Here is a 72,089-nt window from a genome sequence, read left to right as displayed (position 1 = left end):
TGCCTGCTTTTGTACTGAAGAGTTAATGCATGAGCTTAACTTGTCTGGCAGAAAGACAAAGATTTTGCTGAAAACAATGGGAGAGGAAAAGGTCGTCAGTAGCCACATTGTGTCTGGGTTGGAAATAAGCAGCTTAGACAGCAATGACTTCTTTGAGTTGCCAGAAATGTACAGTCACAGTGACATTCCTGCTTCTGCCGACAATGCTCCTTCTCAAGACTACGTGAACAGGTGGACCTACCTTCAGCAGGTGTCTATACCTAGGATTGAAGCAAAGATTGGACTGCTAATCGGGGCTAATGCACCTAAAGCTGTTGAACCTTGGCAAGTTATAGCCAGCGAGAATGGCGGTCCATATGCTGTGAAGACAAGGCTCGGTTGGACCATCAGCGAACCCCTCCAAGGAAGCAGTTCACAAAAGGCACCATGCGGACTGATTCAGGTTGCAGCAAACCGAATATCAGTTAGCAAACTGGATGAACTCTGGGACCAGCAGTTTAAAAGTGACTTCCCTGAGCGTGAAAGAAACGAGAAACAGGAAATGTCAAGAGAGGATTTGCAGTTTCTGGAGATAGCGACAGAGTCAGCTACTATTGTGGACGGACACTACAGCATCGCTCTGCCATTGCGGAACAAGCGCATTAAGATGCCCAACAACCGCAAAGTGGCTGAGCAACGTGCGTTACACCTAAAGCGGAAGTTGGAGAGGAATACTTCATTCCACGCAGAGTACTCGGCTTTCATGAGTAACGTCATAACCAACGGTTACGCAGTGAAAGTGCCAGAACAGGACCTTGATCGTGACGATGGAAAGGTTTGGTACCTACCGCACCACGGAGTTTACCATCCCAAGAAACACAAGCTTCGAGTGGTCTTTGACTGTGGAGCATCGTACAAAGGCACCACCTTAAATGATCAGCTGTTACAAGGACCAAATCTTACCAGTACCCTTCTTGGGGTAATTATCCGGTTCAGACAAGAGGAAGTGGTCATCATGGCAGATGTGGAAGCAATGTTCCACCAAGTAAAGGTGCCTGATGAGGATTCTGACCTTCTTCGGTTCCTGTGGTGGACATCTGGTGACATTACTCAGAATATGGTGGAGTACAAGATGGTGGTTCACATTTTTGGTGCAACTTCATCACCAAGCTGCGCCAGCTTTGCTCTGCGCAAATGTGCTGAAGACAACCGAGATCTAGCCAACAGCCAAGCGGTTGACACAGTCCTGCACAACTTCTATGTGGACGACTGTTTGAAGGCTGTGAGCTCAGAAGAGGAAGCCATACAGTTATACCACACTCTTAGAGCTGTATGTCAGAGGGGTGGATTCAGGCTCACAAAATGGATAAGCAATAGCAGAGCAGTTCTGTCTGCTATTCCAGAAGAAGAAAGGGCATCGGAGGTTAAAGATCTCGATCTGGATCAGGACACACTCCCCATTGAGAGAGCGCTGGGAGTCCAATGGTGTATTCAATCTGACAGCTTCAGGTTCAAGATTGTAATGCCAGACAAGGCACCCACTCGGAGGAACCTTCTGTCCACTGTGAGTTCTGTCTACGACCCACTGGGTATCTTGTCACCAGTCACGCTTCAAGCAAAGAAGATTCTGCAAGAGCTTTGCAGGAGAAAGATTGGCTGGGATGTCATCATACCTGCAGACCTAGCTCACAAGTGGCACAAGTGGAAGACCCAGCTCCGCCAGCTAGGGAACATAAGCGTTCCAAGATGTTTTAAACCTGTGGGCTTTGGAGAGTCAGTATACAATCAGCTGCAACACTTTGCTGATGCCAGTGAAGAGGGCTACGGTACAGTAAGCTACTTGCTACAGAGGAACAGCCGTAACGAAGTCCACTGCGCATTCATGTTGGGAAAGGCAAGAGTGGCCCCACTTAAGCCCATTACAGTTCCCCGCATGGAACTTACCGCAGCAACCATGGCAGCACGCATAGACAGGGTTCTGACATCTGAATTGCAGCTTCCGCTCCAACCATCTGTATTTTGGTCAGATAGTACCACGGTACTCAAGTATATCAGCAATCAAACAAGTAGATTCCGTACCTTTGTTGCTAACCGTGTGGATGCCATCTTGAAATGCTCCAGTCCAGAGCAATGGAGGTATATCAACACCTCACTGAATCCTGCCGACTTTGCATCAAGGGGGCTCCAAGCAGAGAGATTCATGCAATCCCACACATGGTTACAGGGGCCGGATTTTCTCACCAAACCCATGGAAGAGTGGCCAGAAGAGGTGCACCCAGTTGAAGGCCTGACTACAGATGACCCAGAGGTAAAGGGTAACCTGGTGTGTGCTAGTACAATCAAGGAATGTGAAGATGTAGTGCTGGAGTTCCTGCACTACTTCTCATCCTGGTTTAAACTTAAAAGGGCAGTGGCATGGATGCTTAAAGTCAAGAGCATTCTGCTGCAATTGTGTCGCAAAAGGAAGGAGTTGTGTGCTGTTAAAACACAACCTGAAGTCGAGAGGGATATGGAAGGTTTCAAGGACAGCCTGTTTCAAGGGGACACCAACAAGCTAACGGTAGAGAACCTTGCGAAGGCTGAAGAAGCAATCATTCGCTACTGTCAGAGAAAGACATTTCCTAAGGAGATCAGCGCACTTTCTAAAGGTCAGGGGGTGAAGAGGACTAGTAGTCTTTTCAAACTGAGTCCAGTACTTGAACAAGGCATCCTTAGGGTCGGAGGGCGACTCAGCAGAGCAGCACTACCCGAGGAGGCTAAGCGGCCAGCAATCCTGAGCAAGGATCTTCACGTCACGAAGCTTATCCTCAGAGAAATACATGAGAACTTGGCTCATAGTGGTCGCAATCATGTTATCTCCAAGTTGAGAACAAAGTTTTGGGTACCCGGTGCCAACTCTGCAGTACGAAAAATACTCGCTAGGTGTATTGCCTGTCGGCGTGAGCATGGAGTTGCAGGACAGCAGCAAATGGCCGACCTACCCCGAGACAGAGTTCTGCCAGATGACCCTCCATTTACTAACTGCGGAGTGGACTACTTTGGTCCGTTCGAGATCAAACGTGGTCGAAGTACGGTGAAGAGGTATGGAGTCATTTTCACCTGCCTAACCACTCGTGCAATACACTTGGAGATGGCAGCCTCGCTGGACACAGATTCCTTCATCCATGCTCTCCGTCGATTCATAGCCAGACGAGGCCAGATAAAGACCCTTCGTTCTGACAATGGAACTAACTTCATTGGTGCAGAGCGTGAACTTAAAAGAGCCATTGCTGAATGGAATGTGTCCAAAATTGAAGACCACCTAAAACAACAAGGCATTCAGTGGATGTTCAACCCTCCCTCAGGACCCCATCATGGAGGGGTCTGGGAGAGATTGATCAAGTCAGTGAAGAAAATCCTAAATGTTACCTTGAGGCTGCAGACACTGGATGAAGAGAGCCTGCATACACTTCTGTGTGAGGCGGAGGCCATTATTAACAGTCGGCCAATAACCAAAGCGTCCAGTGATCCAAATGATCTGGAAGTACTCACTCCCAATCACCTGTTGCTGCTCAGGAACAAACCATCTCTTCCTCCCGGACTGTTCGACAGGCAAGATCTCTACGCAAGAAGAAGATGGAGGCAAGTGCAATACATGTCGGAAATATTCTGGAAACGATGGGCAAGGGAATATTTACCACAACTTCAAGAGAGGCAAAGGTGGACCCGTCCATCTCGCAACTTTTTGGTTGGAGACATTGTGCTTATTGTTGACGATACAGCCCCACGCAACTCTTGGATTACAGGGAAAGTAATCCATGCTATCTCAGACAAGGCAGGAATGGTGCGGCAGGTTAGGATCAAAACCAAGACGAGTGTACTGGACAGGCCCATTACGAAGATTTGCCTTCTGCAGGAATCGGACTGAAGTAATCAACTGCAGAGACTGAAGTTTGTGTACCTTGGCTCCACAAGTGTAATTTGGTAATTGTGTAATAGGGTCACAATTAGGGGCCGGTATGTGGGAGCCAAGTTAAGATAGTTCATATGTTTTAGTATTTATATTTCGCTGTTGTTAAGCTTGTTTGTGTAATTAATAATTTTAGGAAATAGATGCATGTTTATGGTGGAACTAGGTTACGTAGTACCATGAATACATGTGCCTTAAAGACTCGTGTTTATAGTAAAATCCGGGCATCACGGATGTATGCAAATTAGTGCATGCGGTGCGGGAGGGGGGAGAGAGAGAGAAAAGGAGTTAACACGGCATAAGCTATACGGGGCAGCAGGGTAGAACAGAGCCACATGGTTTTCCTACCGTAGTAGGTTATTTTGTTGAGGACAAGTTAAACCTGACCACTCCTGTAAGATGCAAAAACTGTGGAATAAATTTTTTGTTACATCTTTTCACATCGGAGTCCCGTGGAGTTCTTTTTCCTCTTCAAACTGACGTACGCGAGTGAATCACGGGAAAACTGGTCTCACGGCTTAAACATTCACCTTGATTTCTCTCAAAAGAAAGTGAAAAAAGCTAAGCTAAGTTTACAAACTCATCAACTGATTCGGACCAAAGTAAATGATCTACAGATCTAAAAACACCCTAAGGTTAAACCTAACTCATCTTTCACTGTTCCACAAGAGTCAAATGTGTAGTTGGTTGGAATGGAGGCGGAGTCAACTCCATTTGCTCTCCCAGCCCAGTGCGCGCTCCCGACGTAGAGGGTTAACTACATTGGCACCATTATCATCAATGGAGCTCCAGTGGAGAGGGTGCAGTCCTTCAAGTATCTTGGTGTCCACATCTCCTCAGACCTGACATGGGCTGCCCACATTCAGGTCCAGACCAAAAAGGCTAGGCAGCGCCTGTATCACCTACGACAACTGAGGAAGTTCAGGGTCTCTCCAAAGATCCTCAGGATTTTCTATACAGGCGCTGTGGAGAGCATCCTCACACAGAACATGACATCGTGGTTTGGGAACAGCTGTGTGAAGGACCAAAAAGCTCTCCAGAGAGTGATCCGTACAGCAGAACGCTGCTGCAGGATTGCTCTCCCCCCGCTTCAGGACACCTACACCAGGAGATGCCGGACTAGAGCAGCGCAGATACTGAAGGACCCGTCCCATCCTGGCAACAAACTGTTCCAACTTCTGCAATCTGGTAGAAGGGCAAGGACAGAGAGACTCAAGAGGAACTTCTATCCCCAAGCCATCCGTGCCCTAAACACACACACCCGCCCTCTCACATCATCTATAATTGACTGAGACAGGACTCTTCCAGACACTAAACCAAGGCACAATGTACATTTCAATTCCTTTAATTTTAAATATGTTTATATTGTCTATCCTGTAAAATAGTCAGATGTCTATTCATATTAATGTACAGAATTCACCTGCTTGCTGCTACTACTGCACATTCACCCAGTGTATATACTATATGTGTATATATATATAATGTTCTTCCTCTACACCCCCCCCAAATTTTTGCACATGTCGAGGAGCGTGTCAGGCTACATTTCACTGTGTGTTATACTTCTATAACTATGCATGTGACAAATAAAGAACCTTGAACCTTGAACCTTGAACAAAACCTCAATTGTAGACCCATTTAACAGCTCATTTGGAAGTACTGACATCTGCTGGTCATTCGATGTGCAGCAGCCATGCTGCGATTATACTTGTGGGTTACATACGAGTGGATATGTAAACACAGTAGCGGTTTTTGATATGAGCGACATGGGCGGTTACCCAGCGCGGCATCGTGATGAGATCGGCATCATGGGATCGGCAAAAAAAAAAACGTTGCTCGCTCCCATGTTGCTCTGACATCATGCCAGCGCATTTTGGGGATTGCATCGGGGACCGATCGGTTTTCTATTAGCTATTTGCGAGGAGTAAAGGCGCCCACCATATGCGAGGTGCACCTGCTGCTTGCCAGACAGAAAGGTGGGAGCGGGACGGCAGGAGATTCTCTGGCTGGCTGAAGCAGCATCTAATAAACAACTTCCAAAATAAAACAAAAGGAAAAATAAACAACAAACTAGGGCTGTGAACGTAAACGCCCTCATCATGATTAACGCGATTAAAAATTTTAACACAATTTGGAGCGCAGGATGACTCAAAAATCCTGAAATGTCTCTGTCAGCGCATTTCGGGCAGTTTGTCCAAAGTTTATCGACTCTGTGCTCCAGATGAAGATGAATGCATTAAAAATGTAAATTGCGTTAATTGTGATAATGGCGTCAACCCATTAACGTTGACAGCCCTACAACAAACACAAAAACTGAAGACATTATGATATAGACTTATAATTTGCACCGATGTGTTTTCTAAATTCATTCACACATATACACGAAAAGTGAGCACGAGGGCCCTCGGTGTGCCTGCTTGCTGCTGCTGCTGTGCTGAAGTCTCACACATAACCTGTCAAAAGGGGAGGGGGCGGGCTGCTTCCAAATAGTGCACTAATTTTTCCTGGGTTGTGTAAAAATCCTAGAAAAAAACCTATACAAGGTGTAGGTCTGTTAGTCTATTAGTTTATGTTGCAAGGTTGGGTGTTGATACTGGAGTGCAAAATTACTGATGGAAGATGACAGGAAAAGGTCAAAGCCATCAGGTCCTCAGTTTAGAAAAAGAAAGAGAAAAGAAGAGGAGAAACAAGCAAATGATACAGGTAAGCAGATGTGTCTTTGGATAATGGCGGGTATTATGTGTGCTGAAACAAGTTAACCTTCATTAGTAGGGATTGGAAAAACCTCTGTTTACATTTGTTAGCCACTTGGCTGCAATGGTAAACAGCAGACAGACAGTAGACACTGATGTGGCTTATTTAATCTTTTGGACTGTGTTCAGCACAATATTAATTGGAATTAATTGTATTGTTGATTTCTCTGCTATTCTCAATGTATGATGAATTATCATGGCTGTTTGTTAGCCATTTGCATATTTCTCTTTCTCTCTCACTATATAAAATTTGTCCCAATACGTGAGTGGGGCACAGAAAGGGATTGGCAAGAATACCAGAGGTGCAAAACACCGGCTACTGGTAGACCGAGCCGTTTCCCTAGACTGTAAGACCAGACTGACCAACCTGTGCACTGCCTGGATTGATTACAAGAAGACCTGTGACTCAATGCCCCACAGCTGGATCCTGGACTACCTAGACCTATACAAGATCAACAGGACCCTAAAAGCCATCAATTCAATTCAACTCAATTCGGATGTGGCGTACAACACTAGAGGCCAAACTCAAGCCCATAGCACAAGTCACCATCAAGTGATCTACCAAGGAGATGCACTGCTGTTCTGCATAGGCCTGAACCCCCTCACTGACAGCATTTACAAGACTGGCTACGGATACCAACTAGGGAACAGAGCAGTTGTCAGCCACCTCCTGTACATGGATGACATCAAGCTGTATGCCAAGAGAGAACGAGACATCAATTCACTGATATACACTGTGAGTGTTAATGACATCTGAAATAGAAGGAAGTTGCCCATGTTATACGGAAGCGAGTTTCATCTTCAGTGTGCTGTAAATGATGTGTTTATTTTTGCTCAATTTCAGTATACAGAACCGGTACAGTTGTCCACTTTAATTTCAACCAGACAAGAGTGTGGTTTGCTTTAAATACAGTTGAATATTGCTGTAAATTCACTGTAAATTACAGTGGCTTTTCAATTGCTTGAGCAAGAGCAAGTGTGTACTTTTGTTGTACTTTTATAGGAAATGAATCATGTGCAGAGCAGATTAAATATTTTGCGTACCTGGTAAAAATAAAGCCATATTTTATGGTCACCATTGTTACTGCAAAGGTTAAAACAAAGGCATGTTTTTTTTCTCTCTTACAGCTGACACAGCTGTAGGTTTTGCATAACATTTTCACACAGTCTGTGGTTTCTTGCCCTCAGTTTCATGACAGTAAAATATACTTCTAATTTTTCTTTTTATCAGTAAAATGTGTTATTTTTTTAAAACTTCTCATATTTAAAAGAAGCATATGTTCTCAGCTTCAGTGTGTTTGTTTTCATTATCAATAAAAAATTATCAAAATATTCTCCTGGGAGCTCCGTGACTGGAAAGAGTTCAGCTCAGGTCATACCAGGAGATGATCCACAGCATGCAGGAATGAAGTTGGACGACTGTTTAGCTACAGGTGTGCTGTTTCTGAGAAACAGTGATCAGGATGATCCAAGAACAGCATCAGTTATGTAATGAATGTTTCTCTGTGTAAAGATATAAATATATACGAACATGAACTAGAGTTATAAAGTACATGTTTGTTTTTCATTTTCATTTTCTTTTTTAAGTTGTTCTTTGGATTTTTGTTAAATAATTTAATTGCAGTTCTTAACATTCACATTTTAACAAACAGAATCAGCTTAATGCTGAAATCAATCAAAGTAAGCTCCTCAGGAAACTCCATCCACACAGATATTTTCATCCATTTTCTAATTGACAGAAAACGGTATTTTTGCACCAACAGAGTGATTTCCAAAGAGCTACTAACTGAAAGCATGGCATATATGTGCATGATCCAGGTGTCCTGAAAAAATGAGGAAAGTGGAAGGACAAAAGGAGAAATGTAGGTCTAAAATCTGCTTGCAGCAGACGAACATCTAAAATTTGTGTCCTTAAGAAATATTATTATTATTTTCATTTTAATAAGATCTCCTCTCTAACTTTTTCTTATGGCTGTTTATGTGTATATTTTGTGTCCTTGTTTTAATCAGTTCTACTTTTATTTTGAAACATCTGTTCTCATACAAATAAATAATGTGTTATTATTAAATATTAAACATATTTAGGTTTATGTTATTAAACATATTTAGGTTTATGTTAACCCCCTGCAATGGCACTGCGCCCCCCACTTTGGGAACCTCTGTGCTAACCAATAAATATCTATTTATAGGATTTTTATACACTCAGATTCTTTCACTAGCTGCTCACTAACACTATCAGTAGCAGCGCAATCAGTTTTCAGGACAAAAGACAAAAGTCTTTCTCCATTGATTGAAGAACAAAACAGAAAAATCTTTGGACCCTTGAGAATCTAGAGTCTTATTTTTATAGATAAGTTAACGGAATTTAAACAAAGGTCTGGCAGATGGATCTGCACCACCGTGACCACCAGAGGGAGCTGTTGTGAGATCCCACACAGATAAACATTACATCAAACTGTCCTGTCAGTAAAAACAACACTGGAACACCTTACCAGTTATAAAGCAGCATGCTCAATTTCCCACTTTTTAAGGATTTTCTTCCCAACTTTTTTTCAGAAACAGTGCAAAACAAATACCAATAGCTGATGCATTATTGTCCCTCTCACGGTCTTATTTCTAACCCTGTTCAGTCTAAATGAAATTAATAACATCTTCAGCTCGGCCTCCTTTCTTTTTGTCTTTCTCAGCTTTCTCACCCTGTTTCTTACTCTGTTTTCTGCATTATTCATTCGCTTATTACCCACCAGTCTACCGTTGTTTACAGTGCTGTCGACCGCTGTCTTTTTCTTCTTTTTTTTTCACTTAAATGAGCTCGGACAAGAAAGCCTAATTTCTGCTGTTCAATACTGAAGAAATGTAAACTTTTTAAAATTGTGCAAATTTACAGAATATTGCAGAATATTTTTAAGGTTATCTGCTATAAAAAGCCTATAGATAGACTTTAAAGTTCTGATGCTGGTCTATGAAGCTCTGAATGGTTTAAGACCAAAATACATCAGTGACCTCCTGACCCAGTATGAACCTTCCAGATCCCTCAGGTCATCTGGATCCGGTCTTTTATCAGTTCCCAGAGTCAGAACCAGACACAGAGAAGCTGCATTAAGCTTTTATGCTCCATATATCTGGAACAAACTCCCAGAAAGCCTCAGATCAGCTGAAACACTCAGTTTATTTAAATCCAGGTTGAAGACTCACCTGTTCTCAGCTGCATTTGAATAAAGCACCAAATCCACACTTTTAAGCTTAAATTTCAAAACTAACATTTTAACTACTGATTTTATCTACTGTTCTGATTTTATCTGTTTTGATTTTATATACTGTTTTGTTTGTTTGTTTGTTAATTAGTTAGTTCGTTTGTTTGCTTGTTTTAATCAATTTTAAATCATGCTTTTTATTTGTTTTTGTTTCTAATGTCTCTGTAAAGCACTTTGAATCACCTTGTTGTTGAATTGTGCTATACAAATAAACTTGCCTTGCCTTGCCTAGTAAAGGAGCAGTTATATTTTTTGGTACCTTAATTATGGATTCTTTAACAACAGGTTCTGACAGTGAAAACTGTGTTTAAACACATCTCAGCATTTAAGATTAGTTAGTATTAATCTCTTTTCCACAGTAAAGCACTATACAAATACAAGCCATTTACCATTTCAGTATCTCTTTTGTCTTGTCTCCCTTCCCTCACCCAGTCACAGCAGATGCCTGGTTCTGCCAGAGGTTCTTCCTGTACAGAAAAACTTTTTTTCCCCCACTATCCCCAAGAGCTTGCTCACAAGGGGTTGTCTGATTGTAGAGGTTTTCTCTGTATATTTGTATTACTGAATTGAATTGCACTGAATTGTACTAGATGGATTACAAAAAGCTCAAACATGACATGCTGACATTACATTTGAAAAATTCTTTAAGAAATTGGCCTCCAACCTATTAAATCTGTGCAAATATAGCATGAGTTGCTTTTAACTGTTAGATATTAGTCACTATTCATGGGAACTTTGCAATTAGGGTGTACACAAACGGATGTTGATAGAATACTTTAATTAGACTGGGTCAGTCAACTTCACAAGACAAAAAAATTAAATGTACATAATATATTTAAAGAATTCTTAAGTGAAAACACTAAGCTGTCTGAGGAGCAAAGAACAATTAAACAGCGAAAAACAAACAATGACAGCTTTGTTAACTAAAATGTTTCCACAGAACTAATTGCTTTGTCATTTGACAACATTTCTTTAAAAATGTTGTTTTCAAGAAATGTTTGGTTACAGCAGACCTTTATTGTTTGCGGTTTATTATAAACTGTTTGGTGCACGCATCAATGAAAGTCTTTTCAGTGTAAACCCACAGGTGTGGTTACACAACACCCTTTTTGCCTGTCATTGCATATTTTATTACTGAGCAACAGAAGGGTAGGGTTGGTTAAAATTTTCAGAGCAGCTCTGACTCAAAAGAAATGACTATTTAGATGCTAGGTTATTGTGTCCAACAAAAACATCCAGAATATGTCCCCATGTTCTTCCTTTTGATTCAAAGTGAAATTGCTATGTCACCTTCTGCATTTTTAAAAATACAAACTCCTCTTTTCTAAACATAGCTTTGATCATGATCATACCCCTCTTACCCTTATTTTTGTATATCATTTTGCAAATAGAAAGGAGACTGGAGTGGAGGTGGTTGTTGGGGAAACAAAATCAAACAATGAACTTTTCTTGACTCATACATTTCCATAGAACTTGCTTTCTCGTTAAGCAACATTGCATGAGAAAAGGAGTTAATCATAACAAACCATGTTTAATACTTGTGGTTATTCCAAGGTAATTACCACAAGTGTATTTGAAAGCATTTTAGTGGAAATGCAGAGGTGTTACAGGCATTTCTACAATGCAATCCAACTTTCTGTCATATCTTTCCAAAACTGATGACAACACCCTTGTTTCTCTCTGAGAAGTTGAACACGCTCATGACATTTAGAGTAGGGTTGGGTAACTTGTTAGGGGAGTTAGCTGTTTAGTCACAAGCTCATTGTGACTAACAAAGCATTCAGAACATCTCAGGTACAGTCTTCACTTTAACAAAGCAGTGACAGGTGTGGCAGCCACTTTTTTGATAACTTAAGCAGGGATGTAAAGAAGTTACACTTTTTGTTATTCAATTCAATTTTATTTATACACCCCTTAATACAGTTCTTTAAATTTGTAAAATATGAATTTCATTTTTTGAACCAAAGTAAGTTATACATTTATTTCTCATGAGATAGGCAGTATCTCATGAGAAATTTCAAATATAATCATGTTCTTTAGGTCCCTCCAAAGACTGAAATATTGGTGTGGGGTGTGCTTGTATAGGTTTGGGAGGAACTGACAATTGTTTTCTGGTGGAAGTGCTGCCTGAAGCCTTTGCTGCAGGAAAGAATGGTAGAGCCCAAGTGCGAGTTTATAAGATTACAACACTCTTATAACCTTTCTATAGGTTAATTCCAGAAGCTGGGTAAGCTGTACTGTATAGATAGGTCAGATGCGCATGGCCCTCGTGACCTGAGCCTGTCCCTCGAAGCAGAAGATGTGGTGGACCCTGGGGGACAATTCCTTACTCATAGAGTAAGGAATTGAAAGAGGAGGTGAGCAAATGGACAAAAAGAGCCAATCTGTCAGAATCACAGCAAGAGGATTTTGGGAGGACTGTCCTGGTTCAGCATTGTATTTATATTGGCAACGAAGCTCCAGTTAGGGAAAGGCATCTTTCCTTGCTGCCTTTAATCTAGAAAAGAAATGAAACTTTCTTTGTGGGTATGAGTGAAACGGAAGTCATCTGAGAAAGTTGTAGTCCATGGGCAACCATCATCTTGGTGAGGATGAAGGATGGCAGTTTGAGGTTTTGTAGTGTAGATTACAGGAAACTGAATAGTTTGATGCACAAGGATGTTTTTCCCTTACCCAAAATAGAAGAGACACTGATCAGCTTTACCCGAGCACAATGGTTTCATCTCTGGTCTGAGTCAGTTAAATGTGCTACAACCTTTGCCATTTTTACTGGGCTTTTTTCAAATTACAGCAGATTATTTTTAATTTTGTTATGTACGAAACCTTTTAAGATATTATCCTTAACATATTACACATGGTGTCACATAAAAGCTTATATGTTTGTTTCAGTCTTATTGGACTAAAAGAAAGAGTTGGATGAGGCTCTTGTTTATATGCTGGTGAATAACAAACCAGACTTTTTCCATTGTGGATGATCAGGGCTTCAAAGAGATTGCGGGAAAGTTAGACCCCCTCTGCCATTTAGACAGGTTTCTGAAGAACATGGTACAAGAAATGTATGAGGAGGAGAAGACCAAGACTCCACTGCAGAGTGTGTAAGGAGTGAGCTTGACTTGTGATATCTGGACCTCTATAAATATCATACATATGTTGCAGTTACTTGTCATTATATGCTTGACAATACAAAGCTGGCCTTGGTACTTTTAGGAATGATGCAAGTTACCTCAAGAACACACTGATGAAACCATCGCAGCTGCTAACAGGCGTCTGATAGTGGAGTGAGGCATCGAGGGAAAGATTATATGCCTTGTGACTGATGCTGGGGCAGTCAAGATTTAACACCACTGGTTTCTGCAGTCAAGACGGCAGATTATTAATATACAGGAGAAAATGAGTTAAGAAAAACGTATTCAAATTGAAACCTTTCCAAGCAGATTGTTGTTATGTTACTCAGTCCTTTACCTTTGGAAAAGTCTTGATGAGCAAGCTACAATGTATTGAACACACAGGAATTCCACAGCAGATGCCACTGTTGAGTACTAGTGATTGATGACAGATCCTCTAAGCACTCAAAGCACTTGCCTCAACAAGGCACTAACTTGCCTCGTTCACCCTTTCTGTCTAACATTTACACTCAGAGAATAACTCAGGGTGAGTATCTTGCCTAAGGATAGGCTATATGAGACTGGAGTAGCCAGGCCTTAAATTACCAACCTTTCAATTAGCAGATGATCTTCTTGACCACCTGAGCTACAGCCACCTCAGTGTAATGTGAAAAGAACAGAAGTAAAGTAAGTAAAGTAAAATTTTATTTCTATAGAACCTTTTAAGATAAAAATCACAAAGTACTTCACAAAAACTAAAACAGAAAAGCATAAACCAACCACAAGCTAGTTTAAAAAGATGAGTCTGGGGGCCATAGTTACAAACGCTCTATCGCCTTTCATTTTCAGCCTCGTATGTTGGGCGACCAGCAAGCCCTGATCACATGACCTCAGGGACCTGCTGGGGATGTACTGATGTAAAAGACCTCTGATATAGGTTGGTGCTTGTCCATGCAGAGCCCTGAATGTCAAAGTCAAAATCTGGAAGTGGATTCTGAATTTTATGGGGAGCCAGTGCAACTGGATAAGCAGGAGTGTAAGGTGGGAGTATTTAGAAGACTTGGTCAGAAGCTTTGCGGCAGCATTCTGAACAACTTGCAAATGATCCACAGAGGCTTTACTTAAACAAGTGACTAAAGAATTACAATAATCCAAACGAGATGAGACAAATGCATGGACGGCCATTTCTAAGTCTGAGCGTGAAACAATGGGATTCAGCTTAGCAATATTTTTATAGAAGCGCCAAACAGAAAGACTAAGAAGCAGGCAGACTTTTGCTAACTAAACTGTTTCCACAGCAACACGTTCTCACTCCCAAAACATAACATTTTACGCTGGGTGACAAATCGTCAACATATTACGTTTTCGGCTACCCACCACGTTCCTAAATGACGACCTCGGAAAAATGAGGAAATGAGGACTCAATCTACACATGTTCACTCTTTTTCTTCAAATCGCTTAGAAACACACTATTTAACATCATTACAGTCCTGGTTAAGGTCACGAAAAGGGTTAATATTAGGGCTAGGGATAAGGTTAGGTTTAGGGCTGGAATACAGGGCTGGAACGTCTATTACCACGAGACCGTCATTGCACTGGATTTCAGCCATAACCTGCTGCGTACCATAAGAATGCCGAAGGTCTCCTTTCGCGTTCCTCAGGGACGCCGCGGGACGTGACAAAACGTCGGCATGTTACGCCTCGGGAGTGAGAACGGGCTGTCCACAGAACTAATTGCTTTGTCATCTGACAACATTTCTTTAAAATAATATTTTGTTTTCAAGAAATTGAAAGTTACAGCAGACCTTTATTGTTTGCCGTTTATTATAAACTAATTGCATTAGTTCAATAACCCAGCAAAGACTGAAGACCAGCCATTGCCTTAAATAATGGTGGTAACAACTGAATCAGGATTAGGTGAGTTAATTACCTCCAGGTGTGTGGAGCCGAGAGCAGGAACCAGGGGAGAGTCCCACCCCTCATACAGGCAAAACCAAAACACAGAGAGTAGACAGGAGAGACAAAAAACTAAAGAGGAAAAAAAAGAGAAAAAAAAACAGAGGTAGCATACTGAGACTGAGAACTGAGGGACGATGACATATATAGATTAGATTAAAGGTGCTTCCCTGATTTAGTTGGAACCATGATTTGTCTTAAATGCCTTCACTTCACAACTGAGAAAGAGAGAAAAGCTTCTGTTTATCAGATTGTTTATTTATAGCTCTACAATTGACACACCTCCAGTTTTTGAATAACAGGTTCATATAACACAGGCAGAGAGCAGCACAGCCTGCAGACACCACACAGTTGTTTTGGATCTTGGATCTTTTGGACATACTTTTTACTTTTTGGTCAAAAAGTAAGTACTGCCAGTGTATTCTGTTCAATGCTGAGGTAGCTCTGTATTACTGAAAGATCAAGGAATTTAGGGATAGTCGTAAAATATTAGAAAACTTGTAATTGTGTGTAATCTGCAATTGAAAAATATTATCCTTTTTTTTTTAAACACAGACTACATTTTTCATCCTGGAAAATGAAAAAATATGAAGACATTCCTAACTTAAATCTTTGGGAAAGACTTTTCTGAATGAAATATTCAAGACAGCGAAAAAATTAAGAAGTGAATATTAATACATGATACAATGATACAAGTTGTATGTAGCAGAAATGTGATGAATTTGATATAAGCACACTTGACTATATGTGGGCAGTTAATTATAAGTGATTATCCAAGAATAACACATGACATGTATTTATTGGTAACAGAGCATAGATCGTCACCCAAACATTGAGAAGTCTTCAGACTAAGAGTTGACAGACTCTGAACAAAAAGAAAACCAGGTTGAGTCGTGCACCATGGATTCTAGAGTAAAGGCTAAAAAAGATTATTTTGAAAGCTTGGGAAAAAAGAACAACAGGTAAATGTGGAAATTGTTAAACTGCAATCAAATAACTGCTTAATCGCAATCAAGCATTAAATTGGTTTTATGATATTATTATTACATGATTACATAAAAGCAAACAGTTCTGGATCCATTAATGAGGTTCAACTCTTTTATTGTAGTTGTGCAAATCCTGAGTCCAAAGAGAAAAGGTAAGATAATCGTTTGTTTTCAAATTGTTTGATGCCAAGGCCAGAGATGGCCGATTACTTTTTTCAAGTAACGAGTAAAGTAAGCGATTACTATTGCAAAAACAGTAATTAGATTACCGTTACTTTCCCGTAGGAACGCTGCGTTACTGCGTTACTAAAACCGTGATTTTTTTGCCAGAATGTCTCATGACAGTGACGTAAGTAAGTGCGGCGTGACAACAGCTGTGTGCAGATCAACAATGGATAACATATCGATTGTGGGAGAGAGTATGAGCGTGCAGCGTTTAAAGCGTGGAAGTACTGACCTTACTTTGAGTTTGATTCCATAAAAAGTGAAAAAAACATTAGTGTCCGTTGTGCGTGGGAAGAAAACTTCTTTTTGCAGCGAAAAAAAAAACCCCTAAACAAGCACCGGGTGCGCAACGACGTAATTGGAAATTCACAGAGAAACTCGCGGATTCTTCCACCTGCACCAGGGTAAACCTCCGCCTACCCGACTCCTGTTTTACAGGTGAAAATAGAGCAACAGGACCGCTAGTCTTTGACTTTATTTATTTTCTGCTGTGTTTTACTTGCATCTATTTGAAAGAGTATATTTTATGTGCTGGAATGTGAAGAAAATAGGTTTAAATATTAAACAAATTTCTTCCAGTCAGAGAATGTTGCATATAATTAAATTTTTGCTTGATACATAAAGTTAAAAAATTAAAACTAATAAAACAAATTTTAAAAAGGGACTTTTCCATTTGATTACATTTTGTATGATGGATTATGTAGAAAAGTAGAATTGGGCTGAAAGATCTATCGCTTTATTACCGATTCAGGTTGTAAATCATGTTTTTAAAAAGTAACTAAATAACTAAGTAGTTAATTACTTTTGAAAATAAGTAATCAGTAAAGTAACAGGATTACTTTTGGGGGGAAGTAATCAGTAATTAGTTACTGATTACTTTTTTCAAGTAACTTGACCAACACTGGCCAAGGCACATCAAAGATATAACCTGGTATAGATATTGTCACTGTTGTGTTTTTGATGTTAATAAACATGAAATCATAAAGTGGATTAGGATAAACTGGGTGGTATAGTAATACATGAACATGTGTACACGGATATATTGGTGCAATGTCTGACAGTGTTTCATCAGAACTAGAAAAGGCTAATTAAACGTATCACGACTACCTAAGTGACTAGTTACACCTGTATGTCTTGTTTTTTTTTTCTTTTTAATTAAGACTCACTGTTACTGTGGTATTTTAAAACATTCTTTCATCTGCCTTCACACACTGACTTCCTCAAAAAAACTCCCACCTTGATGTTAATGTTGCTAAGCTTTAAGTTAAACTGTTGAAACATGGGATTGCTTGCAATAACTCAACTCAGTGTTACATGATTCATTTTCAAACTTTCTGTCATATTTGTTCCAGCCTCATGACACACATGGCAGATAGTGTAGCTTATACCTCATTTTCTATCAGAGGTGGGACCATGTCATTGGTGTAAAAGTCCAAGTCAAGTCACAAGTTTTTCAAGTCAAGACATAAAATTAATGATTCAAATTCCACACCTCTGGTACCGACTTTGCTCGTCATGTCATTTATATGTAATATGAATGCCAAACAACATTTGAATAACAGAAGGTTAGGCATACTAATGGGTGTGTCTATGTCCCATTAACAATGGCTGGAGCTTGTCAAGCTGAGAAACCAGTATCTTGTGGCTTGTTGTTTGAATATGCACATTGTGGATAAATTTCTAATTTTTGACAGGAGACCGATGGCAGATTAGCTGCCACTGGCTGTTTGTGAGTGTGTGTGTGTGTGTGTGTGTCTGCCTGTCTGTCAGTCTGTAAGTCGGGATAATTGATTACCTTATGGAGAATCAAGAGAGAGTAAAAAATTCTTTAACTACGGGTATTTGTGTGTGTGTGTGTGTGTGTGTGTGTGTGTGTGTGTGTGTGTGTGTGTGTGTGTGTGTGTGTGTGTGTGTGTGTGTGTGTGTGTGGACATAGAGAGGACGTCTTCACCTGAAGGTGGACAGGAGCAATCAAAATATCAGAGCGAGAAAACTGAGAAACCTTCAGAAGAAACGACAAACAACCAAAAACAAACAGAACAGCAGGTTGAGTCCTGCACCGAGGATCAAGACTCAAACACAGAGAACAAACTGCCAGAAGACAAACAACTAGAACAAAAGAACAAGAGGTAACAGTGAAAAAGGAGAATTGTGGATTCAGGAGTGAACTTTGTATCAAAGGAATATTAAAGACAAACTTTATTTAATGCTGTACATTCATACATGCACAATTCTTTGTCAGTTTAACCTTTCTGTTGCAGTTTTTCAGAGCAATTCAATGATTATTTTTATTTGATCACATCAATGATAACCTGAATACACACACGCAGGTTTTGCATCAGTTAATAAGGCTCAAATCTTACATTGTAGATCTGCTGAAAACCCTGAGTTACAAAATCAAACAGACACTAAAGGTAAGTTACAACCTTCTACAACAGTTTATAACTATATTATTAGATTATTAGCTAGGACTGTGTGTGTGTGTGTGTGTGTGTGTGCGTGCGTGTGTTTATGTCTGTGTTTGTGTGTGTCTTTCTGTATATGTGCATGCAGTTAAGGATAATGGTTTTATTCAAAGTGTCCTGCGGATGTAGAACCCACATGCAGGACTCTTTGGAAGAAGACGCTGGCCCGTGTCTCCATTTTCTCTGTTCCCAAAACCCGTGTGTCAGCTCGATCCCCCGGTTCCCAAGATCCTGCAGGAAACATCACAAAAGCTGTTGTTAGAAAACTCCACGTTAGCCGAGAATAACACACTTCCTGATAACTAAATCAACTGGGAAACTGACGTTTCTCTGACAACAATCCAGCGCCTACGGGTGCTCAGCCACTCTGCTAAGACTGCTCTGGAGATGAGGGTGATCAGCTACAGGTGTGTGATTGCATTCCGGTGCAGTGAGTCCCATAATGGGGAAACCACTCTCCTGGCCCGGATGTGCAGGGAGACCAGAACACACCACATACACACACACGAGGATCGGGGAACATGAGGACACAACAGGGCACCCAGTGAGGACAGCGGGCCATGGCACAAAGAGGAAGAAAGAGATGAAATGGAAAGTTAACAAAATCTGTGATTTGGATATTTTAAATTAGCAAGTTAACATTTGTTTTTATCAAAGGGTAAATAGATATATGAAAGGTTTCTTCCTGTTAAAAGGGAGTTTTTCATTCCCACTGTTGCCAAAGTGATTGTTAATAGGGAATCATATCCTTTGGGGGATTTTCTCTCTTTTTTTGTATTGTTGTTGGATTTTTACCTTACAAAATAAAACTTATTGAGGCAACATATGTGATTTGTTGCTATATAAATAAGATGGAACTGAGTTGAATGTATTTACATCAAAGGCTAAAAGAATTTAGACTATCACGTACGAATACTAAATGTATCCAAGGAAGACATTTTCATTGCTGTAACGGGAAATTGAGACTTTGAAGACAGAATTTGAAGAAAATATTCAACAGGTGGTAACGGTACAAATGACTTCACATGTGCAGCAGACTTGAAGACACATCGTGATGAAATTAAAGAGATTTAATCTAACAAGCACAGTCTGACATCTGGCGTGTGTGTGTGTGTGTGTGTGTGTGTGTGTGTGTGTGTGTGTGTGTGTGTGTGTGTGTGTGTGTGTGTGTGTGTGTGTGTGTGTGTGTGGACATAGAGGGCACGTCTTCACCTGAAGTTGGACAAGAGCAGTCAAAATATCAGAGCGAGACAACTGAGAAACCTTCAGAAGAAACGACAAACAACCCAAAACAAACAGAACAGCAGGTTGAGTCCTGCACCGACGTTCAAGACTCAAACACAGAGAACAAACTGCCAGAAGACAAACAACTAGAACAAAAGAACAAGAGGTAACAGTGAAAAAGGATAATTGTGGATTCAGGAGTGAACTTTGTATCAAAGGAATATTAAAGACAACATTTATTTAATGCTGTACATTCATACATGCACAATTCTTTGTCAGTTTAACCTTTCTGTTGCAATTTTTCAGAGCAATTCAATGATCATTTTTATTTTATCACATCAATGATAACCTGAATACACACACGCAGGTTTTGGATCAGTTAATAAGGCTCAAATCTTACATTGTAGATCTGCTGAAAACCCTGAGTTACAAAATCAAACAGACACTAAAGGTAAGCTACAACCTTCTACAACAGTTTATAACTATATTATTAGATTATTAGCTAGGACTGTGTGCGTGTGTGTGTGTGTGCGTGTGTGTGTGTGTGCGTGTGTGTGTGTGTGTGTGTGGAGTTAAGGATAATCATTTAATTCAAAGAGGAACAAAGAGATGAAATGGAAAGTTAACACAATCTGTGATTTGGATATTTTAAATTAGCAAGTTAACATTTCTTTTTATCAAAGGGTAAATAGATATATGAAAGGTTTCTTCCTGTTAAAAGGGAGTTTTTCATTCCCACTGTTGCCAAAGTGATTGTTAATAGGGAATCATATCCTTTGGGGGATTTTCGCTCTTTTTTTGTATTGTTGTTGGATTTTTACCTTACAAAATAAAACTTATTGAGGCAACATATGTGATTTGTTGCTATATAGATAAGATGGAACTGAGTTGAATGTATTTACATCAAAGGCTAAAAGAATTTAGACTATCACGTACGAATACTAAATGTATCCGAGGAAGACATTTTCATTGCTGTAACAGGAAATTGAGAATCTTTGAAGACAGAATTTGGAGAAAATATTCAACAGGTGGTAACGGTAAAAATGACTTCACATGTACAGCAGATTTGAAGACACATCGTGATGGAATTAAAGAGATTTAATCTAACAAGGACAGTTTGACATTTGGTGTGTGTGTGTGTGTGTGTGTGTGTGTGTGTGTGTGTGTGTGTGTGTGTGTGTGTGTGTGTGTGTGTGTGTGGTCATAGAGGGCACGTCTTCACCTGAAGTTGGACAAGAGCAGTCAAAATATCAGAGCGAGACAACTGAGAAACCTTCAGAAGAAACGACAAACAACCCAAAACAAACAGAACAGCAGGTTGAGTCCTGCACCCAGGATCAAGACTCAAACACAGAGAACAAACTGCCAGGAGACAAACAACTAGAACAAAAGAACAAGAGGTAACAGTGAAAAAGGATAATTGTGGATTCAGGAGTGAACTTTGTATCAAAGGAATATTAAAGACAACATTTATTTGATGCTGTACATTCATACATGCACAATTCTTTGTCAGTTTAACCTTTCTGTTGCAATTTTTCAGAGCAATTCAATGATCATTTTTATTTTATCACATCAATATTAACCTGAATACACACACGCAGGTTTTGCATCAGTTAATAAGGCTCAAATCTTACATTGTAGATCTGCTGAAAACCCTGAGTTACAAAATCAAACAGACACTAAAGGTAAGCTACAACCTTCTACAACAGTTTATAACTATATTATTAGATTATTAGCTAGGACTGTGTGTGTGTGTGTGTGTGTGTGTGTGTGTGTGCGTGCGTGTGTGTGTGTGTGTGTGTGTGTGTGTGTGTGTGTGTGTGTGTGTGTGTGTGTGTGTGGAGTTAAGGATAATCATTTAATTCAAAGAGGAACAAAGAGATGAAATGGAAAATTAACAAAATCCATTATTTAGATATTTTAAATTAGGAAGTTAACCTTTATTTATATCAAAGGGTAAATAGATATATGAAAGGTTTCTTCCTGTTAAAAGGGAGTTTTTCATTCCCACTGTTGCCAAAGTGATTGTTAATAGGGAATCATATCCTTTGGGGGATTTTCGCTCTTTTCTTTGTATTGTTGTTGGATTTTTACCTTACAAAATAAAACTTATTGAGGCAACATATGTGATTTGTTGCTATATAAATAAGATTGAACTGAGTTCAATGTATTTACATCAAAGACTATAAGAATTTAGACTATCACGTACGAATACTAAATGTATCCAAGGAAGACATTTTCATTGCTGTAACGGGAAATTGAGAATCTTTGAAGACAGAATTTGGAGAAAATATTCAACAGGTGGTAACGGTACAAATGACTTCACATGTACAGCAGATTTGAAGACACATCGTGATGGAATTAAAGAGATTTAATCTAACAAGGACAGTTTGACATCAGACGTGTGTGTGTGTGTGTGTGTGTGTGTGTGTGTGTGTGTGTGTGTGTGTGTGTGTGTGTGTGTGTGTGTGTGGTCATAGAGGGCACGTCTTCACCTGAAGGTGGACAGGAGCAGACAAAATATCAGAGCGAGAAAACTGAGAAACCTTCAGAAGAAACGACAAACAACCAAAAACAAACAGAACAGCAGGTTGAGTCCTGCACCCAGGATCAAGACTCAAACACAGAGAACAAACTGCCAGAAGACAAACAACTAGAACAAAAGAACAAGAGGTAACAGTGAAAAAGGATAATTGTGGATTCAGGAGTGAACTTTGTATCAAAGGAATATTAAAGACAAACTTTATTTAATGCTGTACATTCATACATGCACAATTCTTTGTCAGTTTAACCTTTCCGTTGCAGTTTTTCAGAGCAATTCAATGATTATTTTTTATTTGATCACATCAATGATAACCTGAATACACACACGCAGGTTTTGGATCAGTAAATAAGGCTCAAATCTTACATTGTAGATCTGCTGAAAACCCTGAGTCAAAAAATCAAACAGACACTAAAGGTAAGCTACAACCTTCTACAACAGTTTATAACTATATTATTAGATTATTAGCTAGGACTGTGTGCGTGTGTGTGTGTGTGTGTGTGCGTGTGTGTGTGTGTGTGTGTGTGTGTGTGTGTGTGTGTGTGTGTGTGTGTGTGTGTGTGTGTGTGTGTGTGTGTGTGTGTGTGTGTGGAGTTAAGGATAATCATTTAATTCAAAGAGGAAGAAAGAGATGAAATGGAAAGTTAACAAAATCCATTATTTAGATATCTTAAATTAGGAAGTTAACCTTTATTTATATCAAAGGGTAAGTACATATATGAGAGGTTTCTCCCTGTTAATAGAGAGTTTTTCCTTCCCACTGTTGCCAAAGTGACTTTTAATAGGGCATCATATCCTTTGGGGGATTTTCTCTCTTTTTTTGTATTGTTGTTGGATCTTTACCTTACAAAATAAAACTTATTGAGGCAACATATGTGATTTGTTGCTATATAAATAAGATGGAACGGAGTTGAATGTATTTACATCAAAGGCTAAAAGAATTTAGACTATCACGTACGAATACTAAATGTATCCGAGGAAGACATTTTCATTGCTGTAACGGGAAATTGAGAATCTTTGAAGACAGAATTTGGAGAAAATATTCAACAGGTGGTAACGGTACAAATGACTTCACATGTACAGCAGATTTGAAGACACATCGTGATGGAATTAAAGAGATTTAATCTAACAAGGACAGTTTGACATTTGGTGTGTGTGTGTGTGTGTGTGTGTGTGTGTGTGTGTGTGTGTGTGTGTGTGTGTGTGTGTGTGGTCATAGAGGGCACGTCTTCACCTGAAGTTGGACAGGAGCAGTCAAAATATCAGAGCGAGACAACTGAGAAACCTTCAGAAGAAACGACAAACAACCCAAAACAAACAGAACAGCAGGTTGAGTCCTGCACCGACGTTCAAGACTCAAACACAGAGAACAAACTGCCAGAAGACAAACAACTAGAACAAAAGAACAAGAGGTAACAGTGAAAAAGGAGAATTGTGGATTCAGGAGTGAACTTTGTATCAAAGGAATATTAAAGACAACATTTATTTAATGCTGTACATTCATACATGCACAATTCTTTGTCAGTTTAACCTTTCCGTTGCAGTTTTTCAGAGCAATTCAATGATTATTTTTATTTTATCACATCAATATTAACCTGAATACACACACGCAGGTTTTGCATCAGTTAATAAGGCTCAAATCTTACATTGTAGATCTGCTGAAAACCCTGAGTTACAAAATCAAACAGACACTAAAGGTAAGCTACAACCTTCTACAACAGTTTATAACTATATTATTAGATTATTAGCTAGGACTGTGTGCGTGTGTGTGTGTGTGTGTGTGTGTGTGTGTGTGTGTGTGTGTGTGTGTGTGTGTGTGTGTGTGTGTGTGTGTGTGTGTGTGGAGTTAAGGATAATCATTTAATTCATAGAGGATCAAAGAGATGAAATGGAAAATTAACAAAATCCATTATTTAGATATCTTAAATTAGGAAGTTAACCTTTATTTATATCAAAGGGTAAATAGATATATGAAAGGTTTCTCCCTGTTAAAAGATAGTTTTTCATTCCCACTGTTGCCAAATTGATTGTTAATAGGGGGTCATATGATTTGGGGGATTTTCGCTCTTTTCTTTGTATTGTTGTTGGATTTTTACCTTACAAAATAAAACTTATTGTGGCAACATATGTGATTTGTTGCTATATAAATAAGATGGAACTGAACTGAGTTGAATTGAATTGAAAGTGATTATATCAAAAGCTTTAAGAATTTAGACTATCACGTAGGAATACTAAATGTTTCCACTGGAGAAATTGGTGTAACGGGATATTGAGAGTCTTTGAAAATAGAATTTGAAGAAAATATTCAGCAGGTGGTAACGGTACAAATGACTTCACAAGGACAGTTTGAATTCTTACATGTGTGTGTATGCGTGCGTGTGGTCATAGAGAGCATGTCTTCACCTGATGTTGTGCAGGAGCAGACAAAATATCAGAGCGTTTCTCAGAAACTGAGAAACCTTCAGAAGAAATGAAAAACAACCAAAAACATTGGAAAAAATATGAATAAACATTTTATTTGTTGAAATTGTTAATTATTTGTATTGGTTTTTTTTATCTGTTTGTAAAGATAAGATTTCAGTCGTCATTTTAGGCAATGAAGAGTCTTTGAAGAAAGCTCTAATAACTGTCATTAAAGGCATAGATTGACAGGGACAGGGTTGCAATAGCAAGCTGCGAAGCAAATAAAAAAGCGATGCAGGTTCTCTGCCCTTCAGTTAACAATCCGGAGCATCTCATAGTAACGCAGAAGGTTACCTTTTGCGTTACTATGACACTCTTCGGGCTGTTACAAGTTGCTGGTATGTTATGCGTTTGGAATTAATAATATTGCAAGCATTGATGTCCATTTGATACTATTTCTTTTACAGAGAAAGAGTTCTTGAGGATATTCAACCAATACAGATACTATGTAGTGTAAACACACATGTACAGTGGCTTGCAAAAGTATTTGGCCCCCTTAAACCACCTTTTGTCACATTACAATCATGAATCAATTTTATTGGAATTCCACGTGAAAGACCAACACAAAGTGGTGTACACGTGAGAAGTGGAACGAAAATAATGCATGATTCCAAACATTTTTTACAAATAAATAACTGCAAAGTGGGGTGTGCGTAATTATTCAGCCCCCTTTGGTCTGAGTGCAGTCAGTTGCCCATAGACGTTGCCTGATGAGTGCTAATGACTAAGTAGAGTGCCACCTGTGTGTAATCTAATGTCAGTACAAATACAGCTGCCCTGTGACTACCTCAGAAGTTGTCTAAGAGAATATTGGGAGCAACAACACCATGAAGTCCAAAGAACACACCAGACAGGTCAGGGATAAGGTTATTGAGAAATTTAAAGCAGGCTTAGGCTACAAAAAGATTTCCCAAGCCTTGAACATCCCACGGAGCACTGTTCAAGCCATCATTCAGTTAGTATGGCAGAGTATGGCACAACTGTAAACCTACCTAGACAAGGCCGTCCACCTAAACTCACAGGCCGAACAAGGAGCATGCTGATCAGAAATGCAGCCAAGAGGCCCATGGTGACTCTGGACAAGCTGCAGAGATCTACAGCTCAAGTGGGGGAATCTGTCCATAGGACAACTATTAGTCGTGCACTGCACAAAGTTGGCCTTTATGGAAGTGTGGCAAGAAGAAAGCCATTGTTAACAAAAAACCATAAGAAGTCCAGTTTGCCACAAGCCATGTGGGGGACACAGCAAACATGTGGAAGAAGCTGCTCTGGTCAGATGAGACCAAAATGGAACCTTTTGGCCTAAATGCAAAACGCTATGTGTGGTGGAAAACTAACACTGCACATCACTCTGAACCATCCCCACTGTCAAATATGGTGGTGGCAGCATCATGCTCTGGGGGGGCTTCTCTTCAGCAGGGACAGGGAAGCTGGTCAGAGTTGATGGGAAGATGGATGGAGCCAAATACAGGGCAAACCTGGAAGAAAACCTCTTGGAGTCTGCAAAAGACTTGAGACTGGGGCAGAGGTTCACCTTCCAGCAGGACAACGACACTAAACATAAAGCCAGGGCAACAATGGAATGGTTTAAAACAAAACATATCCATGTGTTAGAATGGCCCAAAGTCCAGATCTAAATCCAATCAAGAGTCTGTGGCAAGATCTGAAAATTGCTGTTCACAAACACTGTCCATCTAATCTGACTGAGCTGGAGCTCTTTTGAAAAGAAGAATGGGCAAGGATTTCAGTCTCTAGATGTGCAAATTTGGTAGAGCCATACCCTAAAAGACTGGCAGCTGTAGCAGCAAAAAGAGGTTCTACAAAGTATTGACTCAGGGGACTGAATAATTACGTACACCGCACTTTTCAGTCATTAATTTGTAAAAAATGTTTGGAATCATGTATGATTTTCGTTCCAGTTCTCACTATACACCACTTTGTATTGGTCTTTCACGTGGAATTCCAATAAAATTGACTCATGTTTCTGGGTGTACTGTGGAAAATTTAAAGGGGGCCAAATACGTTTGCAAACCACTGTACAAGTACAGACAATGTCTGTAGTGGAAAGCTTAAAGGTAATTTGAAAGTGTGATTTTATTACCTAAAAGTTCTATCTTGTCTTATTACTTCTGTTGTCTCTGAATCAGAGCTGTAGGTCTAAAGAAGAAGAAAAAACAGCACAAACATAAACAAGAGTAGCATTACTTGTTTTTTCACATTCAGCTACAACATGTAGTAGTGAGTCTGAAAAACTCAACATACAGACAAAGAATGCACTAGCATACTGTATGGTTGAACCACAATTAACCTTTCCATGAACTACACATAAAGGGTTTGTGTAGTTGTGTGTTTTTCAGCTTGTGCTACAGCTATTGAGTTAACTATCATGTATCCTATTATTGTGTGCTGAACAGTTTTGGCAATAAAAGTGAAAAGATTTAAACTGGACTGAAGACCAAATATATGGTAACACTTTTTAGAACCCATTACAACCCAGAACAGCAGTTGTTTTGACTTAAAGAAATTAACTGTTTGAAATTTCGTTCAATTTGCGCTTGGTCTTCGTCATTTCAGGAAAGCATACTTACACCAAAGTGAACGTCGTTCTTCTGGGATTGGCCGGGACTGGAAAGAGTGCAAGTGGAAACACCATCCTTGGAGAGAAGCACTTTGTTTCTAAACCCAGTTCAAATTCAGTCACCACAGAGTGTCAGGTGGAAGAAACTAAGATAAATGACTTACATGTGCGTGTGATTGATACGCCAGACATGTTTGATGATGACACTGAACCATCAGTTCGGGACAAACATGTAAAAAGGTGCAAAGAGCTCTGTGAGTCAGAACTCTGTGTGTTTGTACTTGTGATGCATGTGAGCAGATTTACAGATGGTGAGAGAGACATACTGAAAAAGCTAGAAAACACTTTTGGGACCAAAGTGAAAGAACAAACTGTCATCCTGTTCACCCGAGGAGACGACCTGGAGGAGGCAGACATGACCCTGGAGGATTTTCTTCGTTCCTGTCAACCTGGTCTGAAGGAAATCATTGAAAAGTGCAACAACAGGTGTGTTGTTTTTGAGAACCGCAGCTCAAGTTCAGACCAGGTGGAAAAGCTAATGAACACAGTGAGCGTGGTGTTAAAGAAAACAGCAAAGATAGATTAAAAAAGGTCTTAGTTGCCACTTTTATGTGTATAAATATAAAAAGCAAAGCTTTGATAATTATAATGAAAGCATTCAAAATCATATACAAATTGCATTTTTGCCAAGATTTTTAATTTTTTGAAATTTTTGATAAAAAAAAGTGCTAGAAGTCTGTGAAGGTTCTCAGTCATCCAGGTCATCGTAGTCTAAGGAGCTTGGAAAGAAAAGCGTCTGGACTTCTTTAAGTCGCTTTGAAGATGTTTCACCTCTCATCCAAGAAGCTTCTTCAGTTCTAAGAGTCAAAGGGTGGAGAGTCCAAGATTTTAAACCCAGTGGGACCCCCCTGATGATCCTCTACCTAATCACATGAGCCAAGGTGTGAAAAAAGTGCTAGAATCTTTGTAAATTGTATCCACAAAACACATTTGTTATCTTTATCATGGAAGTTGTGTTTTTGGTATTGTTTGCCTGTGTCATTCAAACATTTTTTTAAGATATTCTGACAAACCTTTGTAAGGGTGTAGAGTGGTGTCATGTTATCAATCCATTAAAATTTTCTTTAAACCAACCATGGTCTTTAAAATTGACTCAATGATTTATTGGTGGAAAATGTAACAAAAGCCTTATAACTTAGAAAAAAAGATTCTTACATGTGTGGCACATATTGTGGTGTGTATATATATCAACATCAGGCACCCTGTTGAGAAGCGAACTACTGAAACAAGAAGGCATCAGTGGGCAAGAGAACCACAATGGGGTTGCAATGGTCAGTGGCGGTCCTAGCCTGTTTATCTGCTTAACTGTATCCTGTACCCCTAATCCTAAAGTGTATATTTATTGTCTTACTCTTCTTATATTTAATGTTTGTTTACTTGCACTGCTGTAACAGGAGCCTCGTCATCTCGTGTTTCTATATACTGTACCTATATAGCGGAGATGACAATAAAGTTTACTTTGACTTCAACAGCGAGCAGGCGTACCTAGGGCTCCCGCGCTCACTTTTCGCTTACAGAATGTCAAAAAAACATCGGTGCAAATTATAAGTCTGTATCATGATGTCTGGTGTTTTCGCCCTCCGCAAACGGAGGGCACCTTTACTCCCAGCAAATGGGCGATAGAAAACCGATCGGTGCCTACGACATTCCCGATAAGTGCAGGTATGATGTCGGGGCAGCATGAGTATGAGTAATTTATTTATTTTTTGCCGATGCCCGTGATGCCGCCCCCCACCATGATGCCGCCCCGGGCAACCGCCCGTATCAAAAATGGTAAATGGCCTGCATTTGTATAGCGCTTTACTCAGTCCCTAAGGACCCCAAAGCGCTTTACACTACATTCAGTCATTCACCCATTCACACACACATTCACACCTGACCTGCTCTGCCACCTGAGCTACAGCCACCCCGCTACTGGCAATGGTACTATGCAAGTAAACCCAGTGGAAGGGGTTACGCGAATAGGATGAGGGATCTATGGAATCTTCGATACCGAACATCTACATTGACGGTGAAACAACTACTGGCTTAGTGTTCCAAATTTTGGAAGAAGGGACTGCTCTCACAGCTAGACATTGTCAAGATAGAGTCATGGCAAAACTTGAAACCTGGATCATCTGTAGCTGATTACCAAGACTATGTGAAGTACCCTCAGAAGATCTGCTAGATCAGTGTTTCCCAACCACTCTGCCACAGCACATAGGTGTGCCATGAGAAAAGATAAGGTGTGCCGTGGAAGACTATCTAGTTACACCTAATTAGTACTCTTATCAACCGGCATGAGTAACAGGCAGAACAATTACATTCTCTTCCACTGTAAAAGAGAAGAAGATAAAGATGAAATTTAGTGGTCAGGGGAAAGCAAAAAAGGTATACTGAGGACAAACCGAGCCAATTGTGCTATGCCTGGTGCATGGAAAAATTATCAGTATACTTTTTTTTGACATCTTTGGTGGGGTGACGTGATTTTTGTGATGTGAAATATCTGCCAGGGCTCCAAAAGTTTAGGAAACACTGTGTTAGATGATGTGAATGCAGCACTAAGGATGATACCTACCACCACCAGTTCCAAGACTAACCAGCTTATCTACTATATGACAGCAGTGATCAATGAGATGCTTGGCTATAAGTTTGGGAAAGCAGAAAGATGCCTTCTCTATTAAACCACTTCTAGAATGTCCAGAAGACATTAAATCTTGGATTTCCCTAAACTTCTTAAGATGTTATTCAGGAAAAATTGAAGTTATTGTGTTTGATCAAACACAATCACTTTGACCACTGATCAAAGCCTTCTTAGACTGTGAGATTTCCATCAGTAATGGGCGACATCTAAAATCTGACGTGTACCGTAAACCTACACGTATGTATCAGTATTTAAGGTTTGACTCTCATAACCCACTGGAGCACAAACTGGGTGTCATCAGGACGCTACAACACAGAGCGAACACCATCCCCACAGACAGGTCAGGGAAGCAGAAGAACATCACATCAAGAAGGCCCTGAGTAAATGTAAATGTTGCTTTCCCAGCTGGAATTTTGTCAAAGCTGGGAAGGCGCCAAAAGAACGCTCCAGTCGATTCAAGAGAGAAGGGCAACCACTGCCTAAGCGAAAACCTGTAGTGATCCCATGCAGTGGGGCAAAAAAGTATTTAGTCAGCCACCGATTGTGCAAGTTCTCCCACTTAAAATGATGACAGAGGTCAGTAATTTGCACCAGAGGTACACTTCAACTGTGAGAGACAGAATGTGAAAAAAAATCCATGAATTCACATGGTAGGATTTGTAAAGAATTTATTCGTAAATTAGGGTGGAAAATAAGTATTTGGTCACCTCAAACATGGAAAATCTCTTACTCTCACAGACCTGTAACGTCTTCTGTAAGACGCTTTTCTGTCCCCCACTCGTTACCTGTATGAATGGCACCTGTTTGAACTCATCATCTGTATAAAAGACACCTGTCCACAGCCTCAAACAGTCAGACTCCAAACTCCGCCATGGCCAAGACCAAAGAATCAAAGCATATTTTGATGCTTGGCATTCATTGAGTTCAATAAAATCCATGTGGATTGTATGGAACGTATGAGGTGGTGTGGGGAAATGACCTCGCTTTGGTCTGAGGTTTCCCTGTGCATTATGTTTTTGGCAAATCATGCATGTCCTGATGAATTCATTTGCTGAGGATTCGAAATTGTGAGTGTAAAAATGTTTAGAGAGAACGTCTATCATTCCAGCCCTTGACAGATGCGTTAAGCCATGTGTCACTAATGCTGCTGTCTTGTGTTGAGATTTTGACAGTATTGGTTTGCCATTACAGGTCATTAAGTCATTGTGTAGTTCTGCTCCACACTTTAGCCATTTCTTTTGCTCTGCGATAGGTGCGGCCTTCTGTTCGTCTTTAAGTACATCAAGTGGTATTAGCTGTGAGGTTTCAGACATTAAAGTTTGTATTGGTTGCTGTGCGGCCTTCTTTGCGGCTTGGTCTGTGAAGTTATTGCCTTTAGTAATTTCTGAGTTATCTTTTTGGTGTGCAGCGCATTTGCATAGTGCTAGTTGTTTTGGCAAGGTAATGACTTCTAATAGTTCTTTTAGGAGGTGTCCATGTTGTACTGGATTACCCGTAGAGGTGATCATGCCCCTATTTTGCCATATTTTTGCGAAATGATGCACGGCTGCAAAGGCATATTGGCTGTCAGTGTGGATGTTTATATCTTGACCTTTGTGTAGCTGGCATGCACGTATGACAGCAATGAGCTCAGCACTCTGTGCTGAAAAAGAGGAAGTTAGGGCTTTTGCTTCTAAAACTGTGTCTACTGTGGTTACTGCATAACCTACACAGTTTCGCCCGAGACTATTTTTGAACGCTGAACCGTCTACAAAGATGTTAACGAAACCAGCTTGTGGTGTGCTGTAAATGTCAGCACGTGGTTTTGTTTCCTCATCTAGCTTCTTTATATAGCAGTGCGCGTCACCATCTGCTGATGTGGAGAGTGTGCTGGGGTTCAGCTGACCACATTTCTCGATTGTGATGTGTGACTGTGAAAGCAGGATGCCTACATATGATAGCTGTCTTGCATGTGTCAAATAAGACAAGTTTGCTTGCAGTAAGATGGAGGTTACAGCATGAGGAACTTTCGCCCATCAAAAAATCAGGGAAAAAACTAACATTAACATTTATCTCTGGTCCTAACCTAAACCAAACAACAAATTTACAATCAGAATATACCACTACACATAGTAACAAGGAGAAAAATAAAATTAAAATAAATAAAACAAAAAATTATAATGGATCCTTTTTCAATGAACTCCAATTTCATTCACATTCTTCATATTGAGATATCGTTTTAGGCATGTAACACTTTTTAAAACAATGTAAATTTATACAATTCTTTAAATTATAATGAAGTGAGTTCCACAGTCGTATACCCCTAACCGTTGGACTCATTAATCTTTGTGTAGTCCTAGCTAGCTGATGCTTAAAATAAAATTTCCTTCTGCTATCTTCTCCCCCTGAGCACAATAAAAATACTCTTTGTAACTTAAAGGGCAAAATATTCTTTTTAGCCTTAAACATAATTAATAGTGTCCGTAATTTCACAAAATCTCCTAATTTTAATAATTTCGATTTTATAAATAATTTATTTGTATGTTCTCTATAATTTAAAAAGACGTAATCACAGCGCGGACCGGACGCATCAGAACCGCTAAGCTCCGACGGGCCGTCGGGTGAGAAAGCCGAGAAAGACAAAGCTGATTCTGATGCGTCCGCTCTGTGTTCACGTCTTTGTGTGGAATCCATGTACCTGCTCTCATTTGCTGTTTGGTTGTTGTTGAAATGGTTTTGTGAGCTTTAATCTGAGAATCTGGCGTTTCTGGCAAAACACAGTTATATTTAAAAGTCGATTCAGGATTTAATGAATTGATATTACTTTATTCAAGCTACTCACCTCCCACTTCCACCTGCACTTTCAACCGGACCACGGCCAATCAGAGAGGGCCCGCCCCTGACTATCTCTGATTGGTTTAGTCCACGATAGGGGCAAAATGTGTGTCTGTTGTTGACCACAGGGAAGGTTGCAGATTTTTTTTTTTTTTTTGCTACCCGAACAGTTGGTCGCACAGGTGCAACCAAATATATTTTTTTAGTCGCACCACTGAAAAATTTGGTCGCATTTGCGACCAAATTGGTGGCACTCTAGAGCCCCGATAGGGTTCAGGAAAGGGGAGTAGGGTGGCAGACAAACGTTTAAAAAGTGGTCACTGTTGGTGGTGAACCACTCTCTGATTTGGTTTGTTCTGTGGAAGCGGACATTGTCCCAAATGATGACATAAATGTGATGTGTGGGCCCAGGATGGTGTTGTTGGCGGTCCAGGAGGATGTCTTTTAGCTCCTCTAGGAAGGTGAGGAGACGTTGGGTGCTGTAAGACCCAAGGACAGCATGCTGGTGGACAAGCCCCTCCGAAACCCATACAAAGGGTAATATTACCCCCCCGTTGGCCAGAGACCTCAGTGACGGCTCTTTGGCCAATGATGTTATGGCCTCTTTGCCTTCGTTTCTGCAGGTTGAAGCCAGCCTCATCCAGGAAGAGGTACTCATGAGGTTTGGCCATCGCGTCCAACTGTACTATCCTCTGTGAAAATGTGAAAGTGCACAGGTGTTCAGAACAACAGTCAATCAGGTAGCACAGTATTGTCCGAAAGTAATGTAGGCCACTGAGCAACAAAGTATGTCCACTAACTGTACTGTGAACATGGATGTATACTTACATGCACATACTCGTAACGTAGGTCTTTGTGTCGCGCAGAGTTGCGCTCAAAGGGAACCCTATAGACTAGTTTCATCCGCGTCTTTTGGCGCCGGAGAACTCAGTCTATTGTGGCCAAGCTGACATCGTCAGTGCTCTCAAAGTTGACATTATCGGCAATGACTTTGTCTCTGATCTCCCGGAGTCTGATGAGGTTGTTCCCATGAACCATATCCACAATGAGGGTTTCTTGTGCTGCTGTAAATATGGCAACCCTCCCACCTCTATGTGGCATTCTTTCAACTCTAAAGAAAGAAACATGTGTTGTCAATTGACATGTGTTTTAATACAGTCTCAATTGATTTGAAACCAATAGACTACTTTCACAGGTTTGTAAAACTGTATTGTGACAAAGAAAGCAATAGAGTACAATACCTGTTGTGTTGTCTGAATGCCCTGATAATGGCGGCCACGGTGAACCTACTCAGGTTTGGACGGACTCTTAGTCCTGCTTCAGCCATTGTCATGCCATGGACAATGACATGGTCAATGACTGTTACTCGCATCTCGTCCGTAATGATGGTGCAAGGTTGCCTTGCTCTCCCTCCTGGACCTTCTCCTCTCCCATGTTGGCCTCCTCCTCTTCCTCGTTGGCCTGCTACTCTTCCTCCTTTCATTTGAACTACTCTTCCTCGTTGGCCTGCTCCTCTTCTTCCAGGGCCAGCTCTTCGCCCTCCTCTGCATCGAATTCCTCTTCCCCTGACTCTGCCTTTATCCATTGTGTTTGTTTGGAATCTTCAGCATACTGTGCACTCTGAACTTGCTTTTATACATGTGGTCACAGCATTAGCAACATGTGTCTTCAATTTTGAGCCATTGTGTGTAATGAATGACGCCAGGTGTGTTTATTGTGTTCAAATACTGCTGACTGTGGCAAGCATGTTGCATCACATGAGCTTTCATTTGAGAATATGTGTTTTAGCAAGGAAAGATTTGTTTAGATTTATGACAACGGAGGATTGTGTTCTGTGAATTGTGTCTTCATGTGACATGTGTTTATGATATTGGTAAATGATGGCTAGATTTAGTAAATGTGTTTAGACAACTGGTCATCTGGTTTAGCGGATTGGCTTTTGTGTTTTAGCATTTGAGAAAAACTGTAATCAAGCTGTGATGTGCTACAAATACTATACTACAAAAAGTATAATAAAATCTATATGTAATCAGTGTAGTTGGATAGTTAAGGTTTTAACTTAATTTCATGTTGTTTAATGTAATTTATTGATAAATAGAAGCTTTAAACTAATGCTGATTTGTCAAAAAATAGGCTTAAAGAGTATTTTGTGTATTTGATTTTATGTGTGGCTTTTTATTAAAATCCAATTTTTTCTTTAAATCTTTAAACATATTCCTACCATTACATAATTTTTCAGTGTAGTTTATGAATAGCAAAATAATAATAATACATATCATCATAATCTTGTCTTTTGAGATTAAGACTTCTAGTATTACAGAAATAGCTTTTAGAAAAAAGATGGAGTAGATGTGAATAAACTTTTTAAATTTATGCTGTGCATGAGGGCCTTGGAGAGCCACCAGGTTGGGCCAAGATATGTGATGCAATACTGTTGATATATTGCCAGTAATCTTAACACTCCCACTGCCAGGCTTCTACCTTCTGCCCTTGTAGAAGGGCAGTGCACAGGACACTTTGGGACAGTTTTTCATAATTGCTAGGACAAATTTCCAAAGCTTTTGACTCTTGTCTCAGAACTAATCACAAACACAATTTTCAAGTTAAAAAAACAAACACACTAAACACGCTAGAATACACAGTCAACTCCCCTGTATAATATACACTGACCTTTGTCTTTTAACATTTCACAAATGCTACTTCTACCTTTAAATAGTATAATTGTAAAAGGACAGTTGCCTCTTTTACAATACACACTCAACAACGATTCATCGGTTTTCTCATGCTGTTCTTTCAGCTGCCGTCTCCCCCTCCGGCCTGCAAAATAGCAGGAAATACAAAATGGCAATAGCGTCAAGGATATAATTGGCCTCAGCTGTGTTTGCCAGCCTCCCCTGACACCATACCCTGGCTGTATGCCAATTCAGGGTCTGCAGCCTTAAAGTAGTACTCAGCTGCCTTAGCGGTCCTAAAGGGCCGCGTACTCAAAGACCACTAAGGCTGGAAGTGCAATGCTTGTAGGCTTGTGAAATGGGACGGTCTAACCTCTGTCGCGCTGCCCAGGTTGCCTAGCAACCATGATACTAACAGCTGGAAACGTGTCATACAGCTTTGTTTGACAGAAATGAAGGAGAACATATTTTGTACATTTGTTTCTACATGAGCTTTGTGTGATTTGATAAGTATCTGAGGCTGAGACCACGGGACTGTAAAACATGATTGTTGGGCTTCATTTTTGTACTGAACAGTCATTTTAAGATTAGCTAGTAAATAACAATTAGCTAACGTTGTTCATGAGTCTAAGGTCATCTCACTTTGGTAATGTAAATATAATATGGCCAATATTATAGTTATATTAATCATTACTAGTCATTACGGCAGTGTGCTTGAACTCTGTGTCATTCAATGAGCATCAATAAAGATTCAAGTTGCAGTTATTTATATTTCCTACCACTTTAAATATTCGCTCAAAGACAAGTATCTGTGAAAGTGTATATATAGATGTATTATATATAAGAGACAATTGTTTGTTTAATATGTTGGTACTAAATTTGGCTCAATGCTTACATATATGTGTAAAAAGCAAATGTAGGAGCTGTGATAACTGTGTCTGATAGAATGAAGAGTAGACGATATATAAAATATTCCTTTATTGGGTGAGAAAATCAGACCATGTCATAACTGCTTTAAGTCATACAGAATAGATATCAGAGCCTTAAACAGGCTGACTTCTGCTAAATGGGTCAAACTGGGCAGAAAGTCTACAAACACATAACATCCTTATAGAATATGATGTAACACTATAGATCAACTTAGCTCAGAATATATAAAGCATATAAACAATTACAGCAATATGATGCAACAAACACAGCAGTGCTACTAATCCAAAATACTCAAAGCTTCATAGAACTGAAACAAACATTTATTTTTAGGTCCATTCTGCCGCTGATACATACTTTAGGTTTCTGAACATTAAACTTGTTGCTGCCTTTCATAGTGTGTAACTTGAAGGCCCTGAGTACTTTCTCCCACACTGAAAACACTGGAATGATCACATTATTTGAACATTACCTAATAAGACTGATTCAGGACAGTTAGTTATGTTAAACTTTCCTAGCAGTCCTTCACAAACAGGGAACAGTCTGTCTATTCTCTCCATCTGTCAGCTGCTGCTGGCTCTTCCTCCTCCTCTTCCTCACACACTGCTGAGTTTGTCCTGGTGGATCATCAGGGCTGCAAAGCCTCACAGATGATGTGCAGCAGTGGGTCCCTCAGTCTGTCCTCACTCTGGACACTTGCAGTTGTCACACATGGAAATCAAATGTGTGATAAGCTGCAGGATTCAAACACAAGTGTAACTTATAAACACATGTTCATACTTTTATTCCACAATCAGAGAGAAAGAAACAGAGAGAGAGTGCAGGACAGACAGACAGGTGACAGTCTCAGGTGTACACACTGCTACACAACAGCACCAGAGAAGGAGGATTTAGTGTTTGTGTCATTACGAGTGCTAAACAAGAAGAGTTCCAGATGGTGCAGTGGACACATGTGTGACTGCTGTGATTAAAGCATCTTTCTTTCAGCTTAACGAGTGAACCGTCAGCTCGTTCAAACACACATTAAAGTCCGTTTGGCTCGACACCACCGAACAGAGGCAGCAATATAACATAGCTAACATTAACAGTGCAGTGAATCCTGCTTGTGCCGTAATATTCAGGACTGCAAACCGAGCAGCATCACTGACTTTCAGCCTGTTGTGTTTGTGGATTTATGACTGACTTTAATTATCCATAAAATCATCAGATTCTCTGTAAGATTAAGGTCGACTATTGAACGGCGTATATTTAAAAAAAAAAGGCTTTAAAACCAAGTTAGTACAAACATCGCTAATGTCACATAACTTTGCCGACATGTGGCCAACAGTAATGTTTTGTTCTTTATTTGTTCATTATTAAACACTTGCACATGAATAAGTGACATAATATCCAGTACTTACTTTTAAAAGTTTACTCTTCAGCCGCCCTGCTTCAGCCGTTTTTTTCAAAATTATCCACACCCACCGCCACACTATGAAGTCTGGGATATGTTGGGCCATGAAGTCTACACTGACCCATCCTTAAAATTCAGGGAAATGAAGGACGCATTTGAGGGCTGCATTTTGAGCAGCCTTTAAATTGGGACAGCCTTCGTTGCGTCACTGTAATCGGCCTTAAAATGCGGCCTTTAAGTCTGCAGACTCTGAATTGGGATACAGCCCCTGAATCCACAGAACCACCCTGCCCTTGCAGCTGCACCACAACAAGGTCATTAGAGGCCACAGGTTTTCAAAAAGAAAGAAGGGTGTTGCTCTTGGTTAACAAACATGACAGAAAGTTGGATAGTGGCATGGAAAAACCAGTAAGACGGCTCAGTTTCCACTGAAAATGTTTTCAATGATTCTTGTGTTGAAGCACAATAATGAAACACAAACATTAAATACATTCCTTAATGTTGTAGAACAAGAAAGGAAGAAGTTTAGTGAAAACAATTTAGTCATGTTCGTGTCAGATATGCTGTTTGCTGGAGAGTCAGGACCCAGTCGCAAGGCTTCCTTAATAGTGACAGTGAATTTATTTACAGTGAAAAACAGTTCCCACAAAACGTGATTTCCACATCGGTGAACATCGGTGATTGTTCCAGTTGAAGGTGCGGTGATCCTTCCCAAACACACTCTTCCCACTAAACATTACAATATAATACAGTACAATTTTTATTTATATAGCACATTTAAAAACACGAAAGAACACCAAAGTTCACAGTAATATGGAGAGTCAACATAAGTCAATAACAGGGTACAAATCGGGCAGTAGCACAGACAGGATAGAGACACTAACAAACCAGAAGAGTTAGATAAATAAAAAATTGGCTAAGAAGACAAAAACAGCAGTAAAATTAATAATAAAATAATACATTCAATAAAAGATTTAAAAGTTTAAAATTTAAAAAGTTTAAAAGGGTATTAACTGATCGGGAAAGCCAAGTCAAATAGATATGCTTTCAATCTTGATTTAAAGGATTGGATAGAGTCCAAGGCTCGAATAGAAGCAGGGAGGCTATTCCAAAGGTTGGGTGCAGCTGAAGCAAAGGCACGATCGCCTCTGGTCTTCAGTCTGAACTTAGGTTGGGCCAGGAGTAATTGACCTGATGATCTCAATGCACGACAAGGAGTGTACAGATTGAGGAGGTCAGTGAGCTAGCTGTTCGCAATGTTATTCAGTTTTCCAACTACAGGGGGATCACACTCCTCAGCCTCCCTGGGAAAGTCTATGCCAGGGTGCTGGAAAGGAGAGTTCGTCTGCTAGTCGAACCTCGGATACAGGAGGAACAATGCGGTTTTCGTCCTGGTCGCGGAACACTGGACCAGCTCTTTATCCTCTCGAGGATACTTGAGGGTGCATGGGAGTTTGCCCAACCAGTCTACATGTGTTTTGTGGACTTGGAGAAGGCATTCGACCGTGTCCCTCGGGGTGTCCTGTGGGAGGTGTTGCGGGAGTATGGGGTGTCTGGCCCATTGCTACGGGCCATTCGATCCCTATACAACCGTTGCAAGAGCTTGGTTCGCATTGCCGGCAATAAGTCGGACTCGTTCCCGGTGGGTGATGGGCTCCGCCAAGGCTGCCCTTTGTCTCCGGTTCTGTTCATAATTTTTATGGACAGGATTTCTAGGCGCAGCCAAGTGGCGGAGGGCTTTCGCTTTGGTGGCCTCAGAATCTCATCTCTGATTTTTGCGGATGATGTGGTTCTGTTGGCTTCATCGGGTGAGGGCCTCCAGCTCGCACTGGAACGGTTCGCAGCCGAGTGTGAAGCAGCGGGAATGAGGATCAGCACCTCCAAATCTGAGGCCATGGTTCTCAGCCGGAAAAGGGTGGCATGCCCACTCCGGGTCAGGGATGAGTTCCTCCTCCAAGTGGAAGAGTTTAAGTATCTCAGGGTCTTGTTCACGAGTGATGGGAGAAGGGAGCAGGAGATCGACAGACAGATTGGGGCTGCAGCTGCAGTAATGCGGACGCTGCACCGGTCCGTCGTGGTGAAGAGGGAGCTGAGTGTAAAAGCGAAGCTCTCAATTTACCGGTCGATCTACGTCCCTACCCTCACCTGTGGTCACGAGCTGTGGGTAGTGACCGAAAGAACAAGACTGCAGATACAAGTGGCAGAAATGAGCTTCCTCAGAAGCGTGGCTGGCCTCTCCCTTAGAGATAGGGTGAGAAGTTCGGCCATCCGGGAGGGGCTCAGAGTAGAGCAGCTGCTGCTCCACATCGAAAGGAGCCAGCTGAGGTGGTTCGGGCATCTGACAAGGATGCCCCCTGGGCGCCTCCTGGGTGAGGTGTTCCAGGCATGTCCCACCGGGAGGAGGCCCCGGGGCAGACCCAGGACACGCTGGAGAGATTATATCTCTCGGCTGGCCTGGGAACGCCTTGGTGTTCCCCCGGACAAGCTGGAGGAGGTGGCTGGGGAGGTGGAGGTCTGGGCCTCTTTGCTTAGGCTGCTGCCCCCGCGACCCGGCCTCGGATAAAGCGGATGAAGATTGATTGAAGAGATTGAAAGAGAAAGATTGAAGAGAATTATCTGACAGCCAATCCTTAACCTCTCTCAGGCAATAGTACAGGACGTTCAATAATGCTGACAAATCATCAGTCAGTTGACAATAGATTTGAATGGCATCAAAGTAAAAGTGATAAGGAATATTGTATTTTTCAAATATGGAGCCCAAGTGTAGCATATACAAAGAGAATAATAAAGGGCCCAATACAGACCCCTGGGGCACACCACAACAGAGAGGGGCAACAGAGGAAGAGTATCCTCCCATCACAACAGAGAAGGATCTATCTGTGAGGTAAGAATTAAACCAGTTAAGGGCAGAACCCTTGATGCCTACAACATGCTCTAGCCTCCTCAAGAGTATATTACAGTTTTTCTCAAATGTCAAAACACAAAAGCCAATCCTGTAACCCAAATGACCAGTAGTTTAAACACATTTACTAAATGTAGCCACCATATTCCAGTACCATAAACACATGTCACATGAAGACACAATTCACAAAACACAACCCTCTGTACTCACAAATCTAAACACATTTTTCCTTGCTAAAACACATGTTGCAAAACAACTCTGCTCATATTCTCAAATGAAAGCCCATGTGATGCAAAATGCTTGCCACAGTCACCAATCTTTGAACACAGGGAACACACCTGGCGTCATTCACTACACACAATGACTCAAAATTGAAGACACTTGTTGCTAATGCTGTACCCACATGTAAAAGCAAGTTCAGAGTGCACAGTATGCTGAAGGTTCCAAACAAACACAATGGATGAAGGCAGAGTCAGGGGAAGAGGAATTTGATGCAGAGGAGGGAGAAGAGCTGGCCCTGGAAGAAGAGGAGCAGGCCAATGAGGAAGAGGAGTTCAAATGAGAGGAGGAAGAGGAGCGACCAATGAGGAAGAGGAGGAGGCCAACATGGGAGAGGAGAAGGTCCAGGAGGGAGCGCAAGACAACCTCGCACCATCATTACGGGCGAGATGCGAGCAACAGCTCAGCGACATGATGCTGCACAGTGATTGTGGTGTGTGTGTGGTGTGAATAACGTAAATAAAAAAACTTCAAACCCTGTTCATGTTTTCAAGATTACTGTTGTGTGCAATAGATTCTGTTTTTGCATTGAGTTGTGTTACAGTAGTGTACGTACATGCAGGATTTTCTATAGATTTATACTCTTCATATGAAACTCACAAATCTAATCCTCTGCAGAGATCTACGACAATCCGTTACTGTATAGTTTCTAAAAATATGCATTGGCAGTTATGAAACAAAGAACCTTCTCACAAATTGAGCATTGTGTTTTCACTTGTTTTGCTGTAGTGTGTAATGATGTGTATAGTGTTTACATTTTTGAAAGCTTCGAGCTGCTCTTTTGGTGTGAAAGTTTGAGTTATCAAAGTGGGAAGGTGTGGTTGTGTTTATGTAGCTTTAGAAAAGGGTGTTGTGTTTAGACGTTGGGGAACATAGTGGAAACGTTTGTGAAATGTGTTTTAGCATTTGAGAAAAACTGTAATGATTACCGTTTTAAAACTCATTTTTAACTAATATTCATATAATTACTTTTTAAATTAACACCACGGATATTTGTCTACAGGTTTACATCATCTAATATGTTTTATTCTCTTTTAAGACGGGAATGAAAACGTAGAATCTGCGCTACCAGTTGACTCAGGAACTTGTATTCTTCACTCTCCCTGTCAGGTTGTTTCTGTTTCCTTTCTTCCACCTCTCTAAACATGGCATTTGTGTAGTATGTGCCGCCACGTCCTGCCACCAGGTCATCAATCTTCTTGATCAGCTCCTCCACCTGCTTTCTGTCTTTGCTTCTGTTGTTGAAGACGTGGAACCTGTTTCCACAGCCTTGGATGACTTCTCTGAGCTCTGGTTTGGCTTCACGTACATACTGCTGTATGGTGATTTCCTGGTCTTCAAGATCATCTCCATGGGTGAACAGCACAATCATGTAATGTTGAGCTTTTGGACCAAACAGCTCCAGCAGGGCTTCCACAGAGTTTTTCTCCTCTGTGGTGAATCGACCGACTTGGAGCACCAGTAGAAAAACATGAGGACCTGGACTGGAGACTTCAAAACATCTCACAATTTCCTTTTCGATCATTTCTGCAGGTTTCCCAGTGTCCAGGATCCCAGGTGTGTCTATGACATAAATTTTTCTCTCCTCCAACTGTGTTTCACCTGTTTCACAGGTTTCAGTCACTGACTCTGAACTGGGACGAGATTTGAAAAGTTTTTTTCCCAGGATGGTGTTTCCAACAGCACTCTTTCCCACACCAGTTTTTCCAATCATCACAATCCTCAAATCAGGATCTGAAATACAATTCATGACTTCAGTTTAACACATCTGAAAGGTTATGTCAATACGTTTCATGTATTTCAGTGCATATGAGCACATATTGGCATCTTGCTTACAAAAACATTTATCAACAGAGCAGATTAAATATATTTTACCTGATTCAGCCACTCCGCCCTTCTCCTCATGATTTTCATTAATCATTGCAGTCTTCACAATAGACTCTGAAACGCAATTCAAAGCTTCAGTTTAACTTGTCTGAAAGGTGTCATCAAAAAGCTTAATGTTTGTTTTTTTTATGAGCACATATTAACACATGTAAACTGTCATTGTCCTGCGTCTGGGGACCCAATGTTAAGTATTATTGAAGTTATGAGTACTAGTTGATTTAGCTTTTTTTTTTGTCATGTATTCATTTGTATTTCTAGCTCCCTTAATCAGGATTTTGTGATTTCTAGTCTTTGGGTTTTGTTACTGTGCCTACCCTGTGTCCCTTGTGTTATGTCTAGTAGTGCTTGATTTTTGTATTTTCTGTTTTACTTTGACAGTCCCGTGTCCTGTGTTAGAGTATTTTGTTTTGCGTTCTGCCTCTCTCTTGTGTGTGATTAGCCCCAGCTGTGTTTCCCTCCTGGCTCCCATACCCTCACTATCCTTTTTGTATTTGGTCCTTTGTCTTCCTTTACCTCTTGTCATTACGCCTTGAGGCAAATGTTGTTGTGATTTGGTGCTGTATAAATAAAATTTAATTGAACTAAATTGCATCTGCGTTTCCTCCAAGTCTCTTCCATGTTTCTCCTAGGTTTTTCCTGAGTTTCCAGGAATTTTCTAGTGTTAAAGTTTTGGTGAGTATTTGCTTAGTTTCCCCAGTTTAGTTTGAGATCTATGGCTTTTTCCCCCCTGTTTTGGGTCTTTGCCCTAATAAATGGCATGCCTTCAGTTTAAATTCAGATTTTATCTCCATTGTCTGCTTTTGGGTCCACATTCTCCTCACTCCCCACACAACACAACAGCCGTAATGGTCCCAGTTGATATGGATCTGTATGAGTGGCAGCAGGAAGCACTTTCATTACTGTAGGAAGAGCTGACTTAGAAGTCATGGCTCACACCTGACTGCGAGTGCATTTGTCGCAGGACTCGTCTAGCTCTGGGGGGTCCCCGAAGATGCCGTGCTCCTCCGCCCCACCAGCACCCAAGCTTCCACAACTTTGAGTGGTAATACTTTGCTTTTCTTCAAACACACACTCTCTAGCCTCAGCATTGTGGTCTGCGCACTAAAGGCTCAGCTGCCTAGCGTCACTCTATGCATGGTGAAAAACCACCAGTGGTGAGTGAATTAGACTCTTTTCCTCATGCTCCTCCCAAGCTTACAAAAGTCAAGACACGTCAAAAACTTTAAAGACTATTTGTCATGCTGGAAAATGGACAAAGACTGGTGTTTTCTTTTCTGAGCCTTCTCCTCTGCCTCTGTGTGTTCCTGTCCCCAGGCAGCTGCGGCCCAGCCTTCCCCTGCACCCGTACCAGTTCCCCAGGTGAGGGTAGCTCTGGCAGGGCTTTTCCTGCTTCCAGGGCAGCGGGGCTTTGGCCTTCCCCTGCACCTGTACCAGTGCCTCTGGTGAGGGTGGGTAGGGCTCAGCTAGCCCCTGCTCCAGTTCCCAGGCTGGCCGAGGCTCCGTTCGTCCCTGCAACTGTTGCTTGGGTGGGAAAAGCAGACACCCTGCTGCTTGGTGTCTGTCCTGGCACCAAAGGATGTCGGCGACTGTGGCCCAGCTTACTCCTGCACCTGTACCCATTCCTTGGATGGGAGTGGCTGGCATCCGATCTGCCCCAGCACTACTGCTGGTCCCCAGGGTGAGGCCAGCCAAGACATCACCCTGTACCTACTCATCGGGTGGGAGTGGCTAGTGTTTGACAGATGTCTGCACCCATTTCTACCTCTGTTGGAGGTCAGGTAACACCGTGCAGCCACCTCCTTCACCAGCTGAAGGTTCAAGAGTGTCAGTCCAGCTACCCGCAGCTTCCATGCAACCAACCTGTCAGCTGGGGACTCTGGAGGGCCACCTGCTTTGCCAGAGGACTTTGTGCTTGCTAGTTGGTCCTGCCAAACCACGCTGTTGCCTACACCTGTGCCTCATGGCCTTTCACAAGAAGATTCTGAGTTCACTTCCACCATCTGCGTGTAGTTTGCATGTTCTCCCCATACTTCAGGTACTCCAACTTCCTCCCACAGTCCAACGACATTCAGTTAGTGGGGTTAGGTTATTGGTCATTTTAAATTGCCCACAGGTTTGAATGTGAGTGGAATGGTTGTGTGTCTCTATATGTTGGCCCTGTCTACCCTGCCTCTGTCACTATGGCAGCTGGGACAGGCTCCAGTGACTCTAAAAAGGATAAGCAGCAAAGAATGGATGGATGGTGTTTTCCCTGTTCTGTCTCCATCGTCTGCTTTTTGGGTCCACATCCTCTTCATTCATAAGTCTTATTGCTATCACCATGCCGTCTCCAGTGGCAGACAGTGTGGAGTGAGGAGAAAGAAGTGAGAAGAACTGAGTGCTAAGTGTGGAGAACATAAACACAAAACATTAAATATATTTTACCTGATTTAGATGAAGCCTCAGCGCTCTTCACCTCAACAATTTCTTTAATTGTCACAGTCTTCACATCAGAATCTGAAATATAATTCACAGCGTCAGTTTAACTCGTCTGAAGGGTTTTAGAAATAAGGTTCATGTATTTCAGTGATTATGAGAATATATTCTGCATACAATAACAATTATGAACAGTGCAGATCAAATTTATTTTACGTGTTTTAAATGTAGCCCGAGCGCTATTCTTCTCATCAATGTCTTTATTCATCACAATCCTCAAAATAGACTCTGAAAAACAATTCACAGTTTCAGTTTAACATGACTAAAAGGTGTTATCAATTGAATTGAATGTGCTCATAGTCGTGTATTTCAATGAATATGAGCATATAGTAACATTTTTGATATGGTAACAATTATAAAGAGTGCGCATGAAATATATTTTACCGGTTTTAAAAGTAGCCTCATCACTCTTCTCCTCATCAGTTTCTTTAACCATCACAATCCTCACAACAGACTCTGAAACACAATTTCTTGCTTCAGTTTAGCATGTATGAAAAGTTTAAGCAATAAGTTTCATGTTTTTCATTGATTATGAACACATATTGACATTTTGCAAACAGTAACAATTATAAAGAGAGCAGATTAAATATATATTACCTGATTTAAATGTAGCCTCATCACTCTTCTTCTCATCACTTTCTTTAACCATCACAATCCTCACAATAGACTCTGAAACACAATTCCTAGCTTCAGTTTAACACGTATGAAGAGGTAAAGCAATAAGTTTCATTTATTACAGTGATGATGAACACATATTGACATTTTGCATACAAAAACAAATATAAACAGGAGTAGATTAAATATATATTACCTGATTTAAATGAAGCCTCAGCACTCTTCACCTCAACAATTTCTTTAATTATCACAGTCCTCACACCAGACTCTGAAACACAATTCCTACCTTCAGTTTAACATGTTTGAAGGTTTGAAGCAATAAGTTTCATTTATTTCAGTGATTATGAACACATATTGACATTTTGCATACAACAAAAAATATAAAGATTATATATATATATATATATATTACCTGATGTAGCCACAGCACATTTGACCTCAACAGTTACATTAACTGTCACTGTCCTCAAACCAGAATCTGAAACACAATTCACAGCTTCAGTTTAATGCATGTGAAAGGTTTTTTTTATTTATAAGCTTCATGTGAATGAATATGAGTACATTTTAACTGTCACGATCTGGGGGGGCAGACCGTGTGTGGAAGGGGAAGTGGAGACTCTTCCCCTGATCACAGCTGACTAGAATGAAACATAATGACACGGGGAGTGTAAAACTAACCACATGAACACAGAACTAAAGACCCGTTTCAAAATAAAACAAGACCTAAAACACATGACAGACTAGAGCAGGAACGAAACACAGAAACAAAGGAGACAGATGATAAAAATAAATAAATCACTAACTTAAACCTCCAATAAACCCTAAATAAGAATAACACACAAACTTATAATCACCACACCAAAATGATAACTTCAACTGTTTGCATACAGGGAGAACCGGTCAACCGAGGATGCGATCGCCATAGTGCTGCACACATTACTGGAGCACCTGGAACACAGGAACACCTATGCACGGCTCCTCTTTGTAGACTACAGCTCGGCTTTTAATACCATCCGGCCATATAAACTCCGTCCCAAACTCCACCAACTGGGACTTAACTCCTCTCTGTGCAACTGGATTGTGGACTTCCTCACTAATCGCAGACAGAGTGTCAGAGTGGGTAAGAACACCTCTTCCACCCTTGTGGTCAACACCGGTGCCCCTCAGGGGTGTGTCCTGAGCCCTCTGCTATACACTCTCTTCACCCATGACTGTATTTCCTCCTGCGCGTCCAATCTCATTGTTAAGTTTGCCGATGACACCACAGTGCTCGGACTTATATCCAACAACGATGAGACAAACTACAGGACAGAGGTGCAACAACTAGAGTCATGGTGCCACGACAATAACTTGGTCTAAAACACCAAAAAGACCAAGGAGATCATTGTAGATTTCCGGAGGAAGGGTCATAACAACCATCTGCCTCTCTTCATCGGCAGTGAGGCAGTGGAGAGGGTGAGCAGTTTTAAATTCTTGGGGGTAACTGTGACCGAGGACCTGTCCTGGGGCAACCATATCACCTCAGTTGCACGGAAAGCCCAACAGCGCCTCTACTACCTGAGGAGACTGCGGAGCGCACACATTCCCAGATCTCTGATGTTGAACTTCTACAACTGTGCCATCAGCAGCGTTCTGACGTATGGATTTCTAGTGTGGTTCCCCAGCTGCACCAAGGCCGATCAGCAAGCACTCCAGCGGGTGGTGAAAGAAGCTGGCAGAATTATTGGAACAAGTCTGCCAGAGATCAGTAATATCTTCCCCACTCGCTGTCTGAGACGGGTGCACAGTATTCTGCGGGACCAACATCACCCTGCGCGCCACCTTTTCCACCTGCTGCCCTCAGGGAGAAGGTACAGGTCTATACAGGCCAGAACATCCAGACTGGCCAACAGCCTGTATCCACAGGCTGTGAGGCTCCTGAACTCTCTGCCCCCCTCTCACGGACAATAACCATATCCAACTTCTTAATAGCACTGAACTTACTTGTCAGGTTCTCATGTTTACTTGTCATGTTCTCATGTTGTTGCTAAGGATTGTCTTATTGCACTGGAGTCACACTGGGTTAAATATTTACACTTGGGTTTTAAGGGGTATTTATTATTTTCTTCATTATTTTATTTACGGGTTGTACGGAAGCCCCAAATGCAATTTCATTGTTCTCTGACAATGACAATAAATAAATAAATACAAATACAAATACAAATACAAAATTACAAAAAAGGACTCAGAACGCCAGCCTGTGACAATTAACACATGTAAACAGAGCATAATAAACATAATTTACCTGATTTAGATGTAGCACCAGAAGTTTTCGCCTCATCAGTTTCTTTAACCATCGCAATCTTCACAATACTCCCTGAACCACAAATCGCAGCTTCAGTTTAACACGTATGAAAGGTTTTCTAAATAGGTTTCAGTGTTGGGGATTAACAGAATACATTTACCACAGTAACATATTTAAAAGACAAAATATAAGTAACTGTAAAAGGTGGTATTTAGAATACAGTAAATTTGTTGAAATAAAAGGATTACACGGCGGTCTTTTCCCATTTCATATGTTAGGCTATGCCCTCTCTATTGTTGGTAATTCCACGACATGTAAATATAATAATAACCACTGCAGCCAAAAAGAGTGCCTGACGAGCCCAGTTGTAAGCAGTGTAGGGACTAATGCGTTATTAAGTAACGCGTTACAGTAACTACGTTATTATTGTGGTAACGAGCACGGTAACTAGTTATTATGCAAAAATCAGGAATGCGTTAATCGCTACTGGGATTTAGATAGGGTCGTTATTCATTACTTCGTGTGGTGGCTATCACGGAGCTTCCACAGATTCAGTAACATTAGCAAATAGTGGAGGCCAGCAGGTGGATGAGGGTATGGGGACGCAGGAGGAGGAGAGACCCGAGGCGGCCGCTGGTTCAAGTGTCAGGTGAACTGAACTTCAGGTAAGAAGTTATGACCTGCAGTCTATCTGGGTCAGATACAGGGAGTGCAGAATTATTAGGCAAGTTGTATTTTTGAGGAATAATTTTATTATTGAACAACAACCATGTTCTCAATGAACCCAAAAAACTCATTAATATCAAAGCTGAATGTTTTTGGAAGTAGTTTTTAGTTTGTTTTTAGTTTTAGCTATTTTAGGGGGATATCTGTGTGTGCAGGTGACTATTACTGTGCAGAATTATTAGGCAACTTAACAAAAAACAAATATATACTGTGATATTATTCTGTTATCATATGTTACCTTATATATGTAATCAAAATAGTTGAATTATGATACTGCCGTAGATCATCTTATACCCTTTAACATAGAGTGTGTGATCAGTATGTAGTCTTAGTTTGCATTATACTTCTGACTTAAAAGAGTGTGAAAATCCTTAGATCTATTGGATTGACCTGTATTACTAGACACTGTTGAATGTGTTACACTGTGTCTTGACATTTCATACTGCTGAATCATGAAGAGAATGTTGTGTGCAGAGGACCTTGTGCCGATAATAAGAGAGACAGACCACATTCCATACCCCCACCTTTCAGAAGAGCAGAAAGACAGGGAGCCGAGGTCATAACTTAGGCGCCGTAAAAGAGAAAGAATGTGAATATTTAGGCTTTTACGACTAGGTGGGGGCCACTAGAGACTATAAAAAGCTGAGCAACCCGTCACCATTTTGAGACTTGCTGTGACCCTCTTCAGGCATGTCTCCCCATCATGATGGTTCTTATGCTCTTAAGTGTTGAATTGTATGGAAATAAATGATTGTTGATTGAGCATAAATACACCGAGTATTGTCCTTCCTTCAGCCCAAAGATTCAAAGAATTGGGAGATTTCAACAATACCCATTTCAATTATTTATTTTTACCAGTGAAACCAATATAACATCTCCACATTCACAAATATACATTTCTGACATTCAAAAACAAAACAAAAACAAATCAGCGACCAATATAGCCACTTTTCTTTGCAAGGACACTCAAAAGCCTGCCATCCATGGATTCTGTCAGTGCTTTGATCTGTTCACCATCAACATTGCGTGCAGCAGCAACCACAGCCTCCCAGACACTGTTCAGAGAGGTGTACTGTTTTCCCTCCTTGTAAATCTCACATTTGATGATGGACCACAGGTTCTCAATGGGGTTCAGATCAGGTGAACAAGGAGGCAATGTCATAAGTTTTTCTTCTTTTATACCCTTTCTTGCCAGCCACGCTGTGGAGTACTTGGACGCGTGTGATGGAGCATTGTCCTGCATGACAATCATGTTTTTCTTGAAGGATGCAGACTTCTTCCTGTACCACTGCTTGAAGAAGGTGTCTTCCAGAAACTGGCAGTAGGACTGGGAGTTGAGCTTGACTCCATCCTCAACCCGAAAAGGCCCCACAAGCTCATCTTTGATGATACCAGCCCAAACCAGTACTCCACCTCCACCTCGCTGGCGTCTGAGTCGGACTGGAGCTCTCTGCCCTTTACCAATCCAGCCACGGGCCCATCCATCTGGCCCATCAAGACTCACTCTCATTTCATCAGTCCATAAAACCTTAGAAAAACCAGTCTTGAGATATTTCTTGGCCCAGTCTTGACGTTTCAGCTTGTGTGTCTTGTTCAGTGGTGGTCGTCTTTCAGCCTTTCTTACCTTGGCCATGTCTCTGAGTATTGCACACCTTGTGCTTTTGGGCACTCCAGTGATGTTGCAGCTCTGAAATATGGCCAAACTGGTGGCAAGTGGCATCTTGGCAGCTGCACGCTTGACTTTTCCATGTTCATGGGCAGTTATTTGGTGCCTTGGTTTTTCCACACGCTTCTTGCGATGCTGTTGACTATTTTGAATGAAACGCTTGATTGTTCGATGATCACGCTTCAGAAGCTTTGCAATTTTGAGACTGCTGCATCCCTCTGCAAGATATCTCACTATTTTTGACTTTTCTGAGCCTGTCAAGACCTTCTTTTGACCCATTTTGCCAAAGGAAAGGACGTTGCCTAATAATTATGCACACCTGATATAGGGTGTTGATGTCATTAGACCACACCCCTTCTCATTACAGAGATGCACATCACCTAATATGCTTAATTGGTAGTTGGCTTTCGAGCCTATACAGCTTGGAGTAAGACAACATGCATGAAGAGGATGATGTGGACAAAATACTCATTTGCCTAATAATTCTGCACTCCATGTATAAACCAAGTTTTTGTTATGCTGACTTTTTCGTACTGGGTACTACCCAGCATGACGGAGTTTCTATACAGCTGGGTGGGTGCTATGATGTTATTGATGATGAACTTTATTTTGTTCATAAGGTTAGTTAGTAGAGTTGCCAACCATCCCCTGAAAAACGGAATTGTTTCGTATTCAGAGAAAATATTACGCGTTTCGTATTGAGGTGAAAAGGAACAGAGTTTGTCCCGTAATTCAGCTACAATGAAAAAGACACAAAGCTGGAGTTATTCTGTCTTTTCTGTCAGCTGCCTCTTCTTCTCCCATTCTCTCCACTTCCCTCTCCTGTTTCTACTTCAATCGTCAAACTGATCAATGATCAACTGATCGGCTTTCCTCTCTTGTTTGTTTATCGTCCACTTTGCGCCAGAAAGAGGAAACCAGCGGATGTCGCGTTAAACAACAGCAGCACGTTTAAGCTTGATCAGCTGATGTTTTCTGGAGTCACAGCTGTAAACCTGCTGGTCATGATATTGGTTTTGTTATCTGGTGAGAGGGAAACATGAAGATGAAACCAGGAGATGTCCTTACTGAATCATCAGAGCTGAACAGTGATGGAGAAACAGGTTTACCCTTTAGGTGACATGAATGAGTTGAAGGGAAGTTATGAACTGTTTCTGAGAGACAAATAACACCAGGATCCTTTTCTAAGTAGTTGACAGCTGGTAACTGTGCAGGGGCGGGTCTAGCAAAGTGTTGCCAGGGGGCCAATTAGGGCATTAACAGGGAAAAGGGGGGCACAAAGAAATACTTTTCTTTTTTTTCTTTTTTTTTTATTGTATTTTCTGTCCCGTTTGGCTCTTTTGCCATCAGAATTGTTGTCTAAAGGCAAAGAAAGATGCCCAACGGATTTACTTTACCAAATTGACCATCCCAGCCTTGCCATAATGGTCCATTTGATTCGCCTTTTATTGTTTGTTTTATTTTCACTTACTGAACATGGGACAGACTTGACTGGGGGAAAGAAGGGGAGAAAGAAAGAGGGAAAGAGAAACAGCTGAGAAGAGGGACGGGGGAGAAGGGCAAAAAACAAAAACCAACAGAATGGGCAGAAAAAAAAAGAAAAAGAAGAAAAAAAGAAAAAAAATGCATATATCAATCACCTGGATCACCTGCTGAGAAAGAAAAAAGAAAACAAGCAGAAGAGAACAAGAGTAATAGAATAAACAACATCACAATGATATATGGGAATATGACAGTAAATACTAAATGTTAAACATTATTGTGCAGCACATAAGATCAACAGAACACAGTGTGCTTTGAGGTAGGAGCCAAAAAGGGTGTAGTTTGTGGGTGTGATCACCCGTGTGTACACCTGTGAGCATGGACGCGCTTGTTTTTTGTTTTTTAAAAGGTTCCTTCATGTAATGATCTGCTAGAGGGTGTGGGGGGGCCACAGCCCCGTCCTCCAGGGCATGAAGCAGGTATGGAGGAGATCAAAACTCCAGACATCCAGAGGCCCCCAGAACACAAGAGACCAAGGAAGACCAACAGAGGGGCAGCCGCGCCACTGTCCCAGAAAGAGCTGAGGAGAGTCCCAGATGAGGGCTCACTCAGCAGCCGCGGAGCAGAAGCCAGGGGGAGTTGCAGTGACGCGCCCGTGAGCTCCGCCGGCAGCCAGCCGTGCCTGAGTGACCGAGCCCCAGGCCGAGAGGCCGGGGGCACCCCACCTCCGAAGTGGCCCGAGCAATCCCCAGGCTCCAGGCCCCGATAAGCGGCCGCCAAGGAGTGAGCCGGTGTGTACCTGGACGCCCATCCCCGGACACAAAGAACCACCAACGCACCGATGTCTGAGGGGGTCCGCCACTGGCAGGGGAAGTGGTGGTAGGGGGAGATAGGCCTCCAAACCTTGGAGGGCCTGAGATGTCCCCAGAGAGGTGGCGTCTGATGCCCAACCTGACATATAGACACAGACATACAGGCACACACATATACAAACATCCATTCCCACCCTCATGCTCTCATATGCACTTACTCCACACTCAACCAACGTGGAGACAGACATAAAGAGACGCTGTACACACAATCACACTCCCCAAGCGTACTCTAAGCCCCGGGTCTAGGTACCCTTGCCCCTGGAGGTGGGGGAACTGCACCCAGACCCAGGTGGTGTTACCCTTTTCCCTGCGGTGGGGGGAGGCAGACCGCCCCAACTCCGCAGCAGCAGGGAGGCCCCACACTCCAGACCGCAGTCGAACGGCCAACTCCTCCTCCTAGCCCCCCCGCTCCAGCAGGTCGCAGAGAATGGGGGTGAGAGAAGACTCCAAACCTCCCTCCACCCGCTCATTGTAGTGTTGATGCATGTGTGTTCTAAGGTGCATTTAAAACCCAGGAGGGCATGGAGCTACCTGCCAGAGAGCAGCAGGTAAGCGCATGGTCCCTCCTGCTGGCCCTCAATGTCTACGTGTATTTAACATTGAGAGGTGGACAATATACTTTTCTTTCTTATTCTCATTTCATGTTTAGCTTTCAAAAAATAATTATCTGAATTTTACACCAAACGATTGATAGATTGATGCATATATACCATCAAAACAGTGTACATCACTGTCACAACAGCGTTTGTTTTCATTCAAAGGCTTTATGGTTTTTCCTATAATGATGGGCTGGTCTCTAGTCAAAATGCCCGGGACGATTTTTTTTTGTCCCAGTCCAGCCATGTATGCAGCTCATCTGCAGTCTGGTGTTAAGATGGCACCGGTGTGTATGGCTGGCCGTCTTCCTCCTCCCTGCTTTAGACTCCTTTTTCTCGACTTTTGCATAGTACTACTCATTCTTTTAACATCATGTTCATCTGGTGGCAACGCACTAATTACCTATGACCGGCAAATGCTTTTGGACCTTTGTTTCTCTCAATCTCATGAGTCGGATTCACGATGGACCTTGGGAGGTGCCAGCTTGATGTGCTCGGTCTCCTCCACCAGCGTATCCTGCCTGCCTTTACCCACCCTACGCAAGAAACGCTACAGGAAGCGGGGTAAACGGAGCGGCATTCGTGTCCGCCTTAAGGCTTATTTTCGAGCTCAGGCTATGGCTGATCCATATGCTACCATGGACCTTCTACCTACCTCTTCCTGCTCCCGGCACCGGCTTTCTGCTCGATCACTCAGCTGTCGGTGGATTTGCTTCGCCGGGCAGCAAGACTACCCCGCCCTCCCAGAGGTATGCCTACCTATTCGGACCTGGATGTCGTCTTCCACAGGTGGTGCGTGCCGCAACAATCTAAGTCATCTGCGCCGCGCTACGAGCAGAGACGCAACTATGATGCGGATGGCTCTATTGAATGTAAGGTCACTGGTGAACAAGACTTTTATTTTAAATGACTTCTTCCTCTCTTCAAATTCAAATTTTATTTGTCACGTACACAGTCATACACAGTACGATATGTAGTGAAATGCTTGGACAACTGCTCGTGACCTAAAGAAAACAAAAAAGGAAAAGGCTATGAATAAGAAAGGAAATAAATATGCAAAATTAAAAAGGGTAAATTTAACTAGGAAGGAATAAAATATAAATTAAGGTTAAAAATGAAATAACTGTACAACACAAATTATAATGAAGGGTAAATTTAACTGGGAGAATAAGATAAAATATATAAATTAAAGTTGAAAATAAAATAACTGTACAACAAAATACACAGTATAGAAATATAAGAATGTATGAAGAAATATAAATATATATATACACAATAACAGCAGCTGTACAAGTATTAACTGGAAATGAAGAATATAATGACCAGTGTTGTGCAATCCACATTATGTCTTGTGCAGTGCAAATATGCTTAAAGTGATTTAAGTGATGAAGTGAAAACAATGTCCAGAATGTCCAGTGTGTGTGTAAGAACTGTATGTGTGGGTCAGTACTGTGTGGTGGTGTGATTGAGAGACCGTATCGCCTGCGGGAAGAAGCTCCTCCTCAGTCTCTCTGTGTTGGTCTTCAGGGAGCGGAATCGCTTTCCTGACCTCAACAGAGAGAACAGTCTGTTGTTGGGATGGCTGAGGTCCTTCACCATCTTCCTGGCCTTGGTCCAGCACCGCCTGCTGTAGATTGAGTGCAGGTCAGGGAGCTCGGAGCGGATGGTGCGCTCAGCTGACCGCACAACCCTCTGTAGAGCTCGTCTGTCCTGCATGGTGCTGTTCCCGAACCAGGTTAAGATGTTTCCCGTCAGGATGCTCTCTATGGTGCAGGAGTAAAAGTTCCTGAGCACCTTGGAGGGCAGTTGGAAGTCTCTCAAGCGTCTGAGGTGGTAGAGACGCTGACGGGCCTTTTTCACCACGGTGTTGATGTGACAGGACCATGACAGGTCCTGCATGATGTGAACTCCGAGGTATTTGAAGCTGTCCACTCTCTCCACTGGGCACTCATTGATGACGGGGGTCTGGTAGTTCCTCTCCTGCTTAGTGCTGAAGTCCACTATCAGCTCCTTTGTCTTACTGACAGCTCCTTTGTCTTCTGACTGGTCCTGCTGCTTTCCTGGTGTTCACTCTTTTGAAGGCTCTCCTTACTTCATGCTCGGAGATGACGAAGATACTGCCAGCACGATGCTGGCAATATCTTCCTGTCTGCAGCCGTTAGCGCCGCTAGCACTAGCATTGTTGGAGTCCTTAGCTGCAGCCTCGAAGCGAGCATAGAAAGTGTTCAGCTCATCTGCCAGAGTCACGGCCGCGTTCGTCATACCGGTTGTTGGTGCTTTATAGTCCGTTATTGTCCTTAGTCCCCGCCACAGGCTCCTAAAGTCACTCTGTTGGAGTTGTGACTCTAGTTTCCTCCCGTAGCACTGCTTCGCCTCTTTCACCGCCCTCCGCACGTTATATGACGCGGCTTTGAGCCTTTTGTCAAATCACATGCCAAAAATTTGGGGGTTATACTTGACAGCAATTTCACCTTTGAAAAACAAATTAGCTCAGTTGTACAGCGGTCTTTCTTCAAACTGAGGCTTTTATCTAAGGTGAGATCATTTTTATCTTTTAAAAACTTTGAACGAGCGATTCATGCTTTTATTACATCCCAGCTGGACTATTGTAACTCCTTATATGCTGGAGTTAGCCAGACCTGCCTGGCAAGGCTGCAGTTGGTCCAGAATGCTGCAGCTCGTCTTCTGACACGTACTAAAAGATGTGAACACATTTCCCCGGTGCTTGCCTCTCTTCATTGGCTTCCTGTCCACTTCAGAATTCATTTTAAAATTTTATTGTTGACTTGCAAAGCCCTGAATGGACAGGCTCCCGGGTATTTCTCTGACCTCTTGCAGACTTATACCCCCTTTAGATCTCTTAGATCAAGTGATCTTTTGCTTTTAGCCATACCAAGGTCGAGGCTGGTTCATAGAGGTGATCGAGTATTTGCAGTCGTAGCGCCTAAGCTGTTGAATAATTTACCCCTACACATCAGACAGGCTCCTACTGTCAATCTTTTTAAATCTTATCTTAAAACGCATTTTTATTTACTGGCTTTTAATACAGCATGAGAGTTATTTGTTATTTGTTAATTCATAGTTGGTGTTTGCTTTTAATACTCTAAGTTGTTTTATTATGTATGTTGTATTCTTGTACAGCACTTTGGTCAACGCTCCTGTTGTAATTAAATGTGCTATATAAATAAATAAACTATTAAACTATTAACTTTGTACGGGTCCATGTCCCCCGTCGTGAGTCCCGTGTTGTAGGCAGCGGTGTGGGATCTCAGAGCGTCGCGGATGGTTTTATCCACCCACGGCTTCTGGTTGGGAAACGTTGTGATAGTCTTTGTCTCCACGGTATCATCCGCTAGTTTCCCGATGAATCCCACAACCGCTTCCGTAAACACGTTGACATCATCATCGGAGCTGTTTCTGAACATGCCCCAGTCTGCGTCATCGAGTGCGTCCTGTAACGCGGCCACCGATTGATCCGTCCAGCGCGCGACCTTCCTCTGAACCGGAACTTCCTGTTTCAGCCTTTGTTTGTATTTTGGCATGAGGAAGATGGCGGCGTGATCAGATTTGCCAAACGGAGGGCGGGATTGTGCCTTGTAGCCGTCCTTGACCGTAGTGTAGCAGTGGTCCAGTGTCCTTTCACCTCTGGTGGGGCAGGTGATGTGTTGATAAAAGTTCGGCGCTGCGCGTTTGAGGTTGGCGCTATTAAAGTCCCCCGTCACAATAAGCGCAGCGTCCCGGTGTTGTGTCTGGTGCTGTGTGAGTGCCTCATGCAGCTCGCATAAGGCGGTGACCGTGTCCGCTTGTGGTGGAATATAAACGGCACTTACAATGACCGATGTAAATTCCCGAGGTAGATAAAAAGGACGACACATGATGGACAGTAGTTCCAGATTTGGTGTGCAGGAGCGTGTGAGAGGAACGGGGGCTTGACATCTTGTTTCTGCCAGAGACATGGATTCGCCCTGATGACTCCTTCTCCTTCTCGGAGCTTCTCCCCCCTGACTGCTCTTTCTTTAGCTCACCAAGGCTTACGGGTAGAGGTGGTGGCTTAGCCTCAGTTTTTAAAAATATACATAAAGCTCGGCAGCTGCCTTCTCCTACCTACGGTAGTTTTGAAGTTCAATTAGTGGAACTGGTCAATTCTTCTAAAACCTTGTGTGCCGTGGTTTATCGACCGCCGAAATATAATAAATTTTTTATTCATTTTACTGATCTGTTAGGATCTATTTTTGTTGATTATGACTGTTTTCTTATTACTGGTGATTTTAACATTCATATTTGCTGTAAGGATGACCTCTTAGCCACAGACTTTCTTACCTTAACTGATTCTTTTAACCTTGTTCAGTGGGTTGATGGGCCAACCCACTTCAAAGGCCATACCCTCGATTTGGTTTTCTCATATGGCTTGGATATTAGTATTAAGCATGTTGATAATATTGGGATCTCTGAACACTTCCCAGTTATCTTTGACACTGATCTGTGTAAGATTGAACTGTTTCCTGAGAATCCCCGACGCCCTATGTGTATTATTAATTATGAATCTGTGACTAAATTTTCTGTGGCTTTTCTCAACTCTGCCTCTACTACTAGCTTTGACTGCTCCAAACATCATACAGTTGATGACATCACTAATTCTTTGCTATTCATGTGTTCTTCCATCCTTGATACTGTAGCACCGATCAAAATGAAATCTCCTAGAACTAAATCTCAACGTTGGTTTAATGATTCTACGCGTGCCCTGCGGCGTGTATGCCGCCAAGCTGAGAGGAAATGGAAGAAAGATAATCTCCAGGTATCCTTTGATACTTTGCGTTCTAGCCGCCTGGAGTTTCAAATTGCTGCTAAAAGCGGCCTTTTTCTCTGATATTATTGTGACCAATGGCCATAACGCTCGATTGCTATTTAAAATCTTTAATTCAGTAGTTAATCCCTGCCCTGATATGCCGATGGTCCCATCCTCAGCTCTCTGTGAACAATTTCTAAAATACTTTACTGATAAAATCCTATCTCTCAAATCCTCAGTCCCCCTAGTGGTGAGCCCTGCTCTCACTGGAGAATGTGCTTCAACTTTTCATCAGTTTGAGCCAGTGTCATTCTGTACACTTAAGCAAATTGTCAAGCAACTGAAAATTACTAGTTCTGCATATGAACCCCTTCTGTCTCGCATTGTGAAGGATGGTTTTAATGTAATTGGGCCCAGTATTCTATTTTTAATGAACTCATCATTGTCTTCTGGCTATGTTCCCTCTGTTTTTAAACATGCTATAGTGCAACCTGTTCTTAAAAAAAGGTGTCTTGATCATTGTGATTTCGTTAATTATAGGCCGAAATCCAATTATATTCCTCTCCAAAATCCTAGAGAAGATAGTTCTCTCGCAACTCCAGGCTTACCTGGATGCACATGACATCTGTGATAAATTTCAATCTGGTTTTAAACCATGCCACAGCACTGAAACATCTTTGCTGAGAGTCCTTAATGATCTTCTCTTAATTAGTGAGAACTGGGAGTGAGAACGGGTTGGTAATATGGTGGCTACATTTAGTAAATGTGTTTAGACTACTGGTCATTTGGGTTACAGGATTGGCTTTTGTGTTTTAACATTTGAGAAAAACTGTAATAGTCTTTTATTTATTGTCTTAATTTTCCTGTTTTTATTGTAAAGCACTTTGGTGTACCACTGGTCTTTTAAATGTGCTATACAAATAAAGTTGTATTGTAAAAGTTGTATTGGTGTTGACTACATCTTCCTATTCGGAAGGCAGAATTTCCCGGTTTCTGAGTACAATCGACAGCACCACGACTGCATTTTTCGTGTTGGATGTAAAAAGTGCACATGATGCTGTGACGTAGGCTAGAATCATGGCGGCGGTCAACGACGGTCCAGGCGTGGGATTTCTCTCGTGGAAATATGCACATTTTGTCCTTACTATTGGTAGGTGGCACAGTGCACTTGTGGCAAGTAAGCAAGCTAGAAGACTGGCAATCTTGCTGGGTATCCAGTTACGGAAGCAACAAATTAACAAGAGAATTCTGAGTAAAACCAAAGTTACTTTCCCTAGTAACTAGTTACTTTGAAAGTATCGAGTAACTTGAAGTAACTGAGTTACTTTTGATAGAAGTAACTAATAATGGAACTAAGATACTAATTTAAAGTAACTTACACAACACTGGTTGTAAGTAAGCTATATATAAGTGCGGAATAGTTTTCTATATGAGATCGCTGCAAAAAGTGCAGCCTTACCCTAATGTCCACCTACTGTTACTCATTTTATATTAAGATTTAAAAAACTAGTTGCTATTGGTATGGCGAGTAACCATCAATAGAAGTAATAAATCACACAGGAAGAGTAGACTAATGTAGTTGTAAAAAAGCATGATAATACAGTATGTTAAGTAATCCAAAGTATTCAGAATACGTTACTCTCATTTAGTAACGTAACAGAATACGTTACAAAATACATTTTGGGGCATGTATTCTGTAATCTGTAGTGGAATACATTTTAAAAGTAACCTTCCCAACACTGCTAGGTTTCATATATTTAAATGAATATGAGCACATATTAACAGAAACAGAGCAGATTAAATATATTTTTACCTGATTTAGATGAGTCCTCAGCACTCTTCTCATCAGTTTTTCCAGTTCTCACACCAGAAACTGAAACACAATTCACAGCTTCAGTTTAACAATTGGGCATTGTAACTTGTCTTTTTCTACTGCTAACCTGTTAATGTTATAGGTAAGGTGGCATTATAAGACTTGATAGTCTTCCTAATTTCTCCTGTAGTTGTTCTTTTTTTAAAAAGCTGTATTATTGTTATTTTTGACTCTATTTGAGTGCAAAAAACAAACAAAAGAACATATCTGAAAGGTTTTGTCAACAGGCTTCATGTAAATCAGTGATTATGTTTATGCATTTTATGTATTATATGTATTTTTCAAACAACAATTATAAACAGAGAAGATTTAATATATTTTACCTGATGCAGGTGATGCCTCAGCACTCTTCTCTTCATCAGTCATTACAATCTTCAAATCAGAACCTAAAACATAATTCACAGCTTCAGTTTAACATGTCTGAAAGGTTTTATCAATAGGTTTCATGTATTTCAGTGATTATGCACACATATAGAAATTTTGCATAAAAAATAACTTTAAACAAGGAAAATAAATATATTTTTTACCTGATGTAGATAAAGCCATCATTTGTATTCAGTGCTGTAACCACACAGGTGAGAGATATGAGTGTTCAAGCTTCTGATCAACGCATTATTTGTAGCTTCACAGTTGACACGCCTTCAGGATTTGCATAACAGGTTTATATAGAGACAAAGATGAGCACACCTTGTAGACACCACACAACCTTTTACTGAACAGGATTGAAAGACTTGCTGCTCTATATGAACAGTTACACACTATGTAGAACAACTTTATAGAATTATATTTGTTCGCAGACGTTAGCAGCTGTCAGCGAATAGTTATCAGCTATTTTGAAACAAAAAAAGACACTTTTTATCTATAACAACAAATGAACTGTACAACAGAAAATGCAAGTGCTATTTATGGTCTCCTCATAACAATGGTAAGAAAATTAAACTGGCCCAATATGGCATGTTTGTTAATACAGGGATACACATGTTAATGTAATCTCTGGTCTCCCACTCAGAGACACAAGTCTACAAGTGTCCAGCATTCAGACGGCTACCTGAGGACACTCTTCATGTGAGAGAAAATCTGCTCACACAGATATGTAGAGCTAAATACTGTCAACAAGGCCTCTGCAATGTTCTGACGACAGTTAAACTTCCAGCTGCGTTCGTAGTTCTGCAAACTTTGACCCCCACAGAGTCGAGCTTTTCAGTTCAATCAGCTGCATTTCAATGTCCAGCCAGTTAAAGCGAGACAAATCCAGCTGCTCATTAACCCTCTCAGGCTCAAATTAAGTTTTAGTTACAGGAAAAATCTGATATTTGGGGGAAATTATCAAAAAAAAAAAACTCATAAAATATGTATGTGGGATAATCAGGTTGTTAGTTTTTAACTGTTGCAAATCGGCAATGCCTGCCTCGAGAGGGTTAAAGCTTTTCTGGTTTGATCAGAAAAGAAAACATTGGGTCCATACGCCTGAAAGTCCCGAAAACACATTGTAAATTCTGTCTCGATTCTATGGATGTATCCCTGTATTTCTGCGGTGCTGATGCTGCGCTGAGCAGACAGCTCCTGAAGCATTTCAAGGATCAGAATGTGGAAATTTCAACATCACTGAGAAAACTGCCAGCCAGCAACGTCCCTCTCACTGGTAGGCTAAGTTATTTTTAGCCAGTTACAAGTTGAATATGGTAGTTGGGGTTGATAGCTAAGATACCGTCATTAAGTAGCAGCACAACTAGTGTTTCTATGTGAGCTAATTTGCAATGTGCACCGCTGGCCCGGCCATTTATTTTTTAATGCACCTTCTCACATTAATTTACTGCGTGTTGTGCCATCAGTTAACCCTTCGCGTACCAGCTGTGGCACACATGCCCAGGGTTGCCGAACTCTGATTTAAACTATCATGTAGGAATACTAAATGTTTCCACTGGAGAAATGTTGATTGCTGTAACGGGAAATTGAGACTTTGAAGACAGAATTTGAAGAAAATATTCAACAGGTGGTAACGGTACAAATGACTTCACATGTGCAGCAGACTTGAAGACACATCATGATGGAATTAAAGAGTGTGTGTGTGTGGTCATAGAGGGCACGTCTTCACCTGAATATGTCTGTGAAGGTTCTCAGTCATCCAGGTCATCGTAGTCAAAGGAGCTTGCAAAGAAAAGCGTCTGGACTTCTTTAAGTTACTTGAAGATGTTTCACCTCTCATCCGAGAAGCTTCTTCAGTTCTAAGGTCAAATGGTGGAGAGTCCCAGATATAAACCTAGTGGGAGTTTCCCCCACAGAGGGACAAAAGGACCCCCTGATGATCCTCTAATCGCCTGAGCCAAGGTGTGAAACTGGGTGTGGGTCCCAATCAGCCAGAGTTTCGGGTGAGCTCACTGTGAAACCTGGCCCCACCTTATCATGCGAATTCCTGAGGTCAGATGGCCCAGGATGTGAGTGGGCGTTAAGGCGTCTGGGAAGGGATCTCAAAACTGGATTATAGATGGCAGAGAGTTGGTGTCGTAAACCCCCGCCTCTGTTCAAAGATGGTTGCTCACCTCTTCACCTGAAGTTGGACAAGAGCAGTCAAAATATCAGAGCGAGACAACTGAGAAACCTTCAGAAGAAACGACAAACAACCCAAAACAAACAGAACAGCAGGTTGAGTCCTGCACCGACGTTCAAGACTCAAACACAGAGAACAAACTGCCAGAAGACAAACAACTAGAACAAAAGAACAAGAGGTAACAGTGAAAAAGGATAATTGTGGATTCAGGAGTGAACTTTGTATCAAAGGAATATTAAAGACAACATTTATTTAATGCTGTACATTCATAAATGCACAATTCTTTGTCAGTTTAACCTTTCTGTTGCAATTTTTCAGAGCAATTCAATGATCATTTTTATTTTATCACATCAATGATCATGTGAATACACACACGCAGGTTTTGGATCAGTAAATAAGGCTCAAATCTTACATTGTAGATCTGCTGAAAACCCTGAGTTACAAAATCAAATAGACACTAAAGGTAAGCTACAACCTTCTACAACAGTTTATAACTATATTATTAGATTATTAGCTAGGACTGTGTGTGTGTGTGTGTGTGTGTGTGTGTGTGTGTGTGTGTGTGTGTGTGTGTGGATTAAAAGAGGATTAAAAAAAATAAATGGAAAAATATCAAAATCCATTATTTGGATATTTTAAATTAGCAAGTTAACATTTATTTATATCAAAGGGTGAATAGAAATATGAAAGGTTTCTTCCTGTTTAAGAGAGTTTTTCCTTCCCACTGTCGCCAAAGAGTTTGGTAATACGGGGTCATATGATTTGGGGGGTTTTCTCTCTTTTCCTTGTATTATTGTTGGGTCTTTACCTTACAAGATAAAACATCTAGAGGCAGCATATGTGATTTGGTGCTATATAACTAAAACTGAACTGAACTGAGTTAAATTGAACGTATTTATATCAAAGGCTATAAGAATTTCGACAATTACGTAGGAATACTATTCAATTCAATTCAATTCAATTTTTTTTATATAGCGCCAAATCACAACAAAAGTCGCCTCAAGGCACTTCATAGATACAGAGAAAAACCCAACAATCATATGACCCCCTATGAGCAAGCACTTTGGCGACAGTGGGAAGGAAAAACTCCCTTTTAACAGGAAGAAACCTCCGGCAGAACCAGGCTCAGGGAGGGGCGGCCATCTGCTGCGACCGGTTGGGGTGAGAGAAGGAAGACAGGATAAAAGACATGCTGTGGAAGAGAGACAGAGGTTAATAACAGATATGATTCAATGCAGAGAGGTCTGTTAATACATAGTGAGTGAGAAAGGTGACTGGAAAGGAAAAACTCAATGCATCATGGGAATCCCCCGGCAGCCTATGTCTATTTGTGCGCATGCGCCAACCAGCGTGCAGCCTGTTACAGTCGCTCCTGCTTTTCTCTTAGTTTAGCTCTTTTTTCTTATGTATTCTTTTTTTTCCTGACTTGTATTTTCATCCGTTTTCTATCTCTTACTCAATCATGTGGATTGAGAGAGTTTTTGTTCTTCTGGTGGCCGTGGAACTGTTACGTTTATCAAGGAACGGGACCGCGGCACATCTCCTACACTCACGGACTGTTTACTCCAGAGATCAGCTGATCGCCCTGTTGCCGGCCGGCTCGCTGGCCAGGCCCGCAGAAGTACCAGCTGAAATTTGGAGGAAAACACATCGGGGATGCAGAGGTCAAGGACAGAAGAGAAGAAAAAAGGTGACGGTGAGACAGCGGAGGCTCGAAGCGAGGAGGAGGTTTAAACCGTGTCTGCCGTCTATCGTGATGGGAAATGTGCGATCGTTGGCAATTAAAATTGACGAGCTCTCAGCACTGGTACGGAGTCAGAGGGAATACCGAGAGTGTAGCCTGATGTGTTTCACCGAATCATGGCTGCACCAGGACATTCCCGATGAGAATGCTTCCGTGGAAGGCTTCCACACTGTTCGGGCGGACAGGGACAGCATCGCTAGCGGTAAGCGGAAAGGAGGTGGGCTTGCTGTTTTAGTTAACAGCCGGTGGTGTAACATAACAGTCAAAGAAAGGATTTGTTGCCCGGACACTGAACTGTGTGCTGTTGGACTCAGGCCGTATTATTTACCCAGGGAATTCTCTCACGTCATCTTGGTGGCTGTTTATGTTCCTCCCTCTGCTAACCCCACAGCTGCATGTGACACTATCCACTCTGCCATAGCTCGGTTACAGACTCAGCACCCGAGTGCCTTTATTGTGATCTCGGGTCACTTCAACCATGTATCACTGGACAATACACCAACATTCAAACAATATGTGGACTGTCCCACCAGGGGAGAGAAAATTTTAGACTTACTGTATGCTAACGTCAAGGATGCATACAGCTCCTCCTCCCTCCCCCCACTTGGTAGGTCAGATCATAACCTGATTCACCTCACCCCCCGCTATGTGCCAATTGTGAGGAGGGAACCTGTGACCACCAGGACTGTTAGGAGGTGGTCAGAGGAGGCAACAGCGGAACTACAGGGCTGTTTCGAGGTGACCGACTGGGAAACACTCTGTGAGCCTCACGCCGAGGACATCAATGGGCTTACTGAGTGTATCACAGACTACATAACTTTCTGCACCGACTCCATTGTTCCAGCTCAGACTGTTCATTGTTACCCAAATAACAAGCCGTGGGTGACTAAGGACATCAAAGCCCTCCTCAACAACAAGAAGAGGGCTTTCAGAGGGGGCAACGAAGAGGAGGTGAGGAAGGTCCAGGTGTTACTAAAGGACAAGATCAGAGAGGCTAAGGACAATTACAGGAGGAAGCTGGAGTGGAAACTCCAGCAGAACAGCATGAGAGAGGTGTGGAGGGGCATGAAGACCATCACTGGATTCAGGCCAACCAACAGCAGGGGAGCTGATGGAGGTGAGAATAGAGCCAATGAGTTGAATCTGTTTTTCAATAGATTCGACACCACAGTGTCTGCTCCCACCCCCACAACCTCACCTGTAGTCAGCCTGGAATCCAGAGCCACACCACTGTGCCAGCCTCTCTCTTCACATGGCGCTGTTGCCTCCTGTGAGAGTCCTGACACCCCTCCCCCACCCATCACCTTCACTCAATACCAGGTTGAGATGCAAATGAGGAGACTTCACTCAGGCAAGTCTGCTGGACCAGACGGAGTGAGTCCCCTTGTCCTCAAGACCTGTGCCCCCCAGCTGTGTGGAGTCTTTCATAAACTGTTTATGCTGAGTCTGAGTCTGCAGAGGGTCCCGGTGATGTGGAAGACATCATGCCTCGTCCCTGTACCAAAGACGCCTCGTCCCAGTGGCCCCCAGGATTACAGGCCCGTGGCACTGACCTCCCACATCATGAAGACCCTGGAAAGGCTCATCCTGGTCCAGCTGCGACCCATAGTAAGACCACATCTGGATCCCCTTCAGTTCGCTTATCAGCCTCGTCTCGAAACTGAGGACACCTGCTCAATCGTGTCTACACCCATCTGGACCAGCCGGCGAGCACTGTGAGGGTCATGTTTTTTGACTTTTCCAGTGCTTTCAACACCATCAGGCCGACCCTCCTGGGTGATAAGTTAGCAGCGATGCAGGTGGATGCTTCTCTGGTGTCCTGGATTGTTGATTAGCTGACAGGAAGACCACAATATGTACGTCTCCCACAGTGTGTGTCTGACAAGGTGATCAGCAACACAGGGGCACCACAGGGGACTGTCCTCTCCCCCTTCCTCTTCACCCTCTACACCACAGACTTCAGCCACTGCACAGAGACCTGCCATCTTCAGAAGTTTTCTGATGACTCTGCGGTGGTTGGATGCATCAGCAGGGATGATGAGACAGAGTACCGGGCTGTGGTCGACTCCTTTGTCACGTGGTGTGAGCAGAATCATCTGCAGCTCAACGTGGCAAAGACCAAGGAACTGATCGTGGACTTCAGGAAGACCAGGAAACACTTGACCCCTGTTTCAATCCAGGGGGTCAGTGTTGACATTGTGGAGGACTATAAATACCTTGGAGTACACATTGACAATAAACTGGACTGGGCTAAAAACACCACAGCACTTTACAGGAAGGGCCAGAGTCGTCTCTATTTTTTGAGGCGACTGAGGTCCTTCAACATATGCCAGAAAATGCTGAGGATTTTCTATAGCCTGTTGTGGCCAGTGCGATCCTCTATGCTGTTGCATGCTGGGGGAGCAGGCTGAGGGTCGCAGATGCCAACAGACTCAATAAACTGATCCGTAAGGCCAGTAATGTTGTGGGGATGGAGCTTGACACCCTCAAGGTGGTGTCGGAGAGGCGGATGCTGTCCAAGATAAAGACAATGTTGGATAACACCTCCCACCCACTCCATGACATGCTGGTCAGTCACAGGAGCACGTTCAGTGAGAGACTGAGATTACCGAAAAGCACCACTGAACGACACAGGAAATCTTTCCTGCCTGTGGCCATCTCCCTGTACAACGCATCCACTTAACACACTGTTTGCTGCTACAACTACAGATGTTTCTTTTCCAGCTATTTATTTATGAGTGACTTATGTATGTATGTATGTATATATATGTATATATTGTACTATTCTTAGTTAGTGTATTGTCTGTCTTGTCTTAATGTTGGTTTATAATGGAGCACTGTAACAAAAAATAATTTCCCCCAGGGATCAATAAAGTATTCTGATTCTGATTCTTATTATATGCTTTAGCAAAAAGGAAAGTTTAAAGCTTAATCTTAAAAGTAGAGATAGTGTCTGTCTCCCGAATCCAAACTGGAAGCTGGTTCCTGTAGAATATTTAGCTGATTTAGAGTTTAGAAATGTGTTATTATAGAATGTAGAACTGTTGTAGAGACACTGACACTGCCCTCAATATAATAAAGGCTGATTGTGTTATGAATTTAGGAGTAGATTGTAGGAGACCCTCCCCCACTTGAGCTGTGAAAGTAAAACAGAGAAGAGTTAATGCTGAGTGGAAATTCCCCAGAGGATGTTTGGGGTGGGGGTCTCAACATTTATAACAGGATAACTGTGGTCTGGAAGGGAGAGGGGTTTTATGACCTCTAGGGAGTTACCTACACCCACAGTGTTTTAACTGTCACGCACATACATCCACACGCACACTCACTCATGTGCACACACATACACACAGGTATGCTTACACAGTCACACACGAGCACTCACATAGACACGAGGGAACGCACATGTAGGCATTCATGTGCTCGTGCACATAGACACAGACAGAGTTTGCAGCACACCGTAGGGGGTTTTATGATGGGGTCACTTCTATAAAGCTGGCTGTAACTAACAAAGGGGTGAAGATTTTTGCAGAGGGACACCGGCCTCATCTTCCCTTCTAGAAGTGCATGCTTAAATGAAGATGAGTAAAAGATGAGTAAAAGATGAGTAAATGAAGATGAGTAAAGATTTTGTGAAAATGACTACTGAGTCCGGTGCCATCTCTGGACGCTCGAGGAATAAAAAGAACCGGGGTAAAACTGATTTCGTAACAGTTTTGGTGCCGAAACCCGGGATTCGCTCGAGGCCCAGAGATGAATTGGCAGAGCTGAGATCGTGAAACGAGGCGAACAGAGAGCTAGCTCACATGATTAAAAGGTAAGCACGACCTGTTTATTTTCGAACCGTGCATATTGTTTAAAGCCTAAATTATCTGTTCGCTAAGTTGAACGTATCACAGTGTAAATTCACTCAGTAGAAAAAAAAGGCAGCTAGCGTCCGTCTCAGTGCGTTAAAGCAAGAGACCTTTTTAATTCAATTCAATTCAATTCAATTTTATTTATATAGCGCCAAATCAAAACATAAGTCGCCTCAAGGCGCTTCATAGAGACAGAGAAAAAAACCCAACAATCATATGACCCCCTATGAGCAAGCACTTTGGCAACAGTGGGAAGGAAAAACTCCCTTTTAACAGGAAGAAACCTCCGGCAGAACCAGGCTCAGGGAGGGGCGGCCATCTGCTGCGACCGGTTGGGGTGAGAGAAGGAAGACAGGATAAAGACATGCTGTGGAAGAGAGACAGAGGTTAATAACAGATATGATTCAATGCAGAGAGGTCTGTTAATACATAGTGAGTGAGAAAGGTGACTGGAAAGGAAAAACTAAAAGATGCTTTTAAATTAGTCAAAAACTTAGCAACACCAGCAGAGAAATAGAGAAGTGAGATAAAGTTGTTCTGGCATATGGTGTTTTCTTAGGAATTCGAGCGCTATCGGGAGGGCGTTCCCGAGGCGTGTATTGATCAGCAAGGCTAGGCCTGGGCTATAGGTGCTTTTAAATTTGTCAAAAAAGTTAGGTGTAACCTCTTCTGGTATGACGTCTATGCAGGCCCGTGTGTATATAGATTATAAATTACCTGTGTGTGTAAATAAGTTGTATAAATCTGTTAGATCTGAAACTCCGGCTAAAGACTTCATCTCTAGTAAAAATCTTTTCTCTTCTCTCCCTCTTTCTCTCAGTTGGGATTCTGTGTGTGTATGTGTGCTGGAGAAATAAAAAAAAGGATAAGGGTCTCTCTCTCTGTCTCTGTGAGAGAAAAAAGGTGGGGGCCGAGTGAGCCCGCGGGGCCGAGCGGGTCCGCGGGAGCGAGCGTGTATGCTGTATGAGGAAGAAGGGAGTGAGAGGGAGCGAGTGAAAAGAGTAACCGAGTATTTGGTGATTTTTTATTATTTCAGAGGCACTGGGTAAGAGTTTTGACTTTAGCTGTGAGAGTTGTGAAAAGAGCAGGTTTTTCTTTTGTTGTAGACTGTGAGTAATCGGTGTTTTTCTGCCTAGTGTGCTGTGTGGAAGACACAGAAGTGTAGAAATGTTTGTGGTTTATCTTTGTTTGACGTTTTATATAGAGTTGGTTGAATTAGGGTGATTTCTCCCGTTTAAGGGAGGAGTTGCATTGTGGTTATGTTAAAGCTTTGCTGTAGGGGTATGTGTGTGATTTTGTGCTGGCTTCGCATGTTTAAATGGATGCATAGAAGTTTGTCAGTGAGAAATTGTTATGGTGGGGTTTAATGTTAGTAAAGAGTCAAACAAAGCCCAAAAAAGGCCCAAAACATCATAAAAGACACCTCACATCCTGGCCACTCCCTGTTCGAACTGTTGCCCTAAGACAGACGGTACAGGGCAATCAGAGCAAGGACTAAAAGACTCAAACACAGCTGTTATCCAACTGCAATAACACATCTGAATACTACAAAAATGTCCACCATGCCACTCTTGTGTTAATCTATGCACGGTCTGGAGCATGATTGTGGGAATACTTAGTATGTTAAGTATTCTATCTATTTTATTTATTGAATTTTATTGTTTTGTTTATATTTTGATATGGCTAGGGATGATGTAATGATCGGGGACCATTCTTAATTTCGTTGGTCTCATGACAATGACAATAAAGTTTCTGATTTTGATTCTGATTCTGAAATCAACCCTCCTCAAGAGTTCAATAATTTAGGCAGTTCTGTTTATACAAATACTAAATGTATGTTTAGTGTCTTCATACAGGTGTTTTTTCTTAATCTGGAAACCTGAGTACGGCAGCAGAAGACAGGCCAAGCTGTGGCTAAAATTCACGGCTGGACACCAGAGTTGTCCCCACCCCTCCCGGAAAAACAAAAAAGAGAGAATGTAGTTTTAGGCAGGTTTTTCCTCGCTGAACTGCTCTGGGTGCTGTGTCCCTGAATCTCACCAGTGTTAAACTCTGGCGGAAGACATGGGGAAAAGGAAGAGATGTTCCTGGTAAATCACTGAAACAAATAAAACCACACACAACCAGAGAAAGGTATGAGAAGTGTGTGGAACGGACACATGTGCGTGTTAGAGAAATGCCTCGTTTGAGAAAAAGTTAAATTAACCCATATACAGACGCACCCATACATGCAATGAAGAAACAGCTTACATACATGTGCACGTACATGCAAGGTTAAAGTAGCGACACTTAACATACACCTGTTTTTAAATGATATAGTTTATACATTACTGACAAATGAACTCTTTGGGTTGCAGGACAACAACGTAACGTCAAAAGACAAAGACACTGGTCTGATGATTAAGTGAGGACACGACAAATTTAGTGGTTAAAAGGGTCGACTTGGGACATGTTTTTGTTGATTGTTTAAGACAAATGACTACTGAATGATAGGAAATTCCTTTTTTAGGTTTCTAAGCAGGATCTTAAGAATTTTAACACGTACCTGTGTTGTCCTGTCAACTTGAGGGGTTATGAGTTGATTATATGGTGAGAAAAAACAAAAAAGGGGGGAGACGAGATCTCGTTGTTTCTCCCCTCTCTGGATAACACAGCCAACACAACACAGCCAACACAACATCATTTTCCGGTTCGCCTGTTTTGTTTGTTTTTGTTTTTTCTGAAAGCCGAAGCTGACCTGGACTCCTACCCTCCCCTCTACCATCGTTGCCCTCTCCGCGACCATCTTTGACCCTTTGACCCCTGAAGGCCACAGCAGCTGGACTCACAACAACAACTTGAGGATGTCAACAGTGCTGCAAAAGAGCGATCTCATGCAGCAGAGACGGAGAGCACTAAACCTAAAGCCCGTTTCACTACACAGGGGAAATTCCCAGGCTGCGTCAGCTGACAGAGCTGTGACGAGACGCGCATTAAGCCCGGAGGAAAAGGGAGGGTGAGCAAAAGAATGCTGACCTCTGAGAAGAGCCGAACGGAAGAGCTGCAGAAGGCCGTGGAGCAAAGTAAAGACAACATAAATAGACTCCAATCTGACGTGGAAGGAAAAGACTCTGAGGTTTTTGCCCTCAGTAAGAGCTCAAGGCATGAGAACAGAAATTGAGCATGGCTCCGGAGGAGCTGGCTGCTAATTGAACTCATCAGTCAGACTTGGAGTTTCACGTACAGGACTTGAAATCAGGCGGAAGCTTGCTGGAGCAGGAGGTCGTCAGACCTGACGCAAAGCTCCAACAGCAGGAGTAAACCCTGAAAGAGCTACAGAAGCAAAAGGGTCAAGTTACAAGGAGAAGATGCAGGCAGCTGCAACAACGGATGAAAACAGACCCTAAGAGGAGGGGAGGACCCTAGGGCATGCTTCAGGCCGCTGGTTTACCTAAACTACAGAACAGGAAGGTGATGAACACAAACATACACCAACACACGAACACACACTTCTGCATGCGCCGACTTAGAATGAAGAGAAACACACACATGAACAC

General features: G+C 41.8%; 2 protein-coding genes and 1 long non-coding RNA gene across 3 annotated transcripts; 2 read left to right on the top strand and 1 right to left on the bottom strand.

Moving 5' to 3' along the window:
* The first annotated feature begins 15,119 nt into the window (after nt 1-15,119).
* LOC113029679 (uncharacterized) lies at nt 15,120-16,113 on the top strand. Its single transcript, XR_003273465.1, has 3 exons — nt 15,120-15,395; nt 15,803-15,954; nt 16,101-16,113. It is a non-coding gene; the product is annotated as an uncharacterized LOC113029679 (long non-coding RNA).
* A 10-nt stretch (nt 16,114-16,123) lies between these two features.
* LOC113028856 (micronuclear linker histone polyprotein-like) lies at nt 16,124-28,200 on the top strand (the record flags this gene model as incomplete). Its single annotated transcript, XM_026179292.1, has 10 exons — nt 16,124-16,130; nt 18,140-18,332; nt 18,574-18,617; nt 19,866-20,058; nt 20,300-20,343; nt 21,100-21,292; nt 21,534-21,577; nt 23,654-23,846; nt 24,088-24,131; nt 27,472-28,200. Coding segments are annotated over 10 exons (1,545 nt in total), but the record flags the coding sequence as incomplete, so codon positions are not given.
* A 13,946-nt stretch (nt 28,201-42,146) lies between these two features.
* Nucleotides 42,147-60,386, bottom strand: LOC113029654 (GTPase IMAP family member 4-like). Its single transcript, XM_026180641.1, has 9 exons — nt 60,348-60,386; nt 48,407-48,478; nt 46,535-46,600; nt 46,319-46,390; nt 46,105-46,176; nt 45,892-45,963; nt 45,664-45,735; nt 45,457-45,528; nt 42,147-42,879 (listed from the first exon to the last, which is right to left on the bottom strand). Exons 2-9 carry the CDS (start codon nt 48,456-48,458, stop codon nt 42,170-42,172), a joined length of 1,188 nt encoding a protein of 395 aa, XP_026036426.1. The 5' UTR covers nt 48,459-48,478; nt 60,348-60,386; the 3' UTR covers nt 42,147-42,169.
* Between the last annotated feature and the right edge of the window lie 11,703 nt (nt 60,387-72,089).

The sequence above is a fragment of the Astatotilapia calliptera genome, chromosome 9 (genome assembly GCF_900246225.1).
Source record: "Astatotilapia calliptera chromosome 9, fAstCal1.2, whole genome shotgun sequence".
Taxonomy (NCBI): Eukaryota; Metazoa; Chordata; class Actinopteri; order Cichliformes; family Cichlidae; genus Astatotilapia; species Astatotilapia calliptera.
The sequence above is the reverse complement of the archived record's forward strand: the minus strand, read 5'-3'. Positions and strand labels throughout refer to the sequence as shown.

Bases quoted from the DNA above. Each gene is read 5' to 3' on its own strand.
- LOC113029654 (XM_026180641.1), bottom strand. From the start codon at position 48,458: ATGGTTAAAGAAACTGATGAGGCGAAAACTTCTGGTGCTACATCTAAA. The intron at 46,177-46,318 runs GTAATATATATT...ATTGTGTTTCAG, and splicing joins TGAGGCTTCATTTAAATCAG to AGTCTATTGTGAGGATTGTG. The intron at 45,964-46,104 runs GTAATATATATT...ATTGTGTTTCAG, and splicing joins TGAGGCTACATTTAAATCAG to AGTCTGTTGTGAGGATTGTG.